A 72,089-nucleotide genomic window follows, 5' to 3' on the forward strand; every position below is an offset into this window, starting at 1 on the left:
ACTGAAGGGAGAGAGTAGGCTACTGAAGGGAGAGAGTAGACTACTGAAGGGAGAGAGTAGACTCCTGTAGGGGGAGAGTAGGCTACTGAAGGGAGAGAGTAGACTACTAGGGAGAGAGTAGACTACTGAAGGGAGAGAGTAGGCTACTGAAGGGAGAGAGTAGGCTACTGAGAGTAGGCTAGGCTACTGAAGGGAGAGAGTAGGCTACTGAAGGGAGAGAGTAGACTACTGAAGGGAGAGAGTAGGCTACTGAAGGGAGAGAGTAGGCTACTGAAGGGAGAGAGTAGGCTACTGAAGGGAGAGAGTAGGCTACTGAAGGGAGAGAGTAGACTACTGAAGGGAGAGAGTAGACTACTGTAGGGAGAGAGTAGGCTACTGAAGGGAGAGAGTAGGCTACTGAAGGGAGAGAGTAGGCTACTGAAGGGAGAGAGTAGACTACTGAAGGGAGAGAGTAGACTACTGAAGGGAGAGAGTAGACTACTGAAGGGAGAGTAGGCTACTGAAGGGAGAGAGTAGACTACTGAAGGGAGAGAGCAGACTACTGAAGGGAGAGAGTAGGCTACTGAAGGGAGAGAGTAGGCTACTGAAGGGAGAGAGTAGGCTACTGAAGGGAGAGAGTAGGCTACTGAAGGGAGAGAGTAGACTACTGAAGGGAGAGAGTAGGCTACTGAAGGGAGAGAGTAGACTACTGTAGGGAGAGAGTAGACTACTGTAGGGAGAGAGTAGGCTACTGAAGGGAGAGAGTAGGCTACTGAAGGGAGAGAGTAGGCTACTGAAGGGAGAGAGTAGACTACTGAAGGGAGAGAGTAGGCTACTGAAGGGAGAGAGTAGGCTACTGAAGGGAGAGAGTAGGCTACTGAAGGGAGAGAGTAGGCTACTGAAGGGAGAGAGTAGGCTACTGAAGGGAGAGAGTAGACTACTGTAGGGAGAGAGTAGGCTACTGAAGGGAGAGAGTAGACTACTGAAAGGAGAGAGTAGACTACTGAAGGGAGAGAGCAGGCTACTGAAGGGAGAGAGTAGACTACTGAAGGGAGAGAGTAGACTACTGAAAGGAGAGAGCAGGCTACTGAAGGGAGAGAGTAGACTTCTGAAGGGAGAGAGTAGGCTACTGAAGGGAGAGAGTAGTCTACTGAAAGGAGAGAGCAGGCTACTGAAGGGAGAGAGTAGGCTACTGAAGGGAGAGAGTAGGCTACTGAAGGGAGAGAGTAGACTACTGTAGGGAGAGAGTAGACTACTGAAGGGAGAGAGTAGGCTACTGAAGGGAGAGAGTAGACTACTGAAGGGAGAGAGTAGACTAAGGGAGAGAGTAGACTACTGTAGGGAGAGAGTAGGCTACTGAAGGGAGAGAGTAGGCTACTGAAGGGAGAGAGTAGGCTACTGAAGGGAGAGAGTAGGCTACTGAAGGGAGAGAGTAGTCTACTGTAGGGAGAGAGTAGGCTACTGTAGGGAGAGAGTAGGCTACTGAAGGGAGAGAGTAGACTACTGAGGGGAGAGAGTAGACTACTGAGGGGAGAGAGTAGACTACTGTAGGGAGAGAGTAGGCTACAGTAGAGAGAGAGTAGGCTACTGAAGGGAGAGAGTAGGCTACTGAAGGGAGAGAGTAGAGAAGGGAGAGAGTAGGCTAGGCTACTGAAGGGAGAGAGTAGACTACTGTAGGGAGAGAGTAGGCTACTGTAGGGAGAGAGTAGGCTACTGAAGGGAGAGAGTAAACTACTGAAGGGAGAGAGTAGGCTACTGAAGGGAGAGAGTAGGCTACTGAAGGGAGAGAGCAGGCTACTGAAGGGAGAGAGAAGGCTACTGAAGGGAGAGAGTAGATTACTGTAGGGAGAGAGTAGACTACTGTAGGGAGAGAGTAGGCTACTGAAGGGAGAGAGTAGATTACTGTAGGGAGAGAGTAGACTACTGAAGGGAGAGAGTAGACTACTGAAGGGAGAGAGTAGACTACTGAAGGGAGAGAGTAGGCTACTGAAGGGAGAGAGTAGGCTACTGTAGGGAGAGAGTAGGCTACTGAAGGGAGAGAGTAGACTACTGAAGGGAGAGAGTAGACTACTGAAGGGAGAGAGTAGACTCCTGTAGGGAGAGAGTAGGCTACTGAAGGGAGAGAGTAGGCTACTGGAGGGTAGAGAGTAGACTACTGAAGGGAGAGAGTAGGCTACTGAAGGGAGAGAGTAGGCTACTGTAGGGAGAGAGTAGGCTACTGAAGGGAGAGAGTAGACTACTGAAGGGAGAGAGTAGGCTACTGAAGGGAGAGAGTAGACTACTGAAGGGAGAGAGTAGACTACTGAAGGGAGAGAGTAGGCTACTGAAGGGAGAGAGTAGACTACTGAAGGGAGAGAGTAGACTACTGTAGGGAGAGAGTAGACTACTGAAGGGAGAGAGTAGGCTACTGAAGGGAGAGAGTAGACTACTGTAGGGAGAGAGTAGGCTACTGAAGGGAGAGAGTAGGCTACTGAAGGGAGAGAGTAGGCTACTGAAGGGAGAGAGTAGACTACTGAAGGGAGAGAGTAGACTACTGAAGGGAGAGAGTAGACTACTGTAGGGAGAGAGTAGGCTACTGAAGGGAGAGAGAAGATTACTGTAGGGAGAGAGTAGACTACTGAAGGGAGAGAGTAGACTACTGAAGGGAGAGAGTAGACTACTGAAGGGAGAGAGTAGGCTACTGAAGGGAGAGAGTAGGCTACTGAAGGGAGAGAGTAGGCTCCTGTAGGGAGAGAGTAGGCTACTGAAGGTAGAGAGTAGACTACTGAAGGGAGAGAGTAGACTACTGAAGGGAGAGAGTAGGCTACTGTAGGGAGAGAGGCTACTGAAGGGAGAGAGTAGGCTACTGAGGGAGAGAGTAGACTACTGAAGGGAGAGAGTAGGCTACTGAAGGGAGAGAGTAGGCTACTGTAGGGAGAGAGTAGGCTACTGAAGGGAGAGAGTAGACTACTGAAGGGAGAGAGTAGGCTACTGAAGGGTAGAGAGAAGACTACTGTAGGGAGAGAGTAGACTACTGAAGGGAGAGAGTAGGCTACTGAATGGTAGAGAGTAGACTACTGAAGGGAGAGAGTAGACTACTGTAGGGAGAGAGTAGACTACTGTAGGGGGAGAGTAGGCTACTGAAGGGTAGAGAGTAGCCTCCTGTAGGGAGAGAGTAGGCTACTGAAGGGAGAGAGTAGGCTACTGAAGGGAGAGAGTAGGCTACTGAAGGGAGAGAGCAGACTACTGAAGGGAGAGAGTAGACTACTGAAGGGAGAGAGTAGGCTACTGTAGGGAGAGAGTAGACTCCTGTAGGGAGAGAGTAGGCTACTGAAGGGAGAGAGTAGGCTACTGAAGGGAGAGAGTAGGCTACTGAAGGGAGAAAAGTAGGCTACTGAAAGGAGAGAGTAGGCTACTGAAGGGAGAGAGTAGACTACTGAAGGAGAGAGTAGGCTACTGAAGGGAGAGAGTAGGCTACTGAAGGGAGAGAGTAGGCTACTGTAGGGAGAGAGTAGACTACTGAAGGGAGAGAGTAGGCTACTGAAGGGAGAGAGTAGACTCCTGTAGGGAGAGAGTAGACTACTGAAGGGAGAGAGTAGACTACTGAAAGGAGAGAGTAGGCTACTGAAGGGAGAGAGTAGGCTACTGAAGGGAGAGAGTAGACTACTGAAGGGAGAGAGTAGACTACTGAAGGGAGAGAGTAGGCTACTGTAGGGAGAGAGTAGGCTACTGAAGGGAGAGAGTAGGCTACTGAAGGGAGAGAGTAGACTACTGAAGGGAGAGAGTAGGCTACTGAAGGGTAGAGAGTAGACTACTGTAGGGAGAGAGTAGACTACTGAAGGGAGAGAGTAGGCTACTGAAGGGGAGAGTAGACTACTGAAGGAGAGAGTAGGCTACTGAAGGGTAGAGAGTAGACTACTGTAGGGAGAGAGTAGACTACTGTAGGGAGAGAGTAGGCTACTGTAGGGAGAGAGTAGGCTACTGAAGGGAGAGAGTAGGCTACTGTAGGGAGAGAGTAGACTACTGAAGGGAGAGAGTAGGCTACTGAAGGGTAGAGAGTAGACTAGGCTACTGTAGGGAGAGAGTAGACTACTGTAGGGAGAGAGTAGACTACTGAAGGGAGAGAGTAGGCTACTGAAGGGAGAGAGTAGACTACTGAAGGGAGAGAGTAGTCTACTGAAGGTAGAGAGTAGACTACTGAAGGGAGAGAGTAGACTACTGAAGGGAGAGAGTAGACTCCTGTAGGGAGAGAGTAGGCTACTGAAGGGAGAGAGTAGGCTACTGAAGGGTAGAGAGTAGACTACTGAAGGGAGAGAGTAGACTACTGAAGGGAGAGAGTAGGCTACTGAAGGGAGAGAGTAGACTACTGAAGGGAGAGTAGGCTACTGAAGGGAGAGAGTAGACTACTGAAGGGAGAGAGTAGGCTACTGAAGGGAGAGAGTAGACTACTGTAGGGAGAGAGTAGACTACTGAAGGGAGAGAGTAGGCTACTGAAGGGAGAGAGTAGACTACTGAAGGGAGAGAGTAGACTACTGAAGGGAGAGAGTAGACTACTGAAGGGGAGAGTAGGCTACTGAAGGGAGAGAGTAGACTACTGTAGGAGAGAGTAGGCTACTGAAGGGAGAGAGTAGGCTACTGAAGGGAGAGAGTAGGCTACTGAAGGGAGAGAGCAGACTACTGAAGGGAGAGAGTAGACTACTGAAGGGAGAGAGTAGGCTACTGTAGGGAGAGAGTAGACTCCTGTAGGGAGAGAGTAGGCTACTGAAGGGAGAGAGTAGGCTACTGAAGGGAGAGAGTAGGCTACTGAAGGGAGAAAGTAGGCTACTGAAAGGAGAGAGCAGGCTACTGAAGGGAGAGAGTAGACTACTGTAGGGAGAGAGTAGGCTACTGAAGGGAGAGAGTAGGCTACTGAAGGGAGAGAGTAGGCTACTGAAGGGAGAGAGTAGGCTACTGAAGGGAGAGAGTAGGCTACTGAAGGGAGAGAGTAGAGGCTACTACTGTAGACTACTGGAGAGAGTAGACTACTGAAGGGAGAGAGTAGACTACTGAAGGGAGAGAGTAGACTACTGTAGGGAGAGAGTAGGCTACTGAATGGAGAGAGTAGACTCCTGTAGGGAGAGAGTAGACTACTGTAGGGAGAGAGTAGGCTACTGTAGGGAGAGAGTAGGCTACTGAAGGGAGAGAGTAGGCTACTGTAGGGAGAGAGTAGACTACTGAAGGGAGAGAGTAGGCTACTGAAGGGTAGAGAGTAGACTACTGAAGGGAGAGAGTAGACTACTGAAGGGAGAGTAGTAGGCTACTGAAGGGAGAGAGTAGACTACTGAAGGGAGAGAGTAGGCTACTGAAGGGAGAGAGTAGACTACGGTAGGGAGAGAGTAGACTCCTGTAGGGAGAGAGTAGGCTACTGTAGGGAGAGAGTAGGCTACTGAAGGGAGAGAGTAGGCTACTATAGGGAGAGAGTAGACTACTGAAGGGAGAGAGTAGGCTAATGAAGGGTAGAGAGTAGACTACTGTAGGGAGAGAGTAGACTCCTGTAGGGAGAGAGTAGACTACTGAAGGGAAAGAGTAGGCTACTGAAGGGAGAGAGTAGACTACTTTGGGAGAGAGTAGTCTACTGAAGGAGAGAGTAGACTACTGAAGGGAGAGAGTAGACTACTGAAGGGAGAGAGTAGACTACTGTAGGGAGAGAGTAGGCTACTGAAGGGAGAGAGTAGGCTACTGAAGGGAGAGAGTAGACTACTGAAGGGAGAGAGTAGACTACTGAAGGGAGAGAGTAGGCTACTGAAGGGAGAGAGTAGACTACTGAAGGGAGAGAGTAGGCTACTGAAGGGAGAGAGTAGGCTACTGAAGGGAGAGAGTAGGCTACTGAAGGGAGAGAGTAGACTACTGAAGGGAGAGAGTAGGCTACTGAAGGGTAGAGAGTAGACTACTGTAGGGAGAGAGTAGACTACTGAAGGGAGAGAGTAGGCTACTGAAGGGTAGAGAGTAGCCTACTGAAGGGAGAGAGTAGACTCCTGTAGGGAGAGAGTAGGCTACTGAAGGGAGAGAGTAGACTCCTGTAGGGAGAGAGTAGGCTACTGAAGGGAGAGAGTAGACTACTGAAGGGAGAGAGTAGGCTACTGAAGGGAGAGAGTAGACTACTGAAGGGAGAGAGTAGACTCCTGTAGGGGGAGAGTAGGCTACTGAAGGGAGGAGAGTAGACTCCTGTAGGGAGAGAGTAGGCTACTGAAGGGAGAGAGTAGGCTACTGAAGGGAGAGAGTAGGCTACTGAAGGGAGAGAGTAGGCTACTGAAGGGAGAGAGCAGGCTACTGAAGGGAGAGAGTAGACTACTGAAGGGAGAGAGTACACTACTGAAGGGAGAGAGTAGGCTACTGAAGGGAGAGAGTAGACTACTGAAGGGAGAGAGTAGACTACTGTAGGGAGAGAGTAGACTACTGAAGGGAGAGAGTAGGCTACTGAAGGGGAGAGAGTAGGCTACTGAAGGGAGAGAGTAGGCTACTGAAGGGAGAGAGTAGGCTACTGAAGGGAGAGAGTAGACTACTGTAGGGAGAGAGTAGACTACTGAAGGGAGAGAGTAGGCTACTGAAGGGAGAGAGTAGGCTACTGAAGGGAGGCTACTGAAGGGAGAGAGTAGACTACTGAAGGGGGAGAGAGTAGGCTACTGAAGGGAGAAAGTAGGCTACTGAAAGGAGAGAGCAGGCTACTGAAGGGAGAGAGTAGACTACTGTAGGGAGAGAGTAGGCTACTGAAGGGAGAGAGTAGGCTACTGAAGGGAGAGAGTAGGCTACTGAAGGGAGAGAGTAGGCTACTGAAGGGAGAGAGTAGACTACTGAAGGGAGAGAGTAGACTACTGAAGGGAGAGAGTAGACTACTGAAGGGAGAGAGTAGGCTACTGTAGGGAGAGAGTAGACTACTGAAGGGAGAGAGTAGACTACTGAAGGGAGAGAGTAGACTACTGTAGGGAGAGAGTAGGCTACTGAAGGGAGAGAGTAGGCTACTGAAGGGAGAGAGTAGACTACTGAAGGGAGAGAGTAGACTACTGAAGGGAGAGAGTAGGCTACTGAAGGGAGAGAGTAGACTACTGTAGGGAGAGAGTAGACTACTGAAGGGAGAGAGTAGGCTACTGAAGGGTAGAGAGTAGACTACTGTAGGGAGAGAGTAGACTACTGAAGGGAGAGAGTAGGCTACTGAAGGGAGAGAGTAGACTACTGAAGGGAGAGAGTAGACTCCTGTAGGGAGAGAGTAGACTACTGAAGGGAAAGAGTAGGCTACTGAAGGGAGAGAGTAGACTCCTTTAGGGAGAGAGTAGTCTACTGAAGGTAGAGAGTAGACTACTGAAGGGAGAGAGTAGACTACTGAAGGGAGAGAGTAGACTCCTGTAGGGAGAGAGTAGGCTACTGAAGGGAGAGAGTAGGCTACTGAAGGGTAGAGAGTAGACTACTGAAGGGAGAGAGTAGACTACTGAAGGGAGAGAGTAGGCTACTGAAGGGTAGAGAGTAGACTACTGAAGGGAGAGAGTAGGCTACTGAAGGGAGAGAGTAGGCTACTGAAGGGTAGAGAGTAGGCTACTGAAGGGAGAGAGTAGACTACTGAAGGGAGAGAGTAGGCTACTGAAGGGTAGAGAGTAGACTACTGTAGGGAGAGAGTAGACTACTGAAGGGAGAGAGTAGGCTACTGAAGGGAGAGAGTAGACTACTGAAGGGAGAGAGTAGACTCCTGTAGGGAGAGAGTAGGCTACTGAAGGGAGAGAGTAGACTCCTGTAGGGAGAGAGTAGGCTACTGAAGGGAGAGAGTAGACTACTGAAGGGAGAGAGTAGGCTACTGAAGGGAGAGAGTAGACTACTGAAGGGAGAGAGTAGACTCCTGTAGGGGGAGAGTAGGCTACTGAAGGGAGGAGAGTAGACTCCTGTAGGGAGAGAGTAGGCTACTGAAGGGAGAGAGTAGGCTACTGAAGGGAGAGAGCAGGCTACTGAAGGGAGAGAGTAGACTACTGAAGGGAGAGAGTACACTACTGAAGGGAGAGAGTAGGCTACTGAAGGGAGAGAGTAGGCTACTGAAGGGAGAGTAGGCTACTGAAAGGAGAGAGCAGGCTACTGAAGGGAGAGAGTAGACTACTGTAGGGAGAGAGTAGACTCCTGTAGGGAGAGAGTAGGCTACTGAAGGGAGAGAGTAGGCTACTGAAGGGAGAGAGTAGGCTACTGAAAGGAGAGAGCAGGCTACTGAAGGGAGAGAGTAGACTACTGTAGGGAGAGAGTAGACTACTGTAGAGAGAGAGTAGGCTACTGAAGGGAGAGAGTGGGCTACTGAAGGGAGAGAGTAGGCTACTGAAGGGAGAGAGTAGACTACTGTAGGGAGAGAGTAGGCTACTGAAGGGAGAGAGTAGGCTACTGAAGGGAGAGAGTAGGCTACTGAAGGGAGAGAGCAGGCTACTGAAAGGAGAGAGCAGGCTACTGAAGGGAGAGAGCAGACTACTGTAGGGAGAGAGTAGGCTACTGAAGGGAGAGAGTAGACTACTGAAAGGAGAGAGTAGACTACTGAAGGGAGAGAGTAGGCTACTGAAGGGAGAAGGTGAGCTACTGAAGGGAGAGAGTAGACTCCTGTAGGGAGAGAGTAGGCTACTGAAGGGAGATAATAGGCTACTGAAGGGAGAGAGTAGGCTACTGAAGGGAGAGAGTAGGCTACTGAAGGGAGAGATTAGACTACTGAAAGGAGAGAGTAGACTACTGAAGGGAGAGAGTAGGCTACTGAAGGGAGAGAATAGGCTACTGAAGGGAGAGAGTAGGCTACTGAAGGGAGAGAGCAGACTACTGAAGGGAGAGTGTAGACTACTGAAGGGAGAGAGTAGGCTACTGTAGGGAGAGAGTAGACTCCTGTAGGGAGAGAGTAGGCTACTGAAGGGAGAGAGTAGGCTACTGAAGGGAGAGAGTAGGCTACTGAAGGGAGAGAGTAGACTACTGAAGGGAGAGAGTAGACTCCTGTAGGGGGAGAGTAGGCTACTGAAGGGAGAGAGTAGGCTACTGAAGGGAGAGAATAGGCTACTGAAGGGAGAGAGTAGGCTACTGAAGGGAGAGAGCAGACTACTGAAGGGAGAGTGTAGACTACTGAAGGGAGAGAGTAGGCTACTGTAGGGAGAGAGTAGACTCCTGTAGGGAGAGAGTAGGCTACTGAAGGGAGGAGAGTAGACTCCTGTAGGGAGAGAGTAGGCTACTGAAGGGAGAGAGTAGGCTACTGAAGGGAGAGAGTAGGCTACTGAAGGGAGGAGAGTAGACTCCTGTAGGGAGAGAGTAGGCTACTGAAGGGAGAGAGTAGACTCCTGTAGGGAGAGAGTAGGCTACTGAAGGGAGAGAGTAGGCTACTGAAGGGAGAGAGTAGGCTACTGAAGGGAGAGAGCAGGCTACTGAAGGGAGAGAGTAGACTACTGAAGGGAGAGAGTAGACTACTGAAGGGAGAGAGTAGGCTACTGAAGGGAGAGAGTAGGCTACTGAAGGGAGAGAGTAGGCTACTGAAGGGAGAGAGTAGGCTACTGAAGGGAGAGAGTAGACTACTGAAGGGAGAGAGTAGACTACTGTAGGGAGAGAGTAGGCTACTGAAGGGAGAGAGTAGGCTACTGAGAGTAGGCTACTGAAAGGAGAGAGTAGGCTACTGAAGGGAGAGAGTAGACTACTGTAGGGAGAGAGTAGACTACTGAAGGGAGAGAGTAGGCTACTGAAGGGAGAGAGTAGGCTACTGAAGGGAGAGAGTAGGCTACTGAAGGGAGAGAGTAGACTACTGTAGGGAGAGAGTAGGCTACTGAAGGGAGAGAGTAGGCTACTGAAGGGAGAGAGTAGGCTACTGAAGGGAGAGAGTAGGCTACTGAAGGGAGAGAGTAGGCTACTGAAGGGAGAGAGTAGACTACTGAAGGGAGAGAGTAGGCTACTGAAGGGAGAGAGTAGGCTACTGAAGGGAGAGAGTAGGCTACTGAAGGGAGAGAGTAGACTACTGAAGGGAGAGAGTAGGCTACTGTAGGGAGAGAGTAGACTCCTGTAGGGAGAGAGTAGGCTACTGAAGGGAGAGAGTAGGCTACTGAAGGGAGAGAGTAGGCTACTGAAGGGAGAGAGTAGGCTACTGAAGGGAGAGAGCAGACTACTGTAGGGAGAGAGTAGACTACTGTAGGGAGAGAGTAGGCTACTGAAGGGAGAGAGTAGGCTACTGAAGGGAGAGAGTAGGCTACTGAAGGGAGAGAGTAGGCTACTGAAGGGAGAGAGTAGGCTACTGAAGGGAGAGAGTAGGCTACTGAAGGGAGAGAGTAGGCTACTGAAGGGAGAGAGTAGGCTACTGAAGGGAGAGAGTAGTCTACTGTAGGGAGAGAGTAGGCTACTGAAGGGAGAGAGTAGGCTACTGAAGGGAGAGAGTAGACTACTGTAGGGAGAGAGTAGACTACTGTAGGGAGAGAGTAGGCTACTGAAGGGAGAGAGTAGTCTACTGTAGGGAGAGAGTAGGCTACTGAAGGGAGAGAGTAGGCTACTGAAGGGAGAGAGTAGACTACTGTAGGGAGAGAGTAGACTACTGTAGGGAGAGAGTAGGCTACTGAAGGGAGAGTAGGCTACTGAAGGGAGAGAGTAGGCTACTGAAGGGAGAGAGTAGGCTACTGAAGGGAGAGAGTAGGCTACTGAAGGGAGAGAGTAGTCTACTGTAGGGAGAGAGTAGGCTACTGTAGGGAGAGAGTAGGCTACTGAAGGGAGAGAGTAGACTACTGAGGGGAGAGAGTAGACTACTGAGGGGAGAGAGTACACTACTGTAGGGAGAGAGTAGGCTACTGAAGGAGAGAGTAGGCTACTGAAGAGTAGGAAGGGAGAGAGTAGGCTACTGAAGGGAGAGAGTAGGCTACTGTAGGGAGAGAGTAGGCTACTGAAGGGAGAGAGTAGACTACTGAAGGGAAGAGGACTACTGAGGGAGAGACTACTACTGAAGGGAGAGAGTAGACTACTGAAGGGAGAGAGTAGGCTACTGAAGGGGAGAGTAGACTACTGAAGGGAGAGAGTAGGCTACTGAAGGGAGAGAGTAGGCTACTGAAGGAGAGAGTAGCTACTGAAGGGAGAGAGTAGGCTACTGAAGGGAGAGAGTAGGCTACTGAAGGGAGAGAGTAGGCTACTGAAGGGAGAGAGTAGGCTACTGAAGGGAGAGAGCTACTAGGCTACTGAAGGGAGAGAGTAGGCTACTGAAGGGAGAGAGTAGACTACTGAAGGGAAGAGTAGACTACTGAAGGGAGAGTAGGCTACTGAAGGGGAGAGAGTAGGCTACTGAAGGCTACTGAGGGAGAGAGTAGACTACTGAAGGGAGAGAGTAGACTACTGAAGGGAGAGTAGCTACTGAAGGTAGAGAGTAGGCTACTGAAGGGAGAGAGTAGGCTACTGAAGGGAGAGAGTAGGCTACTGAAGGGAGAGAGTAGGCTACTGAAGGGAGAGAGTAGGCTACTGAAGGGAGAGAGTAGGCTACTGTAGGGAGAGAGTAGGCTACTGTAGGGAGAGAGTAGGATACTGAAGGGAGAGAGTAGACTACTGAAGGGAGAGAGTAGACTACTGAAGGGAGGAGTAGGCTACTGAAGGGAGAGAGTAGGCTACTGAAGGGAGAGAGTAGACTACTGAAGGGAGAGAGTAGACTACTGAGGGGAGAGAGTAGACTACTGAAGGGAGAGAGTAGACTACTGTAGGGAGAGAGTAGGCTACTGAAGGGAGAGAGTAGGCTACTGAAGGGAGAGAGTAGGCTACTGAAGGGAGAGAGTAGGCTACTGAAGGGAGAGAGTAGACTACTGAAGGGAGAGAGTAGGCTACTGAAGGGAGAGAGTAGGCTACTGAAGGGAGAGAGTAGGCTACTGAAGGGAGAGAGTAGACTACTGAAGGGAGAGAGTAGGCTACTGAAGGGAGAGAGTAGACTACTGAAGGGAGAGAGTAGACTACTAGGAGAGAGTAGGGAGGAGAGAGTAGGCTACTGAAGGGAGAGAGTAGACTACTGAAGGGAGAGAGTAGACTACTGTAGGGAGAGAGTAGGCTACTGAAGGGAGAGAGTAGCTACTGAAGGGAGAGAGTAGACTACTGAAGGGAGAGTAGTAGGCTACTGAAGGGAGAGAGTAGACTACTGAAGGGAGAGAGTAGGCTACTGAAGGGAGAGAGTAGACTACTGAAGGGAGAGAGTAGACTACTGAAGGGAGAGAGTAGGCTACTGAAGGGAGAGAGTAGACTACTGTAGGGAGAGAGTAGGCTACTGAAGGGAGAGAGTAGGCTACTGAAGGGAGAGAGTAGGCTACTGAAGGGAGAGAGTAGACTCTACTGTAGGGAGAGAGTAGGCTACTGAAGGGAGAGAGTAGGCTACTGAAGGGAGAGAGTAGGCTACTGAAGGGAGAGAGTAGGCTACTGAAGGGAGAGAGTAGACTACTGAAGGGAGAGAGTAGGCTACTGAAGGAGAGAGTAGGCTACTGAAGGGAGAGAGTAGGCTACTGAAGGGAGAGAGTAGGCTACTGAAGGGAGAGAGTAGGCTACTGAAGGGAGAGAGTAGGCTACTGAAGGGAGAGAGTAGGCTACTGTAGGGAGAGAGTAGGCTACTGAAGGGAGAGAGTAGACTACTGAAGGGAGAGAGTAGACTACTGAGGGTAGTAGACTACTGAAGGGAGAGAGTAGACTACTGAAGGGAGAGAGTAGGCTACTGAAGGGAGAGAGTAGACTACTGAAGGGAGAGAGTAGGCTACTGAAGGGAGAGAGTAGGCTACTGAAGGGAGAGAGTAGGCTACTGCAGGGAGAGAGTAGACTACTGAAGGGAGAGAGTAGGCTACTGAAGGGAGAGAGCAGGCAACTGAAAGGAGAGAGCAGGCTACTGAAGGGAGAGAGTAGATTACTGTAGGGAGAGAGTAGACTACTGTAGGGAGAGAGTAGGCTACTGAAGGGAGAGAGTAGATTACTGTAGGGAGAGAGTAGATTACTGTAGGGAGAGAGAAGACTACAGAAGGGAGAGAGTAGACTACTGAAGGGAGAGAGTAGACTACTGAAGGGAGAGAGTAGGCTACTGAAGGGAGAGAGTAGACTACTGTAGGGAGAGAGTAGACTACTGAAGGGAGAGAGTAGACTACTGAAGGGGAGAGTAGGCTACTGTAGAGAGTAGGCTACTGAAGGGAGAGAGAGTAGGCTACTGTAGGGAGAGAGTAGACTACTGAAGGGAGAGAGTAGGCTACTGTAGGGAGAGAGTAGGCTACTGAAGGGAGAGAGTAGGCTACTGAAGGGAGAGAGTAGACTACTGAAGGGAGAGAGTAGACTACTGAAGGGAGAGAGTAGACTACTGAGGGAGAGAGTAGACTACTGAAGGGAGAGAGTAGGCTACTGAAGGGTAGAGAGTAGACTACTGAAGGGAGAGAGTAGACTACTGAAGGGAGAGAGTAGGCTACTGAAGGGTAGAGAGTAGACTACTGAAGGGAGAGAGTAGGCTACTGAAGGGAGAGAGTAGGCTACTGAAGGGAGAGAGTAGACTCCTGAAGGGAGGAGTAGACTACTGAGGGAGTAGGCTACTGAAGGGAGAGAGTAGACTACTGAAGGGAGAGAGTAGGCTACTGAAGGGAGAGAGTAGACTACTGAAGGGAGAGAGTAGACTACTGAAGGGAGAGAGTAGACTACTGAAGGGAGAGAGTAGACTACTGAAGGGAGAGAGTAGGCTACTGAAGGGAGAGAGTAGGCTACTGAAGGGAGAGAGTAGGCTACTGAAGGGAGAGAGTAGACTACTGAAGGGAGAAGTAGGCTACTGAAGGGAGTAGACTACTGTAGGGAGAGAGTAGACTACTGAAGGGAGAGAGTAGGCTACTGAAGGGTAGAGAGTAGACTACTGAAGGGAGAGAGTAGACTACTGAAGGGAGAGAGTAGGCTACTGAAGGGAGAGAGTAGACTACTGTAGGGAGAGAGTAGACTACTGAAGGGAGAGAGTAGACTACTGAAGGGAGAGAGTAGGCTACTGAAGGGAGAGAGTAGACTACTGAAGGGAGAGAGTAGACTACTGTAGGGAGAGAGTAGGCTACTGAAGGGAGAGAGTAGGCTACTGTAGGGAGAGAGTAGGCTACTGAAGGGAGAGAGTAGACTACTGAAGGGAGAGAGTAGGCTACTGTAGGGAGAGAGTAGACTACTGAAGGGAGAGTAGACTACTGAGGGAGAGAGTAGACTCCTGTAGGGGGAGAGTAGGCTACTGAAGGGAGGAGAGTAGCCTCCTGTAGGGAGAGAGTAGGCTACTGAAGGGAGAGAGTAGGCTACTGAAGGGAGAGAGTAGACTACTGAAGGGAGAGAGTAGACTCCTGTAGGGAGAGAGTAGACTACTGAAGGGAGAGAGTAGGCTACTGAAGGGTAGAGAGTAGACTACTGAAGGGAGAGAGTAGACTCCTGTAGGGAGAGAGTAGACTACTGAAGGGAGAGAGTAGGCTACTGAAGGGAGAGAGTAGGCTCCTGTAGGGAGAGAGTAGGCTACTGAAGGTAGAGAGTAGACTACTGAAGGGAGAGAGTAGACTACTGAAGGGAGAGAGTAGACTCCTGTAGGGAGAGAGTAGGCTACTGAAGGGAGAGAGTAGGCTACTGAAGGGAGAGAGTAGACTACTGAAGGGAGAGAGTAGACTACTGAAGGGAGAGAGTAGGCTACTGAAGGGAGAGAGAGTAGACTACTGAAGGGAGAGAGTAGGCTACTGAAGGGAGAGAGTAGGCTACTGTAGGGAGAGAGTAGGCTACTGAAGGGAGAGAGTAGACTACTGAAGGGAGAGAGTAGGCTACTGAAGGAGTAGCTACTGAAGGGTAGAGAGACTACTGTAGGGAGAGAGTAGACTACTGAAGGGAGAGAGTAGGCTACTGAAGGGAGAGAGTAGACTACTGAAGGGAGAGTGTAGACTACTGAAGGGAGAGAGTAGGCTACTGAAGGGAGAGAGTAGACTCCTGTAGGGAGAGAGTAGGCTACTGAAGGGAGAAAGTAGGCTACTGAAGGGAGAGAGTAGACTACTGAAGGGAGAGAGTAGGCTACTGAAGGGAGAGAGTAGACTACTGTAGGGAGAGAGGACTCCTGTAGGGAGAGTAGGCTACTGAAGGGAGAGAGTAGGCTACTGAAGGGAGAGAGGACTACTGAAGGGAGAGTAGCTACTGAAGGGAGAGAGGCTACTGAAGGGAGAGAGTAGGCTACTGAAGGGAGAGAGTAGACTACTGAAAGGAGAGAGTAGACTACTGTAGGGAGAGAGTAGACTACTGAAGGGAGAGAGTAGGCTACTGAAGGGAGAGAGTAGGCTACTGAAGGGAGAGAGTAGGCTACAGTAGAGAGAGAGTAGGCTACTGAAGGGAGAGAGTAGACTACTGTAGGGAGAGAGTAGGCTACTGAAGTAGGCTACTGAAGGGAGAGAGTAGGCTACTGAAGGGAGAGAGTAGGCTACTGAAGGGAGAGAGTAGGCTACTGAAGGGAGAGAGTAGGCTACTGAAGGGAGAGAGTAGGCTACTGAAGGGAGAGAGTAGGCTACTGAAGGGAGAGAGTAGACTACTGAAGGGAGAGAGTAGACTACTGAAGGGAGAGAGTAGGCTACTGTAGGGAGAGAGTAGGCTACTGAAGGGAGAGAGTAGGCTACTGAAGGGAGAGAGTAGGCTACTGAAGGGAGAGAGTAGGCTACTGAAGGGAGAGAGTAGGCTACTGAAGGGAGAGAGTAGACTACTGAAGGGGAGAGTAGGCTACTGAAGGGAGAGAGTAGGCTACTGAAGGGAGAGAGTATATTACTGTAGGGAGAGAGTAGACTACTGTAGGGAGAGAGTAGGCTACTGAAGGGAGAGAGTAGGCTACTGAAGGGAGAGAGTAGACTACTGTAGGGAGAGAGTAGGCTACTGAAGGGAGAGAGTAGACTACTGAAGGGAGAGAGTAGACTACTGAAGGGAGAGAGTAGACTACTGAAGGGAGAGAGTAGGCTTCTGTAGGGAGAGAGTAGACTACTGAAGTGAGAGAGTAGGCTACTGAAGGGTAGAGAGTAGACTACTGTAGGGAGAGAGTAGACTACTGAAGGGAGAGAGTAGGCTACTGAAGGGAGAGAGTAGACTCCTGTAGGGAGAGAGTAGGCTACTGAAGGGAGAGAGTAGGCTACTGAAGGGAGAGAGTAGACTACTGAAGGGAGAGAGTAGGCTACTGAAGGGGAGAGAGTAGACTACTGAAGGGAGAGAGTAGGCTACTGAAGGGAGAGAGTAGGCTACTGAAGGGTAGAGAGTAGACTACTGAAGGGAGAGAGTAGACTACTGAAGGGAGAGAGTAGGCTACTGAAGGGAGAGAGTAGACTACTGAAAGGGAGAGTAGACTACTGAAGGGAGAGAGTAGACTACTGAAGGGAGAGAGTAGACTACTGAAGGGAGAGAGTAGGCTACTGAAGGGAGAGAGTAGACTACTGAAGGGAGAAGTAGACTACTGAAGGGAGAGAGTAGACTACTGAAGGGAGGGAGAGTAGACTACTGTAGGGAGAGAGTAGGCTACTGAAGGGAGAGAGTAGACTACTGAAGGGAGAGAGTAGACTACTGAAGGGAGAGAGTAGGCTACTGAAGGGAGGAGTAGGCTACTGAAGGGAGAGAGTAGACTACTGAAGGGAGAGAGTAGACTACTGAAGGGAGAGAGTAGGCTACTGAAGGGAGAGAGTAGACTACTGTAGGGAGAGAGTAGGCTACTGAAGGGAGACTACTGAGTAGACTACTGAAGGGAGAGAGTAGACTACTGAAGGGAGAGAGTAGACTACTGAAGGGAGAGAGTAGACTACTGAAGGGAGAGAGTAGGACTACTGAAGTAGACTACTGAGAGAGTAGGCTACTGAAGGGTAGAGAGTAGACTACTGAAGGGAGAGAGTAGACTACTGAAGGGAGAGAGTAGACTCCTGTAGGGAGAGAGTAGACTCCTGTAGGGAGAGAGTAGGCTACTGAAGGGAGAGAGTAGACTACTGAAGGGAGAGAGTAGGCTACTGAAGGGAGAGAGTAGACTACTGAAGGGAGAGAGTAGACTCCTGTAGGGAGAGAGTAGGCTACTGAAGGGTAGAGAGTAGACTACTGAAGGGAGAGAGTAGGCTACTGAAGTGAGAGAGTAGGCTACTGAAGTGAGAGAGTAGACTCCTGTAGGGAGAGAGTAGGCTACTGAAGGGAGAGAGTAGACTCCTGTAGGGAGAGAGTAGGCTACTGAAGGGAGAGTAGGCTACTGAAGGGTAGAGAGTAGGCTACTGAAGGGTAGAGAGTAGGCTACTGAAGGGAGAGAGTAGGCTACTGAAGTGAGAGAGTAGGCTACTGAAGGGTAGAGAGTAGACTACTGAAGGGAGAGAGTAGACTACTGAAGGGAGAGAGTAGGCTACTGAAGGGTAGAGAGTAGACTACTGAAGGGAGAGAGTAGACTCCTGTAGGGAGAGAGTAGGCTACTGAAGGGTAGAGAGTAGACTACTGAAGGGAGAGAGTAGACTACTGAAGGGAGAGAGTAGGCTACTGAAGGGAGAGAGTAGACTTCTGAAGAGAGAGAGTAGGCTACTGAAGGGTAGAGAGTAGACTACTGAAGGGAGAGAGTAGACTCCTGTAGGGAGAGAGTAGACTCCTGTAGGGAGAGAGTAGGCTACTGAAGGGAGAGAGTAGACTACTGAAGGGAGAGAGTAGGCTACTGAAGGGTAGAGAGTAGACTCCTGTAGGGAGAGAGTAGGCTACTGAAGGGAGAGAGTAGGCTACTGTAGGGAGAGAGTAGGCTACTGAAGGGTAGAGAGTAGACTCCTGTAGGGAGAGAGTAGGCTACTGGATGGAGAGAGTAGACTACTGAACTGTAGAGAGTAGACTCCTGTAGGGAGAGAGTAGACTCCTGTAGGGAGAGAGTAGACTCCTGTAGGGAGAGAGTAGGCTACTGAAGGGAGAGATTAGTCTACTGAAGGGAGAGAGTAGGCTACTGAAGGGTAGAGAGTAGACTCCTGTAGGGAGAGAGTAGACTCCTGTAGGGAGAGAGTAGACTCCTGTAGGGAGAGAGTAGGCTACTGAAGGGAGAGAGTAGGCTACTGAAGGGTAGAGAGTAGACTACTGTAGGGAGAGAGTAGACTACTGTAGGGAAAGAGTAGACTACTGTAGGGAGAGAGTAGGCTACTGAAGGGTAGAGAGTAGACTCCTGTAGGGAGAGAGTAGGCTACTGAAGGGAGAGAGTAGGCTACTGAAGGGAGAGAGTAGGCTACTGAAGGGAGAGAGTAGACTACTGAAGGGAGAGAGTAGGCTACTGAAGGGTAGAGAGTAGACTACTGTAGGGAGAGAGTAGACTCCTGTAGGTAGAGAGTAGACTACTGTAGGGAGAGAGTAGGCTACTGAAGGGTAGAGAGTAGACTCCTGTAGGGAGAGAGTAGGCTACTGAAGGGAGAGAGTAGGCTACAGAAGGTAGAGAGTAGACTACTGAAGGGAGAGAGTAGGCTACTGAAGGGAGAGAGTAGACTACTGTAGGGAGAGAGTAGACTACTGTAGGGAGAGAGTAGGCTACTGAAGGGTAGAGAGTAGACTACTGTAGGGAGAGAGTAGACTACTGAAGGGAGAGAGTAGACTACTGTAGGGAGAGAGTAGGCTACTGAATGGAGAGAGTAGGCTACTGTAGGGAGAGAGTAGACTACTGAAGGGAGAGAGTAGGCTACTGAATGGAGAGAGTAGACTACTGTAGGGAGAGAGTAGGCTACTGAAGGGAGAGAGTAGGCTACTGAAGGGTAGAGAGTAGACTACTGAAGGGAGAGAGTAGACTACTGTAGGGAGAGAGTAGACTACTGTAGGGAGAGAGTAGGCTACTGAAGGGAGAGAGTAGACTACTGAAGGGAGAGAGTAGACTCCTGTAGGGAGAGAGTAGGCTACTGAATGGAGAGAGTAGGCTACTGTAGTGAGAGAGTAGACTACTGAAGGGAGAGAGTAGACTACTGAAGGGAGAGAGTAGGCTACTGAAGTGTAGAGAGTAGACTCCTGTAGGGAGAGAGTAGGCTACTGAAGGGAGAGAGTAGGCTACTGAAGGGAGAGAGTAGACTACTGAAGGGAGAGAGTAGACTCCTGTAGGGAGAGAGTAGGCTACTGAATGGAGAGAGTAGGCTACTGTAGGGAGAGAGTAGACTACTGAAGGGAGAGAGTAGGCTACTGAATGGAGAGAGTAGACTACTGTAGTGAGAGAGTAGACTACTGAAGGTAGAGAGTAGACTACTGTAGGGAGAGAGTAGGCTACTGAAGGGAGAGAGTAGACTACTGTAGGGAGAGAGTAGACTACTGTAGGTAGAGAGTAGACTACTGTAGGGAGAGAGTAGGCTACTGAAGGGAGAGAGTAGACTACTGTAGGGAGAGAGTAGGCTACTGAATGGAGAGAGTAGACTCCTGTAGGGAGAGAGTAGACTACTGAAGGGAGAGAGTAGGCTACTGAAGTGTAGAGAGTAGACTCCTGTAGGGAGAGAGTAGGCTACTGAAGGGAGAGAGTAGGCTACTGAAGGGTAGAGAGTAGACTACTGAAGGGAGAGAGTAGACTCCTGTAGGGAGAGAGTAGACTACTGTAGGGAGAGAGTATGCTACTGAAGGGAGAGAGTAGGCTACTGAAGGGTAGAGAGTAGACTCCTGTAGGGAGAGAGTAGACTACTGTAGGGAGAGAGTAGGCTACTGAAGGGAGAGAGTAGGCTACTGAGTAGGAAGGGAGAGAGTAGGCTACTGTAGGGAGAGAGTAGGCTACTGAAGGGAGAGAGTAGGCTACTGTAGGGAGAGAGTAGGCTACTGTAGGGAGAGAGTAGGCTACTGAAGGGTAGAGAGTAGACTCCTGTAGGGAGAGAGTAGGCTACTGGATGGAGAGAGTAGACTACTGAACTGTAGAGAGTAGACTCCTGTAGGGAGAGAGTAGACTCCTGTAGGGAGAGAGTAGGCTACTGAAGGGAGAGAGAAGGCTACTGAAGGGTAGAGAGTAGACTACTGTAGGGAGAGAGTAGACTACTGAAGGGAAAGAGTAGGCTACTGAAGGGAGAGAGTAGGCTACTGAAGGGTAGAGAGTAGACTACTGTAGGGAGAGAGTAGACTCCTGTAGGTAGAGAGTAGACTACTGTAGGGAGAGAGTAGGCTACTGAATGGAGAGAGTAGACTCCTGTAGGGAGAGAGTAGACTACTGAAGGGAGAGAGTAGGCTACTGAAGGGTAGAGAGTAGACTCCTGTAGGGAGAGAGTAGGCTACTGAAGGGAGAGAGTAGGCTACTGAAGGGTAGAGAGTAGACTACTGAAGGGAGAGAGTAGACTACTGAAGGGAGAGAGTAGACTACTGTAGGGAGAGAGTAGGCTACTGAAGGGAGAGAGTAGACTACTGAAGGGAGAGAGTAGACTACTGTAGGGAGAGAGTAGACTACTGAAGGGAGAGAGTAGGCTACTGAAGGGAGAGAGTAGACTACTGTAGGGAGAGAGTAGACTACTGAAGGGAGAGAGTAGGCTACTGAAGGGAGAGAGTAGACTACTGAAGGGAGAGAGTAGACTACTGAAGGGAGAGAGTAGACTCCTGTAGGGAGAGAGTAGGCTACTGAATGGAGAGAGTAGGCTACTGTAGGGAGAGAGTAGACTACTGAAGGGAGAGAGTAGGCTACTGAAGGGAATGAGTAGACTACTGTAGGGAGAGAGTAGACTACTGATGGGAGAGAGTAGACTCCTGTAGGGAGAGAGTAGGCTACTGAAGGGAGAGAGTAGATTACTGTAGCGAGAGAGTTGGCTACTGAAGGGAGAGAGTCGGCTACTGAAGGGAGCAGTTACAGTGGGTTTTGACCAGAGCAGAACTCAACTTTAAATGTTCACAGAGCAGAGCTCAACTTTAAATGTTCATAAAGCAGAGCAGAGCTCAACTTTAAATGTTCACAGAGCAGAGCTCCACCTTAAATGTTCACAGAGCAGGACAGAGCTCAACTTTAAATGTTCACAGAGTAGAGCTCAACTTTAAATGTTCACAGAGCAGAGCAGAGCTCAACTTTAAATGTTCACAGAGCAGAGCAAAGCTCAACTTTAAATGTTCACAGAGCAGAGCTCCACTTTAAATGTTCACAGAGCAGAGCTCCACTTTAAATGTTCACAGAGCAGAGCAGAGCTCCACTTTAAATGTTCACAGAGCAGAGCAGAGCTCCACTTTAAATGTTCACAGAGCAGAGCTCCACTTTAAATGTTCACAGAGCATAGCAGAGCTCAACTTTAAATGTTCACAGAGCAGAGCAGATCTCCACTTTAAATGTTCACAGAGCAGAGCTCAACTTGAAATGGTCACAGAGCAGAGCAGAGCTCAACTTTAAATGTTCACAGAGCAGAGCTCCACTTTAAATGTTCACAGAGCAGAGCAAAGCTCAACTTTAAATGTTCATAAAGCAGAGCAGAGCTCAACTTTAAATGTTCATAAAGCAGAGCAGAGCTCAACTTGTTCTACCACTCCGCTAGCAGGGTTCTAGCCGCTCGCCTTCCCACAATCCCCCGCACATTTCTCTGCGTGCCCTCATTGAAAAGGAATGGAGGGGGACCTTCTCCTGCCGAATTGGTTGCTGGTGAAAACCCACTGAACGCTTTGCTTTCCAGACCTATTTCCCCTGGTACACACAGAGAAACTGGCGTAAAGAGTGTCTGATTTTGGTTCCTATTCAAAGATTTCCACAATTCTACAATTGTACAAAGCATCAAATTGCTACCTAGCACCAAATGGTACACAGCGGTGCTTGTTTCAATGAATTCCAAAGAAAGCAAAAAAGTATTGTATACCTACTGGATCAGTTGAAAATGTAAATTGTCTGTGTGATTATCATGTGATAAAATACAGGACCATTCTCTAATAAACTACTAAGAGAAGGACAATCCCCTTTATGATTTGTTTAGTATGTCACCACCAAAGGTAAACACTTAGTATTCATCAAACTGGAGAAAAGGAGAAAGAAAGAAGGGAGGACGAGAGTAAAAGGGATGAAAGAAAATACCACGCTGAGACGAGTTAAAAAAGACATGAAATTGTGAGCAGCGGGGTGGGGAGAAGATGGCATGTCTGGCGCCTGGGCGATGTGTGGGGAGGCTCGTAATTCAAGGTCTTCACATGCAAACGCTCGGGAAACAAACCCGCAGGAGTAGGTAAACAAATTACACCAATACAAAGACTCTCAGAGCCCGGAAGTACCACATGCAGTGAGTGTGAAGACCATAGAGTCTGCAATTTGAATACAGTGCATAACATACTGTGTATAACATACTGTGTATAACATACTGTGTACATTATGGTTGGGAAGGTTCCTGGCGACATCTGCAACATCTGCCATTACGCCCAGCCCAAACAGTACAACTCTATACGTAATCTGGTAACTAAAATGGAATGACTCTGTTGATAATAACTGCAGGTAAGGTGAGTTACCAGGTAAAGCACATAAGTGCACAATGTAGTAAGGATGAACAAGTCACTTTTCATATCATTAAAATGTATTGTCCTCCCTGATGAAGGCCATGCTGCCGGAACGCGTCAGAGGTTTAAAATCTTTGTTCCATTGAACATGCCTCACAAATAAAATGTATTTTAATTCTGTGATGAGTGCCTTGGTCCTCCTTCATTTTTAGAGACTAATCATCCCCTTTGACCAAAGAGCACCTTCTATCTACAGAGACCTACTTGTGTGTACCCTAACAGTGCTTCCTTCCTTTATTTTTCTACATGTATTTAGTTGTACAGTAATTGTTCTTGTGTTCCAGATAATGTCTTCGATGGTAAATTGTCCACTGAGGGGATAGTAAAGTCATCCTGTGTTGAAATGTGATGCTTAAGGACTATTGTCCATCAGACATTCCTGTGACTCTTCCTGAAACATCTTAATGTGACCTTCAGTCTCATACTGTAGGTCAGGGTTCCTGGGTGCTTGTATTTGACCTCCATTTTTTTATTTTTTATTGTTGGACATAAAAAGGCTGTAAAAACACCAGCAAATCAGTTCCAGGTGGCCGAGTGGTTAGAGCGTTGGACCCAGTAACCAAAAGGTTGCTGGATCGAATCCCCGAGCTGACAATGAAAAAATTGAATCCACTGTTCCCTTGTAGGCCATCATTGTAAATAAGAATTTGTTCTTAACTGACCTGCCTAGTTAAAAAATATATATGATTTGGGGAAATCTGTTCCAAGGTATTCCCTCACATAGTGGAGAGAAATGTGAATGTTGACATTTGACCACCACTGATCGGTTTGTGTTTCCTCGCTGTCAACTTGCAGTCTACAAATGATTTGTAATGATGTTCTGGCCCCCTGACCATCCATTCAAGAAAGAAATCAGCCCGAGGCGGAACCTTGGGCGGATTGTAGGCCTTCATACAAAGAGCACTATTGACCTCAAACCAAAACGTATTAAGTAGAATGGACAGTTTTTTAAACAATATCTTACTCAAGGCTTTCTTCGAATCAGCTCAAACTGAACTTTTCAAAAACTACACAATATGCACAACCCACGCATTTCTGACTTTTGGTCGGAGTGATATACTTCCTTCTCAAAGTATCAACAGTCATTTTCAGATGTCTGTCTGAGTTTCTAGGTATCTAGCTTTCAATGACCTTCAATTATACGTCACACCTTTTCTTACAGACAACATTGAAATGGTTTTCTGAGTACTGAAAGGCACTGACAGTCAATCAACTGAAGGACAAACTCCAAGAGCTCTCCTATCCAAGTCAACTCCTACAGTATATTCATCTTATCATCGTCTACCGCCAACAAGATGATAGGAAAAGATACATGCATTAAAAACACAATAAACGAAATGTTACCACAGTAATCCCACCAATCAATTACCTCACTCCTTGGGGGCGGAATGATAAGAAAATATTTGAGATTGATGTTGATGACAATAAGAAGGGCGTCAATTCTCTTTCTGATCACCGAAGCACAACGACACAAGGCAAAAATGAGTGGAGCTTCTTATATTTCAAACATCCAGCCACTTCAAGTCATTCCAAAGGAGATGCCAGTGGGTGGGGGTCTTGGTTTAGGAAGGGGATTATCAGGTTTAATCTCTCGGCAACTAAACAGATAAATCTAAAGCATCTTCCACGGCGCGCGCACACACACACACACACACACACACACACACACATACACACACACAGTATATTTAGCAGCCTGTGCCCCCTCTCCTCATCCAACTCGGCCACGGCTCCCTGTGTTTGCCTGCAGAGTAAGCCAATCGGGGGATAATAAAGCCATGGAGAAGAGGAGAGAGGAGGAGAGGGAGAGCATCTCCTCAGGGCTGTAGAGGGATTAGTCCTCTCATCTCCCCCCGGATCAGCCACTTTACTCGCCGATGTTTGCTCTGATATTGACTACGCCACATCCTGATCCCATTACACGCCAATAAACAGTGGGGACTGAGCCTGAGAGAGCAGGGGGATTACTGGTACAGCTATAGAGCTATAGCTTCTCTCTCTGTCCCTCTCACTATCGCTCCCTCTCTCTCTCTCTTCCAGTCTCTCTCCATCCCTCTGGGCTATAGGAGAGCTTGGCTCTGGCTCAGGAATCAGGAATCCGACCCAAGCCATCTAATCATCCACACTGAGATAGAACCCCCCGAGGAGATGGGGTGCCCACCACTTCCTCAAAGCATGACTGCCTACCCACAGCCCTGACCTGACAGGGTCTACACTCACACACGCGAACACACGAAAGAATGCGCACACACACACAAAGATGACAATAGTGTATAGATTTGTTTGTTCAACTTTCATCAACCTCTTGATTTGAGCTACTCCGGTTCAGTAAGCCCGCACACACACAGTGAACTGATTATTCTTTGAATATGATTATTAATTGAAAATTAAAACCAATTAAAATCAGAATATGAAATTAATAACGCAAACTATAAAAAATATATACGATGGTAATGGATAGCTTTATGCTACATTTTGATATCAGAGTGAATGGCATTTCTCTGCACACTTATTCATTCATTAGGCATTTCTTATGGTGTTGTATTTGAAATAATTCATGGTTGTCTGAGAAATGGTCTTCAAACGAATGTGGAGACAATTGTACTTTTTCTCCTCCTTGTTGTGAGTTCAGATAAGCTTGGGAGGCGCATTACAAAGTCACTCCTACAGTGAATAGAGAAGAAGAGTGCTAGATATTCCTGTCAAGATAAAAACTCAGTGTGTAAATATAGAGCTTTTAGGAAACCACTCTTTCTAGCTTGTTAACTTCTTAAAAAGGACCAAAAAGAATCTGATACATACCTCAGTAGGTGGCTGTTGGTTGACTGGACACTAAGTCAACTGGGACTTACAGTGTATTGCAGATCTGGGTCAATCACATACATGTCAAATACTTTCAAATACTTGGGCTGTAATTGGTTTATTTTTCCACAATTAAATAAATGGAACAGCCCCAAAATTGCTGAGCTGAAGATAAATCAAGTGCATATGTTGACCGAGATCTTAGATGATGCCAAACAATGAGTATTCTGTATCTAGTAATGTCAATATGCTGTATAAAAACACTTTACCAGGCTCTCCAGACTGGCCCTGTCAACCAGACAATTAACTACCAAGGCATATGAATTGAACATTGCATCCCTATGGGTCCTGGTCAAAAGTAATGTACTATATAGGGAATAGGATGTGGTTTGGGAAGAGACATAGACTTGTTCCTCTCACAGTACAGAGTAATATGAGATCCACCTACACTGACTGACTGTCACATCATCCTCGCTCTACAAACACACACAGACACCCTACACTGTTTGAACAGTTAATACAGACAGTAGAAAACCATTCAAAAGCTCAGGAGAGACTCAGTAGATTCTCAAAGTAGAGATGGTTGATTCAGGTATATGTCCCAGAGTGGTTATTAGAATAAGGCACATTAAAGTGGCAGTATCTTTACTGCACTGCCGAGCCGTGCTTTCATCTGATACTGTTACTGTCAAAGTGAGACAGTATATGAGTATGGATTTCAGAACTTTCGTACCGAACGAGAGCTGGAGCACACAAGGAAGAGGCTCCATTTCTCTGAAGGAGACAGATGTGTGGGATACGGGAGTTGACAAGGTTGGCATGAGAGACGTTTGTTGTTCAAAATGGAGGCTCGGGGTAGCATACCACTCGGTAAAGACACAGCCAGTCCAATATAATTGGGCTTCAACGATTGTCAGAAAACTGTCTTCTTGAAACCAATTGGTGCTGCAGTGTGTATTTAGTGTTTAATTCCCCCTCCTCCCCTTTTCCCCTCCCTCCTTCCTTTTTCTTTCATTCTTTCCTTCAGAAAATCAAAAACCCTGACATGCAAATGGACCCTATTAAATCCTATTAGTGGGCCTGTCACATGCAGAAGAACCGGGCTAATGTTAGCGCTGTGCTAGTTACCGTTAGCGCTAGTTTTGTTTCTATCCAGATTGGATACTGTAGCTGTAGAGGGATAAAGCAGCCCATCTCTGAGGTAAACAGCACCCAGATCATGTTGGGGACCGACAAACCCAGGGAGGGATTCCAGGGTTCGCCATCCACATTGTTGCTGGATTTGTCAGTCAATTTCTTGCTAAATGGTAACTGAGAAAAGCTCCGTTGGAGAAATACCGTGAACGCTAACCCTTGCATGGAGAATAATGAGTAGTTGTTGTTTCTTCCTCCAGCAAAATGTCAGTTCCACAACCTTTAAATTACCTGGACCAGTTATTGGATTTGTTCCGTTCTATTAATTAATTGCAGGAAAATAGCACTCAATTTGTTCATAAGGCTGGGGCAGTATTTAGGCCTACTACTGTATAAAGTGATCTGCTATTTTGTCCATAACAGGTACCAACACAGTTAAACATATGTGATATCAAGGCCACACACAAATACAGAGCTCCCAAATAGTGAATGGGGTCACCCAGGGCCAGGCTTTTGTCACCATTGTCACCAACGTTTGAACAGAACAGATCTGCAGCCAGGCTGCTCTGGTCACCACTCCCTCTGGGCTGTAGCCCTGGACACACAGGATGCCAATGACTCACTGACTTGTAGCATTGCCCTCTAAATAATGGTGTCATTTATTACATTTTTTTTAACACTTATGGGGACATCAATATGGATATTCCTAATGTTCTTATGGACATTATGCAAATTTAAGTTTGCATCATTTATAGGTGTGCACTGATGTGTATCTCAACCAGGGTTCAATTCCAATTTAATTAGACATTTTTAAAAATGATTCACTCATGAAGTGGAGAATTTACCCTGAATTAAATTTGAATTTTAAAAGTTTTCAAGTTATGGTTTTGTAATTAGACTGGTTTGACTGTTTGAATTGGAAATGAATTGGAATTGTAAAAAAAATAAAAATGGAATTGGAATTCAATATTTGTACATATGGAATGAATGTAGTTAGTAAAAAAAAATGTACTGCAGGATTTGTTTTAAATCATTTGAACTTTTTACATTTCCAGTATAACTACAGATGTAGGATCTTCATTTGACAGTTTGCTACAGCAGGAAAATAATCCTGCAGCAACTGGAAATGTGAATGATTATCTGGATTATAATTAATGGACATTTTTGGGTTGATGCATTTTCTATTAGGGAAAATCAAGTCTAACATTTTAAAGTGGAAATTACAAACTTTAGAAGCCTTTTTAAACCTAGAATACACCACAAGTTTGCATTTCCTGCTATGCAGGAAAATCCTCAGCAACAAAAGACTGATCAAATTAAGATCCTACATCTGTAGGCTTTTTGAACATTGGCATGATCAGCCTGAAAGCCTGAGGGAATTTAATTTTAATTTGTGGAATTGTTGGGGATACAATTGAATTGGGAATTCAATTCTTGGAATTGACATAACATTGGAATTTAGAGGAATTGAATTATCCCTGGATTCAAAGACTGACCTGAAATTTGAATTTAATTAAATGGAATTTACAGGGAAATGGAAATGAATGAGAATTACATTTGTGGAATTAACCCCAACCCTGCTCTCAACTCATCTTCCACTCCTCAATTCTCCTCTGTTCTTCTCCTTCCCATTCCTCTATACTCATCCTCTCTGCTCCTCCCTAATTAATCGCTGGGAGGCCAAGGAGTCACTGTCTATTTTCCAACATTGACTCTGATTACCTGTCTGTCTGTCTGTCTGTCTGTCTGTCTGTCTGTCTGTCTGTCTGTCTGTCTGTCTGTCTGTCTGTCTGTCTCTGTCTCCTCTCCTCTCCACTCCTCTCCACTCCGGAGCAAGCTTTCCCTGGTCCTGTTCCCAGTCTTCCCTTAGTGTGAATCTAACAACACTGTCACCCTAGGCAACGATTAGGATGATCAAATCCACCCCCCCTTAAAACCATAATCACAGAAACCTCTCCTCCTTCCTCTCATCCAACACTTTTATAAACATTTCTGATGATACGACTATTTCTTTATCATCCTCTGCCTCCCTCCTTTTAATTCCTCCTCTCTTTTTCTCCTAATTCCAAAAGAGTTTGAAGACTTTATGGAAGCCGTTCAAATTCTCCTCTTGCTGTTCCTTAATTCTCTCTGGGCGCAGAGACAAGCAGAATACTAATACTTGGCAGACAGAGAGAGTGAAGGATCATGCTGATGAGAGAGAAAGAGGGAGAGAGAGAAACAGTGAAATGATGGGGAGAAACTACGTGCATTACAACCACACCGCTCTGTTTTGAAGTGATAGCTAGAAAGACTGGCTAAGGTCCTTGAGATTCTCTCTCACTCTACATAGTCTTAATTTTGTATAAGGAAAAGGCAGTATGGTACCTGTATGGTCCCTACACTACAGTTCAAAAGTTTGGGGTCATTTAGACCCTGTCCTTGTTTTTGAAAGAAAAACAAAAAAAATTGTCCATTAAAATAACATCAAATAGATCAGAAATACAGTGTAGACATTGTTAATGTTGTAAATGACTATTGTGGCTGGAAACGGCTGATTTTGAATGGAATATCTACATAGGCGTACAGAGGCCCATTATCAGCAACCATCACTCCTGTGTTCCAATGGCATGTTGTGTTAACAGGAATACCTATGTAAGAATGCTGTTCATTGACTACAACTCAGCATTTAACACCATAGAACCCTCCAAACTCGTCATTAAGCTCCAGACCATGGGTCTCGGCCCCGCCCTGTGCAACTGAGTCCTGGACTTTGACGGGCCGCCCCAAGGTGGTGAAGGTAGGAAACAACATCTCTACCCGGCTGATCCTAAACACTGGGGCCCCACAAGGGTGCGTTCTCAGCTCTCTCCTGTGCTCCCTGTTCACCCATGACTGCATGGCCATGCACGCCTCCAACTTAATCATCAAGTTTGCAGACGACACAACAGTGGTAGGCCTGATTACCAACAACAACACATCACGGACAAACTGAAATGGTCCACCCACACAGACAGCATGGTGAAGAAGGCGCAACAGCGCCTCTTCAACCTCAGGAGGCTGAAGAAATTTGTCTTGTCACATAAGACACTCACAAACTTTTACAGATGCACAATCGAGAGCATCCTGTCAGGCTGTATCACCGCCTGGTACGGCAATTGCACCGCCCTCAACCGCAAGGCTCTCCAGAGGGTAGTGCGGTCTGCTTAACGAGCCACAAGGAGCCACTGCCTGTTCACCCCGCGAGGTCATCCAGAAGGTGAAGTCAGTACAGGTGCATCAAAACTGGAACCGAGTGACTGAAAAACAGCTTCTATCTCAAGGCCATCAGACTGTTAAACAGCCATCACTAACATAGAGAGGCTGCTGCCAACATACAGACTCGCCGACTGCGAGCCAGGCCTAATAGCCCGACATCAGTGCCTGACCTCAATGCTCTTGTGGCTGAATGGAATCAAGTCCCTGTTCCATCATCTAGTGGAAAGCCTTCCCAGGAGAGTGGTGGCTGTTATAGCAGCAAAGGGAGGACCAACTCCATGTTAATGCCCATGATTTTGGAATGAGATGTTCAATGAGCAGGTGTCCACATACTTCTGGACATGTAGTGTATATTTTTATTTAACCAGGTAAGTCAATTAAGAACAAATTCTTACTTACAATGATGGTCTAGCAAGAGGCTGGGATATTTTGAATCATATTTGTGTGTGTGTGTGTGTGTGTGTGTGTGTGTGTGTGTGTGTGTGTGTGTGTGTGTGTGTGTGTGTGTGTGTGTGTGTGTGTGTGTGTGTGTGTGTGTGTGTGTGTGTGTGTGTGTGTGTGTGTGTGTGCGTGCGTGCGTGCGTGCGTGCGTGCGTGCGTGCGTGTGTGTGTGCATCTTGTAGGTTATGAGTGTCCAGTCTAAGGTCAAGCCATACATGGTCTGCCATGCTCAATAGCATCACCAGCAAGCACTGCCACTACAGCCAACAAACAATAACCAACGTAACCCACCATTCATAGCAAAGCAGCTTGAAAAAGTTAAAACCCAGAAGATTTTTTTATTTTATCTTCACTCTCAAACCTCATTAATGTAGATTGTCAGGTAGACGTAGAGCTGCACTTTTTGATTGGAAAGTCCAGTCAGATATGACCACTCTGTGAGATTGCTATTTAATTGCCATTGTGAGGCTGAGGCTATGAGGAACATCAGGACTCTATGGCTGGGTGACACTGTCACACCTGAAAAGGGGTTCACTCATCACAGAGTTAACAGAATTTGTTTTCTCCCTGTAGTAAATGTTATTAGTTCAGTAATCTGGCTGTTGGGGGTGGGGGTGTTGGATCTGACTATGTCACGTCTCTCTCTCTCTCTACGTAGGCTGAATGGCGGCCATAATGTTTCCATCATGATGGGAGAGAGACAGACAGACAGACAGAGATAGAAAGAGAGAGGGATAGCACCCCTCTTCCGCCTGTCAATTTCCCCTCTGTCCACCACGGCAGCTAAATTACGGTTTAAAAGACAGGAACCGTGCTCGTGGGACGGGACAAAAGAGGAGCGTATAGCTGACCAGCGCTCAGGTGAAATTGAATTGGGAATCTTCCATCTCTCTTTAGCATAACAAAGCAGCCCTGGGTTTTAGACAAAGGGCCCTTTTTAATGGAGAAAATCAATCTCTCTAAAGGCCCGACGTATTGTTCCCACTGCTGTACAGGTGTTCCTTTCCGCTGCTTAATCAAAATTGTCAAAACAAAGTTGGAAGTTATCTCTCTGTCACTGTCCGGGCACACAAAATGTGTGTGTGTTTGTGTCTGTGTGGCTAAGACACGGTCTAAGACTCTAAGGTAGGAGACAACATCACAGCAGTAGCCCAACAGTCCATGCATCTACCTCGCAGGGAAAGAACAGAAAACCTCAGGGAACACAAAAGCTGAGTGCACACACTCTCCTCCGCTAACAGCAGGCTTTATGAGGCTGATGTGAGAAGGGGTGCGTCTTTATGCCAGAGGCCTTGGATGGATATAACACCCACACAATGTTCAGACACATGGTTTTCACTCTGCTCCAGTACACTTCTTCCATCCTCTTGATAATCTTCACTAAGTGAATCGGAGTGACAACTGAATAGAGTGACCATTCCAGAACAACTACAGATGTAGGATCTTAATTTGAGCCACTTTGCTACAGCGGGAAAATAATCCTGCAGCAACAGGAAATGTGAATTATTATGTGGATTATGATAAATGGACATTTTTTTGTATGAGTTGATACATTTTTCATAAGGGCAAATCAAGTCTGACATTTTAAAGTGGAAATTACAAACTTTAGATGCCTGGATTTAGCGAGGGATAATTTAACACATATCAAATACATTTTATCTGGAAGGAGTTATTTTGTAAATCTTATTTCAGCTGGAGTTAACCTGGTATATCTTGCAAGAAATGCAATATGTTTGGTAACTATCTTGTACCACATAGTGATCACCAAGAAACCAAAAAGTAATTACTAAATAATTGTTACGCAATTACCGTTTTATTTTAGTTAACCTTTACGTAACCAGAAAATCCCATTGAGATGAAGAGGAGCTCCCCTAGAATACAACACCCTGTTTTAAAACAGACAGAGAGGAGAGAAAAAGCCATTCTAGACCGAAAGAAAAGACATTAATATGAAAACAACATCCGTCGTTCTCCCTTCCTCCCTGAGCCAGCCGTGTTGTTTTGGGGAGGAGAAGACTAGAAAACAACAAGGCTGCAGTCTGGAGGTTCCTTCCTTCCCACAGAAGGACCTGCACTTAAAGCTGTTTGTTTTGATAAGGTGAGTCTCCATTTATCTGTCCTCCCAGCCCGTGTATTACCATAATAATGATTTAAGCCAAGACTAATCCTTCCTGTTTTAATGAACATCTTCATTTTCCCAAGCTGCCTGCTGCCTGCATGTGAGAGGAGACGTAGTCGCTTGGCCCCTGTTGGCCACCGCTGCCACACGGTGTCAATCTTCCAAACCTGGCAACCCGGCCCCAGTGGAATTGTGTTGATGATACTGTGTTGCCTGATGGGTAATTTTCCCAAAACGCCCCTATCATTCACTCCCATTCAATAGCTGCCCAGTCCCACTCTCACCCCTCTCTCTATTGCTTCACAAAGGCCCACAGAGATTTAATTTATACTTTCTTATGGCCATCTACCTCTCCATTGCCGTCGGATACAAAGAGGGTAATATTTAAGGGATTGATAATATTCATAGCCAGCGCTGTGGGAAGACAATGAGGTGTACTCTGAAAAGAGAATTGTTTGGTTCTCTTTAAGTCAATACAAGTCGCAACAATGTAGTGGCACTGGTATTCATAGACTTGTCTGCTGACGGGAGGTTCACAGAATTCCAACTGCCCTCCGTCCCCCACAAACCCCCCCCGTCCCCCTCCCAAAATGGCCACCCAAGTTAGCTTTATGGGGAACCCCCCTGGGAGCAGTGTCCGCCCCTCATACCCCCACTTCCCTCTCTCTCCCACGAGACCTCACCCCACCACAGCAGTTCACGTGAACACCAGTCGATTAAAGAACAGTTAGCAGGGCCATTCAGACAGAGGACGGGTGACAAACAGCTTTTAGAAAAATTAGGGGGGGGTTTCTGCCATCAAAGTTGACATGCCCAATTAATGTATTTATTTATGCCATTTTATAAAAAAGGTCACTGGTAAAACTGTCACATTTACTCTCCCATGTCACTAAGAAAAGTATCCTAACGCTACATTACATGGATACATGTTTTTGACCAGAGAGAGAATAAAGCCTAAAAGCACAGCAGGAAATGCACAACTTGTTTTAAAAAGTTTGTAATTTCCAATTTAACATTTCAGACTTGATTTGCCCACAAAATGTTTTATTAACCCCTACAAAACACATATTAATTATAATGTATTTTCCTGCTGGAGGAACTGGTCAAATTAAAATCCTACATCTGTACATGTAAAATGAGTGTAACCGTGCATGAAGTGCTTTTCAATAGTGTTTTAAAAACACCTGGAATGTACATGATAATGCTGGGTGACAGTGTTGTGGTTCTATAGAATGTACAGAGACCCTGCGGTGAGTGACATTTCTCTAAAACAACATTTAAGCTAAAAGGTTTGGTGAGGAGTCCTGTGGACCAGAGAGTTTACGGAGTACAGCTCTCTCCTAATGCAGACCCCCCAAAGAGTACAGCTCAGCTAATGTTGCACTTCTGTCAATCTGACAGAAAAACATTATACACTTGTTCAAGTCCCCTTAAGTTATAAAAAAAATATTTTGTTAATATTTTTCTATATTCCGTTTCAGAAGTGTTGCTATGAAAATGTTGCAAATGGATGCAGAATCATATAAACACACACACACACAATATGCATGTATTTACTGATACATCTATATGTGACATATCACCGTTTGCAGGGAGATCATCTCTTCTACCCAACTTAAAACCCAAACACTTCTACATCTTAGGCCTTTGATGACGACGATGGTGAGGAGATTTGTAATTGGGGTGACTAGAACATTCTGGGGGATTTTCAAGGCTTTAGTTATATGCTCGCTCCGGAGTGATCCAAAATCCCTTGGCAAGAGCCACTGGAGGGATAAATATACCCAGACAGTATGAAGGGAGCTGTTAGACTCTGAACTGTTAGACTCTGAGCATGTGAGACTCTGAGCTGTTAGACTCTGAGCTGTTAGACTCGGAGCTGTTAGACTCGGAGCTGTTAGACTCTGAGCTGTTAAACTCTTAGACTCTGAGCTGTTAAACTCTGTTAGACTCTGAGCTGTTAAACTCTGAGCTGTTAGACTCTGAGCTGTTAGCTCAGTGTCTAACAGCTCAGAGCCTAACAGAGTTTAACAGCTCAGTGTCTAACAGCTCAGAGCATAACAGAGTTTAACATCTCCGAGTTTAACAGCTCAGAGCCTAACAGAGATTAACAGCTCAGAGTCTAAGAGAGCCCAACAGCTCTGTGTCTAACAACTCAGAGCCTAACAGCTCAGAGCTGTTAGACTCTGAGCTGTTAGACTCTGAGCTGTTAGACTCTGAGCTGTTAGACTCTGAGCTATTAGACTCTGAGTTGTTAAACTCGGAGCTGTTGAATTCGGAGCTGTAAAACTCTGTTATGCTCTGAGCTGCTAGACACTGTTATACTCTGAGCTGTTAGACACTGAGCTGTTAAACTCTGTTAGGCTCTGAGCTGTTAGACACTGAGCTGTTAGACTCGGAGCTGTTAATCTCGGAGCTGTTAGTCTCTGTTAGGCTCTGAGTTGTTAGGCTCTGAGCTGTTAAACCCTTTTAGGCTCTGAGCTGTTAGTCTCTGTTAGGCTCTGAGCTGTTTATCTCTGTTAGGCTCTGAGCTGTTAGACGCTGAGCTGTTAAACTCTGAGCTGTTTGTCTCTGTTAGACGCTGAGCTGTTAAAATCTGTTAGGCTCTGAGCTGTTAAACTCGGAGCTGTTAACCTCTGTTAGGCTCTGAGCTGTTAGTCTCTGTTAGGCTCTGAGCTGTTTATCTCTGTTAGGCTCTGAGCTGTTAGGCTCTGAGCTGTTAGACTCTGTTAGTAAACATCAGTAAACAGACCATCACACATAGACCATCAGTGAACAGACCATCACACATAGACATCAGTAAACAGACCATCACACATAGACCAACAGTAAACAGACCATCACACATAGACATCAGTAAACAGACCATCACACATAGACTGTCAGTAAACAGACCATCAGTAAACAGACCATCAGTAAACAGACCATCACACATAGACCATCAGTAAACAGACCATCAGTAAACAGACCATCACACATAGACCATCAGTAAACAGACCATCACACATAGACCATCAGTAAACAGACCATCACACATAGACCATCAGTGAACAGACCATCACACATAGACCATCAGTAAACAGACCATCACACATAGACCATCAGTAAACAGACCATCACACATATACCATCAGTAAACAGACCATCACACATAGACCATCAGTGAACAGACCATCACACATAGACCATTAGTAAACAGACCATCACACATAGACCATCAGTAAACAGACCATCACACATAGACCATCAGTAAACAGACCATCACACATAGACCATCAGTAAACAGACCATCACACATAGACATCAGTAAACAGACCATCACACATAGACCATCAGTAAACAGACCATCACACAGAGACCATCAGTAAACAGACCATCACACATAGACCATCAGTAAACAGACCATCACAATAGACATCAGTAAACAGACCATCACACATAGACCATCAGTAAACAGACCATCACACATAGACATCAGTAAACAGACCATCACACATAGACCATCAGTAAACAGACCATCACACATATACCATCAGTAAACAGACCATCACACATAGACCATCAGTGAACAGACCATCACACATAGACCATTAGTAAACAGACCATCACACATAGACCATCAGTAAACAGACCATCACACATAGACCATCAGTAAACAGACCATCACACATAGACCATCAGTAAACAGACCATCACACAGAGACCATCAGTAAACAGACCATCACACATAGACCATCAGTAAACAGACCATCACACATAGACATCAGTAAACAGACCATCACACATAGACATCAGTAAACAGACCATCACACATAGACATCAGTAAACAGACCATCACACATAGACCATCAGTAAACAGACGTTCACACATAGACCATCAGTAAACAGACCATCACACATAGACCATCAGTAAACAGACCATCACACATAGACCATCAGTAAACAGACCATCAGTAAACAGACCATCACACATAGACCATCAGTAAACAGACCATCACACATAGACATCAGTAAACAGACCATGACACATAGACCATCAGTGGACAGACCATCACACATAGACCATCAGTAAACAGACCATCACACATAGACTATCAGTAAACAGACCATCACACATAGACCATCAGTAAACAGACCATCAGTAAACAGACCATCACACATAGACCATCAGTAAACAGACCATCACACATAGACCATCAGTGAACAGACCATCACACATTGACCATCAGTAAACAGACCATCACACATAGACCATCAGTAAACAGACCATCACACATAGACCATCAGTAAACAGACCATCACACATAGAACATCAGTAAACAGACCATCACACATAGACATAAGTAAACAGACCATCACACATAGACCGTCAGTAAACAGACCATCACACATAGACAATCAGTAAACAGACCATCACACATAGACCATCAGTAAACAGACCATCATAGACATCAGTAAACAGACCATCATAGTCAGTAAACAGACCATCACACATAGACATCAGTAAACAGACCATCACACATAGACCATCAGTAAACAGACCATCACACATAGACCATCAGTAAACAGACCATCACATCATAGACCATCAGTAAACAGACCATCACACATAGACATCAGTAAACAGACCATCACACATAGACATCAGTAAACAGACCATCACACATAGACCATCAGTAAACAGACCATCACACATAGACCATCAGTAAACAGACCATCACACATAGACCATCAGTAAACAGACCATCACACATAGACCATCAGTAAACAGACCATCACACATAGACATCAGTAAACAGACCATCACACATAGACCATCAGTAAACAGACCATCACACATAGACCATCAGTAAAAAGACCATCACACATAGACCATCAGTAAACAGACCATCACACATAGACCATCAGTAAACAGACCATCACACATAGACATCAGTAAACAGACCATCACACATAGACCATCAGTAAACAGACCATCACACAGAGACCATCAGTAAACAGACCATCACACATAGACCATCAGTAAACAGACCATCACACATAGACATCAGTAAACAGACCATCACACATAGACCATCAGTAAACAGACCATCACACATAGACATCAGTAAACAGACCATCACACATAGACCATCAGTAAACAGACCATCACACATATACCATCAGTAAACAGACCATCACACATAGACCATCAGTGAACAGACCATCACACATAGACCATTAGTAAACAGACCATCACACATAGACCATCAGTAAACAGACCATCACACATAGACCATCAGTAAACAGACCATCACACATAGACCATCAGTAAACAGACCATCACACATAGACCATCAGTAAACAGACCATCACACATAGACCATCAGTAAACAGACCATCACACATAGACCATCACACATAGACATAGTAAACAGACCATCAGTAAACAGACCCAGTAAACAGACCATCACACATAGACCATCAGTAAACAGACCATCACACATAGACATCAGTAAACAGACCATCACACATAGACCATCAGTAAACAGACCATCACACATAGACCATCAGTAAACAGACCATCACATAGACCATCAGTAAACAGACCATCATAGACCATCAGTAAACAGACCATCACACATAGACATCAGTAAACAGACCATCACACATAGACCATCAGTAAACAGACCATCACACAGAGACCATCAGTAAACAGACCATCACACATAGACCATCAGTAAACAGACCATCACACATAGACATCAGTAAACAGACCATCACACATAGACCATCAGTAAACAGACCATCACACATAGACATCAGTAAACAGACCATCACACATAGACCATCAGTAAACAGACCATCACACATATACCATCAGTAAACAGACCATCACACATAGACCATCAGTAAACAGACCATCACACATAGACCATCAGTAAACAGACCATCACACATAGACCATCAGTAAACAGACCATCACACATAGACCATCAGTAAACAGACCATCACACATAGACCATCAGTAAACAGAAACATAGACATCATAAACAGACCATCACACATAGACCATCAGTAAACAGACCATCACACATAGACCATCAGTAAACAGACCATCAGTAAACAGACCATCAGTAAACAGACCATCACACATAGACCATCAGTAAACAGACCATCACACATAGACATCAGTAAACAGACCATGACACATAGACCATCAGTGGACAGACCATCACACATAGACCATCAGTAAACAGACCATCACACATAGACTATCAGTAAACAGACCATCACACATAGACCATCAGTAAACAGACCATCAGTAAACAGACCATCACACATAGACCATCAGTAAACAGACCATCACACATAGACCATCAGTGAACAGACCATCACACATAGACCATCAGTAAACAGACCATCACACATAGACCATCAGTAAACAGACCATCACACATAGACCATCAGTAAACAGACCATCACACATAGAATATCAGTAAACAGACCATCACACATAGACATAAGTAAACAGACCATCACACATAGACCGTCAGTAAACAGACCATCACACATAGACCATCAGTAAACAGACCATCACACATAGACCATCAGTAAACAGACCATCACACATAGACCATCAGTAAACAGACCATCACACATAGACATCAGTAAACAGACCATCACACATAGACCATCAGTAAACAGACCATCACACATAGACATCAGTAAACAGACCATCACACATAGACCATCAGTAAACAGACCATCACACATAGACCATCAGTAAACAGACCATCACACATAGACATCAGTAAACAGACCATCACACATAGACATCAGTAAACAGACCATCACACATAGACCATTAGTAAACAGACCATCACACATAGACCATCAGTAAACAGACCATCACACATAGACCGTCAGTAAACAGACCATCACACATAGACCATCAGTAAACAGACCATCAATCATAGACATCAGTAAACAGACCATCACACATAGACCATCAGTAAACAGACCATCACACATAGACCATCAGTAAAAAGACCATCACACATAGACCATCAGTAAACAGACCATCACACATAGACATCAGTAAACAGACCATCACACATAGACATCAGTAAACAGACCATCACACATATACATCATTAAAGAGACCATCACACATAGACCATCAGTAAACAGACCATCACACATAGACATCAGTAAACAGACCATCACACATAGACCATCAGTAAACAGACCATCAGTAAACAGACCATCACACAAAGACCATTAGTAAACAGACCATCACACATAGACCATCAGTAAACAGACCATCACACATAGACCATCAGTAAACAGACCATCACACATAGACCATCAGTAAACAGACCATCACACATAGACATCAGTAAACAGACCATCACACATAGACCATCAGTAAACAGACCATCACACAGAGACCATCAGTAAACAGACCATCACACATAGACCATCAGTAAACAGACCATCACACATAGACATCAGTAAACAGACCATCACACATAGACCATCAGTAAACAGACCATCACACATAGACATCAGTAAACAGACCATCACACATAGACCATCAGTAAACAGACCATCACACATATACCATCAGTAAACAGACCATCACACATAGACCATCAGTAAACAGACCATCACACATAGACCATTAGTAAACAGACCATCACACATAGACCATCAGTAAACAGACCATCACACATAGACCATCAGTAAACAGACCATCACACATAGACCATCAGTAAACAGACCATCACACAGAGACCATCAGTAAACAGACCATCACACATAGACCATCAGTAAACAGACCATCACACATAGACATCAGTAAACAGACCATCACACATAGACATCAGTAAACAGACCATCACACATAGACATCAGTAAACAGACCATCACACATAGACCATCAGTAAACAGACCATCACACATAGACCATCAGTAAACAGACCATCACACATAGACCATCAGTAAACAGACCATCACACATAGACCATCAGTAAACAGACCATCAGTAAACAGACCATCACACATAGACCATCAGTAAACAGACCATCACACATAGACATCAGTAAACAGACCATGACACATAGACCATAAACAGACCATCACACATAGACCATCAGTAAACAGACCATCACACATAGACTATCAGTAAACAGACCATCACACATAGACCATCAGTAAACAGACCATCAGTAAACAGACCATCACACATAGACCATCAGTAAACAGACCATCACACATAGACCATCAGTAAACAGACCATCACACATAGACCATCAGTAAACAGACCATCACACATAGACCATCAGTAAACAGACCATCACACATAGACCATCAGTAAACAGACCATCACACATAGAATATCAGTAAACAGACCATCACACATAGACATCAGTAAACAGACCATCACACATAGACCATCAGTAAACAGACCATCACACATAGACCATCAGTAAACAGACCATCACACATAGACCATCAGTAAACAGACCATCAGTAAACAGACCATCACACATAGACCATCAGTAAACAGACCATCACACATAGACCATCAGTAAACAGACCATCACACATAGACCATCAGTAAACAGACCATCATAGACATCAGTAAACAGACCATCAGTAAACAGACCATCACACATAGACATCAGTAAACAGACCATCACACATAGACCATCAGTAAACAGACCATCACACATAGACCATCAGTAAACAGACCATCACACATAGACATCAGTAAACAGACCATCACACATAGACCATCAGTAAACAGACCATCACACATAGACCATCAGTAAACAGACCATCACACATAGACCATCAGTAAACAGACCATCACACATAGACATCAGTAAACAGACCATCACACATAGACATCAGTAAACAGACCATCACACATATACATCATTAAAGAGACCATCACACATAGACCATCAGTAAACAGACCATCACACATAGACCATCAGTAAACAGACCATCAGTAAACAGACCATCAGTAAACAGACCATCACACATAGACCATCAGTAAACAGACCATCACACATAGACATCAGTACACAGACCATCACACATAGACATCAGTATACAGACCATCACACATAGACCATCAGTAAACAGACCATCACACATAGACCATCAGTAAACAGACCATCACACATAGACCATCAGTAAACAGACCATCAGTAAACAGACCATCAGTAAACAGACCATCACACATAGACCATCAGTAAACAGACCATCACACATAGACATCAGTAAACAGACCATGACACATAGACCATCAGTGGACAGACCATCACACATAGACCATCAGTAAACAGACCATCACACATAGACCATCAGTAAACAGACCATCACACATAGACCATCAGTAAACAGACCATCACACATAGACATCAGTAAACAGACCATCACACATAGACCATCAGTAAACAGACCATCACACATAGACCATCAGTAAACAGACCATCACACATAGACCATCAGTAAACAGACCATCACACATAGACCATCAGTAAACAGACCATCACACATAGAATATCAGTAAACAGACCATCACACATAGACATCAGTAAACAGACCATCACACATAGACCATCAGTAAACAGACCATCACACATAGACCATCAGTAAACAGACCATCACACATAGACCATCAGTAAACAGACCATCACACATAGACCATCAGTAAACAGACCATCACACATAGACATCAGTAAACAGACCATCACACATAGACCATCAGTAAACAGACCATCACACATAGACATCAGTAAACAGACCATCACACATAGACCATCAGTAAACAGACCATCACACATAGACCATCAGTAAACAGACCATCACACATAGACATCAGTAAACAGACCATCACACATAGACATCAGTAAACAGACCATCACACATAGACCATCAGTAAACAGACCATCACACATAGACCATCAGTAAACAGACCATCACACATAGATCAGTAAACAGACCATCACACATAGACCATCAGTAAACAGACCATCACACATAGACATCAGTAAACAGACCATCACACATAGACCATCAGTAAACAGACCATCACACATAGACCATCAGTAAAAAGACCATCACACATAGACCATCAGTAAACAGACCATCACACATAGACATCAGTAAACAGACCATCACACATAGACATCAGTAAACAGACCATCACACATATACATCATTAAAGAGACCATCACACATAGACCATCAGTAAACAGACCATCACACATAGACATCAGTAAACAGACCATCACACATAGACCATCAGTAAACAGACCATCAGTAAACAGACCATCACACAAAGACCATTAGTAAACAGACCATCACACATAGACCATCAGTAAACAGACCATCACACATAGACCATCAGTAAACAGACCATCACACATAGACCATCAGTAAACAGACCATCACACATAGACAATCAGTAAACAGACCATCACACATAGACCATCAGTAAACAGACCAACAGAGACCATCAGTAAACAGACCATCACACATAGACAAACAGTAAACAGACCATCACACATAGACATCAGTAAACAGACCATCACACATAGACCATCAGTAAACAGACCATCACACATAGACCATCAGTAAACAGACCATCACACATAGACCATCAGTAAACAGACCATCACACATAGACCATCAGTAAACAGACCATCACACATAGACCATCAGTAAACAGACCATCAGTAAACAGACCATCACACATAGACCATCACACATAGACCATCAGTAAGCAGACCATCACACATAGACCATCAGTAAACAGACCATCACACATAGACCATCAGTAAACAGACCATCACACATAGACATCAGTAAACAGACTATCACACATAGACAAGTAAACAGACCATCACACATAGACATCAGTAAACAGACCATCACACATAGACCATCACACATAGACCATCAGTAAACAGACCATCACACATAGACCATCAGTAAACAGACCATCACACATAGACCATCAGTAAACAGACCATCAGTAAACAGACCATCACACATAGACCATCAGTAAACAGACCATCACACATAGACATCAGTAAACAGACCATCACACATAGACCATCAGTAAACAGACCATCACACATAGACCATCAGTAAACAGACCATCACACATAGACCATCAGTAAACAGACCATCACACATAGACCATCAGTAAACAGACCATCAGTAAACAGACCATCACACATAGACCATCAGTAAACAGACCATAAACAGACCATCACACATAGACCATCAGTAAACAGACCATCACACATAGACCATCAGTAAACAGACCATCACACATAGACCATCAGTAAACAGACCATCACAAATAGACCATCAGTAAACAGACCATCACACATAGAACATCAGTAAACAGACCATCACACATAGACATCAGTAAACAGACCATCACACATAGACCATCAGTAAACAGACCATCACACATAGACCATCAGTAAACAGACCATCACACATAGACCATCAGTAAACAGACCATCACACATAGACATCAGTAAACAGACCATCACACATAGACCATCAGTAAACAGACCATCACACATAGACATCAGTAAACAGACCATCACACATAGACCATCAGTAAACAGACCATCACACATAGACCATCAGTAAACAGACCATCACACATAGACATCAGTAAACAGACCATCACACATAGACATCAGTAAACAGACCATCACACATAGACCATCAGTAAACAGACCATCACACATAGACCATCAGTAAACAGACCATCACACATAGACATCAGTAAACAGACCATCACACATAGACCATCAGTAAACAGACCATCACACATAGACCATCAGTAAACAGACCATCACACATAGACCATCAGTAAACAGACCATCACACATAGACATCAGTAAACAGACCATCACACATAGACATCAGTAAACAGACCATCACACATATACATCATTAAAGAGACCATCACACATAGACCATCAGTAAACAGACCATCACACATAGACCATCAGTAAACAGACCATCAGTAAACAGACCATCAGTAAACAGACCATCACACATAGACCATCAGTAAACAGACCATCACACATAGACCATCAGTAAACAGACCATCACACATAGACCATCAGTAAACAGACCATCACACATAGACATCAGTAAACAGACCATCACACATAGACCATCAGTAAACAGACCATCAGTAAACAGACCATCAGTAAACAGACCATCACACATAGACCATCAGTAAACAGACCATCACACATAGACATCAGTAAACAGACCATCACACATAGACATCAGTAAACAGACCATCACACATAGACATCAGTACACAGACCATCACACATAGACATCAGTAAACAGACCATCACACATAGACCATCAGTAAACAGACCATCACACATAGACATCAGTAAACAGACCATCACACATAGACCATCAGTAAACAGACCATCAGTACACAGACCATCACACATAGACATCAGTAAACAGACCATCACACATAGACATCAGTAAACAGACCATCACACATAGACATCAGTAAACAGACCATCACACATAGACCATCAGTAAACAGACCATCACACATAGACCATCAGTAAACAGACCATCACACATAGACCATCAGTAAACAGACCATCACACATAGACCATCAGTAAACAGACCATCACACATAGACCATCAGTAAACAGACCATCACACATAGACCATCAGTAAACAGACCATCACACATAGACCATCAGTACACAACAGACCATAAACAGACCATCACACATAGACATCAGTAAACAGACCATCACACATAGACCATCAGTAAACAGACCATCACACAGAGACCATCAGTAAACAGACCATCACACATAGACCATCAGTAAACAGACCATCACACATAGACATCAGTAAACAGACCATCACACATAGACCATCAGTAAACAGACCATCACACATAGACCATCACACATAGACCATCAGTAAACAGACCATCACACATAGACCATCAGTAAACAGACCATCAGTAAACAGACCATCACACATAGACCATCAGTAAACAGACCATCACACATAGACATCAGTAAACAGACCATCACACATAGACCATCAGTAAACAGACCATCACACATAGACCATCAGTAAACAGACCATCACACATAGACATCAGTAAACAGACCATCACACATAGACATCAGTAAACAGACCATCAGTAAACAGACCATCACACATAGACCATCAGTAAACAGACCATCACACATAGACCATCAGTAAACAGACCATCACACATAGACCATCAGTAAACAGACCATCACACATAGACATCAGTAAACAGACCATCACACATAGACCATCAGTAAACAGACCAGTAAACAGACCATCACACATAGACCATCAGTAAACAGACCATCACACATAGACCATTAGTAAACAGACCATCACACATAGACATCAGTAAACAGACCATCACACATAGACCATCAGTAAACAGACCATCACACATAGACATCAGTAAACAGACCATCACATAGACAGTAAACAGACCATCAGTAAACAGACCATCACACATAGACCATCAGTAAACAGACCATCACACATAGACCATCAGTAAACAGACCATCACACATAGACCATCAGTAAACAGACCATCACACATAGACATCAGTAAACAGACCATCACACATAGACCATCAGTAAACAGACCATCACACATAGACATCAGTAAACAGACCATCACACATAGACCATCAGTAAACAGACCATCATAGACATCATAAACAGACCATCAGTAAACAGACCATCACACATAGACCATCAGTAAACAGACCATCACACATAGACCATCAGTAAACAGACCATCACACATAGACCATCAGTAAACAGACCATCACACATAGACCATCAGTAAACAGACCATCACACATAGACCATCAGTAAACAGACCATCACACATAGACCATCAGTAAACAGACCATCACACATAGACATCAGTAAACAGACCATCATAGACATCAGTAAACAGACCATCAGTAAACAGACCATCACACATAGACATCAGTAAACAGAACATCACACATAGACCATCAGTAAACAGACCATCACACATAGACATCAGTAAACAGACCATCACACATAGACATCATTAAACAGACCGTCACACAGAGACCATCAGTAAACAAACCATCACACATAGACCGTCAGTAAACAGACCATCACACATAGACCATCAGTAAACAGACCATCACACATAGACATCAGTAAACAGACCATCACACATAGACCATCAGTAAACAGACCATCACACATAGACATCAGTAAACAGACCATCACACATAGACCATCAGTAAAAGACCATCAGACAGACCATCACACATAGACATCAGTAAACAGACCATCACACATAGACATCAGTAAACAGACCATCACACATAGACATCAGTAAACAGACCATCACACATAGACCATCAGTAAACAGACCATCACACATAGACCATCAGTAAACAGACCATCACACATAGACCATCAGTAAACAGACCATCACACATAGACCATCAGTAAACAGACCATCACACATAGACCATCAGTAAACAGACCATCACACATAGACCATCAGTAAACAGACCATCACACATAGACCATCAGTAAACAGACCATCACACATAGACATCAGTAAACAGACCATCACACATAGACCATCAGTAAACAGACCATCACACATAGACCATCAGTAAACAGACCATCACACATAGACCATCAGTAAACAGACCATCACACATAGACATCAGTAAACAGACCATCACACATAGACCATCAGTAAACAGACCATCACACATAGACCATCAGTAAACAGACCATCACATAGACCATCAGTAAACAGACCATCAGTAAACAGACCATCAGTAAACAGACCATCACACATAGACCATCAGTAAACAGACCATCACACATAGACATCAGTAAACAGACCATCACACATAGACCATCAGTAAACAGACCATCACACATAGACCATCAGTAAACAGACCATCACACATAGACCATCAGTAAACAGACCATCACACAGTAAAGACCATCAGTAAACAGACCATCACACATAGACCATCAGTAAACAGACCATCACACATAGACCATCAGTAAACAGACCATCACACATAGACCATCAGTAAACAGACCATCACACATAGACATCAGTAAACAGACCATCACACATAGACCATCAGTAAACAGACCATCAGTAAACAGACCATCACACATAGACCATCAGTAAACAGACCATCACACATAGACCATCAGTAAACAGACCATCACACATAGACCATCAGTAAACAGACCATCACACATAGACCATCAGTAAACAGACCATCACACATAGACCATCAGTAAACAGACCATCACACATAGACCATCAGTAAACAGACCATCACACATAGACATCAGTAAACAGACCATCACACATAGACCATCAGTAAACAGACCATCACACATAGACCATCAGTAAACAGACCATCACACATAGACCATCAGTAAACAGACCATCACACATAGACATCAGTAAACAGACCATCACACATAGACATCAGTAAACAGACCATCACACATAGACTTCAGTAAACAGACCATCACACATAGACCATCAGTAAACAGACCATCACACATAGACATCAGTAAACAGACCATCAGTAAACAGACCATCACACATAGACCATCAGTAAACAGACCATCAGTAAACAGACCATCACACATAGACCATCAGTAAACAGACCATCACACATAGACCATCAGTAAACAGACCATCACACATAGACCATCAGTAAACAGACCATCACACATAGACCATCAGTAAACAGACCATCACACATAGACATCAGTAAACAGACCATCACACATAGACCATCAGTAAACAGACCATCACACATAGACCATCAGTAAACAGACCATCACACATAGACCATCAGTAAACAGACCATCACACATAGACCATCAGTAAACAGACCATCACACATAGACCATCAGTAAACAGACCATCACACATAGACCATCAGTAAACAGACCATCACACATAGACATCAGTAAACAGACCATCACACATAGACCATCAGTAAACAGACCATCAGTAAACAGACCATCACACATAGACATCAGTAAACAGAACATCACACATAGACCATCAGTAAACAGACCATCACACATAGACATCAGTAAACAGACCATCACACATAGACATCATTAAACAGACCGTCACACAGAGACCATCAGTAAACAAACCATCACACATAGACCATCAGTAAACAGACCATCACACATAGACCATCAGTAAACAGACCATCACACATAGACATCAGTAAACAGACCATCACACATAGACCATCAGTAAACAGACCATCACACATAGACCATCAGTAAACAGACCATCACACATAGACCATCAGTAAACAGACCATCACACATAGACATCAGTAAACAGACCATCACACATAGACATCAGTAAACAGACCATCACACATATACATCAGTAAACAGACCATCACACATAGACCATCAGTAAACAGACCATCACACATAGACCATCAGTAAACAGACCATCAGTAAACAGACCATCAGTAAACAGACCATCACACATAGACCATCAGTAAACAGACCATCACACATAGACATCAGTACACAGACCATCACACATAGACATCAGTAAACAGACCATCAGTAAACAGACCATCAGTAAACAGACCATCACACATAGACCATCAGTAAACAGACCATCACACATAGACATCAGTACACAGACCATCACACATAAACATCAGTAAACAGACCATCACACATAGACATCAGTAAACAGACCATCACACATAGACCATCAGTAAACAGACCATCACACATAGACCATCAGTAAACAGACCATCAGTAAACAGACCATCAGTAAACATCAGTAAACAGACCATCACACATAGACATCAGTAAACAGACCATCACACATAGACATCAGTAAACAGACCATCACACATAGACATCAGTAAACAGACCATCACACATAGACATCAGTAAACAGACCATCACACATAGACATCAGTAAACAGACCATCACACATAGACATCAGTAAACAGACCATCACACATATACATCATTAAAGAGACCATCACACATAGACCATCAGTAAACAGACCATCACACATAGACCATCAGTAAACAGACCATCAGTAAACAGACCATCAGTAAACAGACCATCACACATAGACCATCAGTAAACAGACCATCACACATAGACATCAGTAAACAGACCATCACACATAGACATCAGTACACAGACCATCACACATAGACATCAGTAAACAGACCATCAGTACACAGACCATCACACATAGACATCAGTAAACAGACCATCACACATAGACATCAGTAAACAGACCATCACACATAGACATCATTAAACAGACCATCACACATAGACCATCAGTAAACAGACCATCACACATAGACATCAGTAAACAGACCATCACACATAGACCATCAGTAAACAGACCATCACACATAGACCATCAGTAAACAGACCATCACACATAGACCATCAGTAAACAGACCATCACACATAGACCATCAGTAAACAGACCATCACACATAGACCATCAGTAAACAGACCATCACACATAGACATCAGTAAACAGACCATCACACATAGACATCAGTAAACAGACCATCACACATATACATCATTAAAGAGACCATCACACATAGACCATCAGTAAACAGACCATCACACATAGACCATCAGTAAACAGACCATCAGTAAACAGACCATCAGTAAACAGACCATCACACATAGACCATCAGTAAACAGACCATCACACATAGACATCAGTAAACAGACCATCACACATAGACCATCAGTAAACAGACCATCAGTAAACAGACCATCAGTAAACAGACCATCACACATAGACCATCAGTAAACAGACCATCACACATAGACATCAGTAAACAGACCATCACACATAGACATCAGTAAACAGACCATCACACATAGACATCAGTACACAGACCATCACACATAGACATCAGTAAACAGACCATCACACATAGACCATCAGTAAACAGACCATCACACATAGACCATCAGTAAACAGACCATCACACATAGACATCAGTAAACAGACCATCACACATAGACCATCAGTAAACAGACCATCAGTAAACAGACCATCACACATAGACCATCAGTAAACAGACCATCACACATAGACCATCAGTAAACAGACCATCACACATAGACATCAGTAAACAGACCATCACACATAGACATCAGTAAACAGACCATCACACATATACATCATTAAAGAGACCATCACACATAGACCATCAGTAAACAGACCATCACACATAGACCATCAGTAAACAGACCATCAGTAAACAGACCATCAGTAAACAGACCATCACACATAGACCATCAGTAAACAGACCATCACACATAGACATCAGTAAACAGACCATCACACATAGACCATCAGTAAACAGACCATCAGTAAACAGACCATCAGTAAACAGACCATCACACATAGACCATCAGTAAACAGACCATCACACATAGACATCAGTAAACAGACCATCACACATAGACATCAGTAAACAGACCATCACACATAGACATCAGTAAACAGACCATCACACATAGACCATCAGTAAACAGACCATCACACATAGACCATCAGTAAACAGACCATCAGTAAACAGACCATCAGTAAACAGACCATCACACATAGACCATCAGTAAACAGACAACAAAACATAGACATCAGTAAACAGACCATCAGTAAACAGACCATCACACATAGACATCAGTAAACAGACCATCACACATAGACATCAGTAAACAGACCATCACACATAGACATCAGTAAACAGACCATCACACATAGACATCAGTAAACAGACCATCACACATATACATCAGACCATCACACATAGACCATCAGTAAACAGACCATCAGTAAACAGACCATCAGTAAACAGACCATCAGTAAACAGACCATCACACATAGACCATCAGTAAACAGACCATCACACATAGACATCAGTAAACAGACCATCACACATAGACATCAGTAAACAGACCATCACACATAGACCATCAGTAAACAGACCATCAGTACACAGACCATCACACATAGACATCAGTAAACAGACCATCACACAGTAAACAGACCATCAGACATCATTAAACAGACCATCACACATAGACCATCAGTAAACAGACCATCACACATAGACCGTCAGTAAACAGACCATCACACATAGACCATCAGTAAACAGACCATCACACATAGACATAGACCATCAGTAAACAGACCATCACACATAGACCATCAGTAAACAGACCATCACACATAGACCATCAGTAAACAGACCATCACACATAGACATCAGTAAACAGACCATCACACATAGACATCAGTAAACAGACCATCACACATATACATCATTAAAGAGACCATCACACATAGACCATCAGTAAACAGACCATCACACATAGACCATCAGTAAACAGACCATCAGTAAACAGACCATCAGTAAACAGACCATCACACATAGACCATCAGTAAACAGACCATCACACATAGACATCAGTAAACAGACCATCACACATAGACCATCAGTAAACAGACCATCAGTAAACAGACCATCAGTAAACAGACCATCACACATAGACCATCAGTAAACAGACCATCACACATAGACATCAGTACACAGACCATCACACATAGACATCAGTAAACAGACCATCACACATAGACATCAGTACACAGACCATCACACATAGACATCAGTAAACAGACCATCACACATAGACCATCAGTAAACAGACCATCACACATAGACCATCAGTAAACAGACACATCAGTAAACAGACCATCACACATAGACCATCAGTAAACAGACCATCATAGACATCAGTAAACAGACCATCACACATAGACATCAGTAAACAGACCATCACACATAGACATCAGTAAACAGACCATCACACATAGACATCAGTAAACAGACCATCACACATAGACCATTAGTAAACAGACCATCACACATAGACATCAGTAAACAGACCATCACACATAGACCATCAGTAAACAGACCATCACACATAGACCATCAGTAAACAGACCATCACACATAGACATCAGTAAACAGACCATCACACATAGACCATCAGTAAACAGACCATCACACATAGACATCAGTAAACAGACCATCACACATAGACCATCAGTAAACAGACCATCACACATAGACCATCAGTAAACAGACCATCACACATAGACCATCAGTAAACAGACCATCACACATAGACATCAGTAAACAGACCATCACACATAGACCATCAGTAAACAGACCATCACACATAGACCATCAGTAAACAGACCATCACACATAGACATCAGTAAACAGACCATCACACATAGACATCAGTAAACAGACCATCACACATAGACATCAGTAAACAGACCATCACACATAGACATCAGTAAACAGACCATCACACATATACATCATTAAAGAGACCATCACACATAGACCATCAGTAAACAGACCATCACACATAGACCATCAGTAAACAGACCATCAGTAAACAGACCATCACACATAGACCATCAGTAAACAGACCATCACACATAGACATCAGTACACAGACCATCACACATAGACATCAGTAAACAGACCATCAGTACACAGACCATCACACATAGACATCAGTAAACAGACCATCACACATAGACATCAGTAAACAGACCATCACACATAGACATCATTAAACAGACCATCACACATAGACCATCAGTAAACAGACCATCACACATAGACCGTCAGTAAACAGACCATCACACATAGACCATCAGTAAACAGACCATCACACATAGACATCAGTAAACAGACCATCACACATAGACCATCAGTAAACAGACCATCACACATAGACCATCAGTAAACAGACCATCACACATAGACCATCAGTAAACAGACCATCACACATAGACATCAGTAAACAGACCATCACACATAGACATCAGTAAACAGACCATCACACATATACATCATTAAAGAGACCATCACACATAGACCATCAGTAAACAGACCATCACACATAGACCATCAGTAAACAGACCATCAGTAAACAGACCATCAGTAAACAGACCATCACACATAGACCATCAGTAAACAGACATAGACATCAGTAAACAGACCATCACACATAGACCATCAGTAAACAGACCATCAGTAAACAGACCATCAGTAAACAGACCATCACACATAGACCATCAGTAAACAGACCATCACACATAGACATCAGTACACAGACCATCACACATAGACATCAGTAAACAGACCATCACACATAGACATCAGTACACAGACCATCACACATAGACATCAGTAAACAGACCATCACACATAGACCATCAGTAAACAGACCATCACACATAGACATCAGTAAACAGACCATCACACATAGACCATCAGTAAACAGACCATCAGTACACAGACCATCACACATAGACATCAGTAAACAGACCATCACACATATACATCATTAAAGAGACCATCACACATAGACCATCAGTAAACAGACCATCACACATAGACCATCAGTAAACAGAACATCAGTAAACAGACCATCAGTAAACAGACCATCACACATAGACCATCAGTAAACAGACCATCACACATAGACATCAGTAAACAGACCATCACACATAGACCATCAGTAAACAGACCATCAGTAAACAGACCATCAGTAAACAGACCATCACACATAGACCATCAGTAAACAGACCATCACACATAGACATCAGTAAACAGACCATCACACATAGACATCAGTAAACAGACCATCACACATAGACATCAGTAAACAGACCATCACACATAGACCATCAGTAAACAGACCATCACACATAGACATCAGTAAACAGACCATCACACATAGACCATCAGTAAACAGACAGTACACAGACCATCACACATAGACATCAGTAAACAGACCATCACACATAGACATCAGTAAACAGACCATCAGTAAACAGACCATCACACATAGACCATTAGTAAACAGACCATCACACATAGACATCAGTAAACAGACCATCACACATAGACCATCAGTAAACAGACCATCACACATAGACCATCAGTAAACAGACCATCACACATAGACCATCAGTAAACAGACCATCACACATAGACCATCAGTAAACAGACCATCACACATAGACATCAGTAAACAGACCATCACACATAGACCATCAGTAAACAGACCATCACACATAGACCATCAGTAAACAGACCATCACACATAGACATCAGTAAACAGACCATCACACATAGACCATCAGTAAACAGACCATCAGTACACAGACCATCACACATAGACATCAGTAAACAGACCATCACACATATACATCATTAAAGAGACCATCACACATAGACCATCAGTAAACAGACCATCACACATAGACCATCAGTAAACAGACCATCAGTAAACAGACCATCAGTAAACAGACCATCACACATAGACCATCAGTAAACAGACCATCACACATAGACATCAGTAAACAGACCATCACACATAGACCATCAGTAAACAGACCATCACACATAGACCATCAGTAAACAGACCATCACACATAGACATCAGTAAACAGACCATCACACATAGACATCAGTAAACAGACCATCACACATAGACATCAGTAAACAGACCATCACACATAGACATCAGTAAACAGACCATCACACATAGACCATCAGTAAACAGACCATCACACATAGACATCAGTAAACAGACCATCACACATAGACCATCAGTAAACAGACCATCACACATAGACATCAGTAAACAGACCATCACACATAGACATCAGTAAACAGACCATCACACATAGACATCAGTAAACAGACCATCACACATAGACATCAGTAAACAGACCATCACACATAGACCATCAGTAAACAGACCATCACACATAGACATCAGTAAACAGACCATCACACATAGACCATCAGTAAACAGACCATCAGTACACAGACCATCACACATAGACATCAGTAAACAGACCATCACACATAGACATCAGTAAACAGACCATCACACATAGACATCAGTAAACAACACACATTAGTAAACAGACCATCACACATAGACATCAGTAAACAGACCATCACACATAGACCATCAGTAAACAGACCATGACACCATCAGTAAACAGACCATCACACATAGACATCAGTAAACAGACCATCACACATAGACATCAGTAAACAGACCATCACACATAGACCATCAGTAAACAGACCATCACACATAGACCATCAGTAAACAGACCATCAGTAAACAGACCATCAGTAAACAGACCATCACACATAGACCATCAGTAAACAGACCATCACACATAGACATCAGTAAACAGACCATCACACATAGACCATCAGTAAACAGACCATCAGTAAACAGACCATCAGTAAACAGACCATCACACATAGACCATCAGTAAACAGACCATCACACATAGACATCAGTAAACAGACCATCACACATAGACATCAGTAAACAGACCATCACACATAGACATCAGTAAACAGACCATCACACATAGACCATCAGTAAACAGACCATCACACATAGACATCAGTAAACAGACCATCACACATAGACCATCAGTAAACAGACCATCAGTACACAGACCATCACACATAGACCATAAACAGACCATCACACATAGACATCAGTAAACAGACCATCACACATAGACATCAGTAAACAGACCATCACACATCAGTAAACAGACCATCACACATAGACCATCAGTAAACAGACCATCACACATAGACCATCAGTAAACAGACCATCACACATAGACCATCAGTAAACAGACCATCACACATAGACCATCAGTAAACAGACCATCAATAGACCATCAGTAAACAGACCATCACACATAGACATCAGTAAACAGACCATCACACATAGACCATCAGTAAACAGACCATCACACATAGACCATCAGTAAACAGACCATCACACATAGACCATTAGTAAACAGACCATCACACATAGACCATCAGTAAACAGACCATCAGTATACAGACCATCACACATAGACATCAGTAAACAGACCATCACACATAAATCAGACCATCACACATAGACCATCAGTAAACAGTAAACAGACCATCACCATCAGTAAACAGACCATCAGTAAACAGACCATCACACATAGACCATCAGTAAACAGACCATCACACATAGACATCAGTAAACAGACCATCACACATAGACCATCAGTAAACAGACCCATCACAGACCATCAGTAAACAGACCATCATAGACATCAAACAGACCATCACACATAGACATCAGTAAACAGACCATCACACATAGACATCAGTAAACAGCCATCACACATAGACATCAGTAAACAGACCATCACACATAGACCATCAGTAAACAGACCATCACACATAGACCATCAGTAAACAGACCATCACACATAGACCAACAGTAAACAGACCATCACACATTGACATCAGTACACAGACCATCACACATAGACATCATTAAACAGACCATCACACATAGACATCAGTACACAGACCATCACACATAGACATCAGTAAACAGACCATCACACATAGACCATCAGTAAACAGACCATCACACATAGACATCAGTAAACAGACCATCACACATAGACCATCAGTAAACAGACATCATCACATAGACAGTAAACAGACCATCACACATAGACATCAGTAAACAGACCATCACACATAGACATCAGTAAACAGACCATCACACATAGACCATCAGTAAACAGACCATCACACATAGACATCAGTAAACAGACCATCACACATAGACCATCAGTAAACAGACCATCATAGACCATCAGTAAACAGACATAGACCATCAGTAAACAGACCATCACACATAGACCATCAGTAAACAGACCATCACACATAGACCATCAGTAAACAGACCATCACACATAGACCATCAGTAAACAGACCATCACACATAGACCATCAGTAAACAGACCATCACACATAGACCATCAGTAAACAGACCATCATAGACACAGTAAACAGACCATCAGTAAACAGACCATCACACATAGACATCAGTAAACAGACCATCACACATAGACATCATAAAGAGACCATCACACAGACCATCAGTAAACAGACCATCACACATAGACCATCAGTAAACAGACCATCAGTAAACAGACCATCAGTAAACAGACCATCACACATAGACCATCAGTAAACAGACCATCACACATAGACATCAGTAAACAGACCATCACACATAGACCATCAGTAAACAGACCATCAGTACACAGACCATCAGTAAACAGACCATCACACATAGACATCAGTACACAGACCATCACACATAGACATCAGTAAACAGACCATCACACATAGACATCAGTACACAGACCATCACACATAGACATCAGTAAACAGACCATCACACATAGACCATCAGTAAACAGACCATCACACATAGACATCAGTAAACAGACCATCATAGACCATCAGTAAACAGACCATCAGTAAACAGACCATCACACATAGACACAGACCATCACACATAGACATCAGTAAACAGACCATCACACATAGACATCAGTAAACAGACCATCACACATAGACCATCAGTAAACAGACCATCACACATAGACATCAGTAAACAGACCATCACACATAGACCATCAGTAAACAGACCATCACACATAGACCATCAGTAAACAGACCATCACACATAGACCATCAGTAAACAGACCATCACACATAGACCATCAGTAAACAGACCATCACACATAGACATCAGTAAACAGACCATCACACATAGACCATCAGTAAACAGACCATCACACATAGACCATCAGTAAACAGACCATCACACATAGACATCAGTAAACAGACCATCACACATAGACATCAGTAAACAGACCATCACATAGACATCATTAAACAGACCATCATAGACATCAGTAAACAGACCATCACACATAGACATCAGTAAACAGACCATCACACATAAACAGACCATCACACATAGACCATCAGTAAACAGACCATCAACATAGACATCAGTAAACAGACCATCAGTAAACAGACCATCAGTAAACAGACCATCACACATAGACGATCAGTAAACAGACCATCACACATAGACATCAGTAAACAGACCATCACATCAGTAAACAGACCATCAGTAAACAGACCATCACACATAGACATCAGTAAACAGACCATCACACATAGACATCAGTAAACAGACCATCACACATAGACATCATTAAACAGACCATCACACATAGACCATCAGTAAACAGACCATCACACATAGACCATCAGTAAACAGACCATCACACATAGACCATCAGTAAACAGACCATCACACATAGACATCAGTAAACAGACCATCACACATAGACATCAGTAAACAGACCATCACACATAGACCATCAGTAAACAGACCATCACACATAGACCATCAGTAAACAGACCATCACATAGACATCAGTAAACAGACACATAGACATCAGTAAACAGACCATCACACATATACATCATAGACCATCACACATAGACCATCAGTAAACAGACCATCACACATAGACCATCAGTAAACAGACCATCAGTAAACAGACCATCAGTAAACAGACCATCACACATAGACCATCAGTAAACAGACCATCACACATAGACCATCAGTAAACAGACCATCACACATAGACATCAGTAAACAGACCATCACACATAGACATCAGTACACAGACCATCACACATAGACATTCTGTAAACAGAACCAGTACAGACAGACCATCACACATAGACATGAGTAAACAGACCATCACACATAGACATCAGTAAACAGACCATCACACATAGACATCAGTAAACAGACCATCACACATAGACCATCAGTAAACAGACCATCACACATAGACATCAGTAAACAGACCATCACACATAGACCATCAGTAAACAGACCATCACACATAGACCATCAGTAAACAGACCATCACACATAGACCATCAGTAAACAGACCATCACATAGACATCAGACCATCAGTAAACAGACCATCACACATAGACCATCAGTAAACAGACCATCACACATAGACCATCAGTAAACAGACCATCACACATAGACATCAGTAAACAGACCATCACACATAGACATCAGTAAACAGACCATCACCCATAGACATCATTAAACAGACCATCACACATAGACATCAGTAAAAAGACCATCACACATAGACATCAGTAAACAGACCATCACACATATACATCATTAAATAGACCATCACACATAGACCATCAGTAAACAGACCATCACACATAGACCATCAGTAAACAGACCATCAGTAAACAGACCATCAGTAAACAGACCATCACACATAGACGATCAGTAAACAGACCATCACACATAGACATCAGTACACAGACCATCACACATAGACATCAGTAAACAGACCATCAGTACACAGACCATCACACATAGACATCAGTAAACAGACCATCACACATAGACATCAGTAAACAGACCATCACACATAGACATCATTAAACAGACCATCACATAGACCATCAGTAAACAGACCATCACACATCAGTAAACAGACCATCACACATAGACCATCAGTAAACAGACCATCACACATAGACATCAGTAAACAGACCATCACACATAGACCATCAGTAAACAGACCATCACACATAGACCATCAGTAAACAGACCATCACACATAGACCATCAGTAAACAGACCATCACACATAGACATCAGTAAACAGACCATCACACATAGACATCAGTAAACAGACCATCACACATATACATCATTAAAGAGACCATCACACATAGACCATCAGTAAACAGACCATCACACATAGACCATCAGTAAACAGACCATCAGTAAACAGACCATCAGTAAACAGACCATCACACATAGACCATCAGTAAACAGACCATCACACATAGACCGTCAGTAAACAGACCGTCACACATAGACGATCAGTAAACAGACCATCACACATAGACCATCAGTAAACAGACCATCACACATAGACCATCAGTAAACAGACCATCAGTAAACAGACCATCAGTAAACAGACCATCACACATAGACCATCAGTAAACAGACCATCACACATAGACATCAGTACACAGACCATCACACGTAGACATCAGTAAACAGACCATCAGTACACAGACCATCACACATAGACATCAGTAAACAGACCATCACACATAGACATCAGTAAACAGACCATCACACATAGACATCATTAAACAGACCATCACACATAGACCATCAGTAAACAGACCATCACACATAGACCGTCAGTAAACAGACCATCACACATAGACCATCAGTAAACAGACCATCACACATAGACATCAGTAAACAGACCATCACACATAGACCATCAGTAAACAGACCATCACACATAGACCATCAGTAAACAGACCATCACACATAGACCATCAGTAAACAGACCATCACACATAGACATCAGTAAACAGACCATCACACATAGACATCAGTAAACAGACCATCACACATATACATCATTAAACAGACCATCACACATAGACCATCAGTAAACAGACCATCACACATAGACCATCAGTAAACAGACCATCAGTAAACAGACCATCAGTAAACAGACCATCACACATAGACCATCAGTAAACAGACCATCACACATAGACATCAGTAAACAGACCATCACACATAGACCATCAGTAAACAGACCATCAGTAAACAGACCATCAGTAAACAGACCATCACACATAGACCATCAGTAAACAGACCATCACACATAGACATCAGTAAACAGACCATCACACATAGACATCAGTAAACAGACCATCACACATAGACCATCAGTAAACAGACCATCACACATAGACCATCAGTAAACAGACCATCACACATAGACATCAGTACACAGACCATCACACATAAACATCAGTAAACAGACCATCAAACAGACCATCACACATAGACATCAGTAAACAGACCATCACACATAGACATCAGTAAACAGACCATCACACATAGACATCAGTAAACAGACCATCACACATAGACCATCAGTAAACAGACCATCACACATAGATCAGTAAACAGACCATCACACATAGACCATCAGTAAACAGACCATCACACATAGACATCAGTAAACAGACCATCACACATAGACCATCAGTAAACAGACCATCACACATAGACCATCAGTAAACAGACCATCACACATATACCATCAGTAAACAGACCATCACACATAGACATCAGTAAACAGACCATCACACATAGACATCAGTAAACAACCATCACAGACCATCACACATAGACCATCAGTAAACAGACCATCATAGACCATCAGTAAACAGACACATAGACCATCAGTAAACAGACCATCACACATAGACCATCAGTAAACAGACCATCACACATAGACATCAGTAAACAGACCATCACACATAGACCATCAGTAAACAGACCATCAGTACACAGACCATCAGTAAACAGACCATCACACATAGACATCAGTACACAGACCATCACACATAGACATCAGTAAACAGACCATCACACATAGACATCAGTAAACAGACCATCATAGACATAAACAGACCATCACACATAGACATCAGTAAACAGACCATCACACATAGACCATCAGTAAACAGACCATCACACATAGACATCAGTAAACAGACCATCACACATAGACCATCAGTAAACAGTAGTACACAGACCATCACACATAGACATCAGTAAACAGACCATCACACATATACATCATTAAAGAGACCATCACACATAGACCATCAGTAAACAGACCATCACACATAGACCATCAGTAAACAGACCATCAGTAAACAGACCATCAGTAAACAGACCATCACACATAGACCATCAGTAAACAGACCATCACACATAGACATCAGTAAACAGACCATCACACATAGACCATCAGTAAACAGACCATCAGTAAACAGACCATCAGTAAACAGACCATCACACATAGACCATCAGTAAACAGACCATCACACATAGACATCAGTACACAGACCATCACACATAGACATCAGTAAACAGACCATCACACATAGACATCAGTACACAGACCATCACACATAGACATCAGTAAACAGACCATCACACATAGACCATCAGTAAACAGACCATCACACATAGACATAAACAGACCATCACACATAGACCATCAGTAAACAGACCATCATACACAGACCATCACACATAGACCAGTAAACAGACCATCACACATAGACATCAGTAAACAGACCATCACACATAGACACAGTAAACAGACATCAGTAAACAGACCATCACACATAGACCATCAGTAAACAGACCATCACATAGACATCAGTAAACAGACCATCACACATAGTAAACAGACCATCACACATAGACCATCAGTAAACAGACCATCACACATAGACCATCAGTAAACAGACCATCACATAGACCATCAGTAAACAGACCATCAGTAAACAGACCATCACACATAGACCATCAGTAAACAGACCATCACACATAGACATCAGTAAACAGACCATCACACATAGACCATCAGTAAACAGACCATCACACATAGACCATCAGTAAACAGACCATCACATCAGTAAACAGACCATCAGACCATAAACAGACCATCACACATAGACATCAGTAAACAGACCATCACACATAGACATCAGTAAACAGACCATCACACATAGACCATCAGTAAACAGACCATCACACATAGACATCATCAGACCATAAACAGACCATCAGTAAACAGACCATCAGTAAACAGACCATCACACATAGACCATCAGTAAACAGACCATCACACATAGACCATCAGTAAACAGACCATCACACATAGACATCAGTAAACAGACCATCACACATAGACATCAGTAAACAGACCATCACACATAGACATCAGTAAACAGACCATCAAACAGACCATCACCATAGACATCAGTAAACAGACCATCACACATAGACATCAGTAAACAGACCATCACACATAGACATCAGTAAACAGACCATCACACATAGTAAACAGACCATCACACATAGACATCAGTAAACAGACCATCACACATAGACCATCAGTAAACAGACATCACACATAGACCATCAGTAAACAGACCATCACACATAGACCATCAGTAAACAGACCATCACACATAGACCATCAGTAGAACACATAGACATCAGACCATCACACATAGACCATCAGTAAACAGACCATCACACATAGACATCAGTAAACAGACCATCATCATAGACATCAGTAAACAGACCATCAGTAAACAGACCATCACACATAGTAAACAGACCATCAGTAAACAGACCATCACACATAGACATCAGTAAACAGACCATCACATAGACATCAGTACACAGACCATCACACATATACATCAGTAAACAGACCATCACACATAGACCATCAGTAAACAGACCATCAGTAAACAGACCATCACACATAGACATCAGTACACAGACCATCACACATAGACATCAGTAAACAGACCATCACACATAGACCATCAGTAAACAGACCATCACACATAGACATCAGTAAACAGACCATCACACATAGACATCAGTAAACAGACCATCACACATAGACATCAGTAAACAGACCATCACACATAGACCATCAGTAAACAGACCATCACACATAGACCATCAGTAAACAGACCATCACACATAGACCATCAGTAAACAGACCATCACACATAGACCATCAGTAAACAGACCATCACACATAGACCATCAGTAAACAGACCATCACACATAGACCATCAGTAAACAGACCATCACACATAGACATCAGTAAACAGACCATCACACATAGACATCAGTAAACAGACCATCACACATAGACATCAGTAAACAGACCATCACACATAGACCATCAGTAAACAGACCATCACACATAGACCATCAGTAAACAGACCATCAGTAAACAGACCATCAGTAAACAGACCATCACACATAGACCATCAGTAAACAGACCATCACACATAGACCATCAGACCATCACACATAGACCATCAGTAAACAGACCATCACACATAGACCATCAGTAAACAGACCATCACACATAGACCATCAGTAAACAGACCATCAGTAAACAGACCATCAGTAAACAGACCATCACACATAGACCATCAGTAAACAGACCATCACACATAGACATCAGTAAACAGACCATCACATCATAAACAGACCATCAGTAAACAGACCATCACACATAGACATCAGTAAACAGACCATCACACATAGACATCAGTAAACAGACCATCACACATAGACATCATCAGTAAACAGACCATCACACATAGACCATCAGTAAACAGACCCATCAGTAAACAGACCATCACACATAGACCATCAGTAAACAGACCATCACACATAGACATCAGTAAACAGACCATCACACATAGACCATCAGTAAACAGACCATCACACATAGACCATCAGTAAACAGACCATCACACATAGACCATCAGTAAACAGACCATCACACATAGACATCAGTAAACAGACCATCACACATAGACATCAGTAAACAGACCATCACACATAGACATCAGTAAACAGACCATCACACATAGACCATCAGTAAACAGACCATCACACATAGACCATCAGTAAACAGACCATCAGTAAATAGACCATCAGTAAACAGACCATCACATAGACCATCAGTAAACAGACCATCAAACATAGACATCAGTAAACAAACATAGACATCATAAACAGACCATCATAAACAGACCATCAGTAAACAGACCATCACACATAGACCATCAGTAAACAGACCATCACACATAGACATCAGTAAACAGACCATCACACATAGACATCAGTAAACAGACCATCAAACAGACCATCAGTAAACAGACCATCACACATAGACCATCAGTAAACAGACCATCACACATAGACATCAGTACACAGACCATCACACATAGACATCAGTAAACAGACCATCAAACAGACCATCACACATAGACATCAGTAAACAGACCATCACACATAGACATCAGTAAACAGACCATCACACATAGACATCAGTAAACAGACCATCACACATAGACCATCAGTAAACAGACCATCACACATAGACCATCAGTAAACAGACCATCACACATAGACCATTAGTAAACAGACCATCACACATAGACATCAGTAAACAGACCATCACACATAGACATCAGTCAGACCATCAGTAAACAGACCATCACACATAGACCATCAGTAAACAGACCATCACACATAGACATCAGTAAACAGACCATCACACATAGACATCAGTAAACAGACCATCACACATATACATCATTAAACAGACCATCACACATAGACCATCAGTAAACAGACCATCACACATAGACCATCAGTAAACAGACCATCAGTAAACAGACCATCAGTAAACAGACCATCACACATAGACCATCAGTAAACAGACCATCACACATAGACATCAGTAAACAGACCATCACACATAGACCATCAGTAAACAGACCATCACACATAGACCATCAGTAAACAGACCATCACACATAGACATCAGTACACAGACCATCACACATAGACATCAGTAAACAGACCATCACACATAGACATCAGTACACAGACCATCACACATAGACATCAGTAAACAGACCATCACACATAGACCATCAGTAAACAGACCATCACACATAGACATCAGTAAACAGACCATCACACATAGACCATCAGTAAACAGACCATCAGTAAACAGACCATCACACATAGACATCAGTAAACAGACCATCACACATATACATCATTAAAGAGACCATCACACATAGACCATCAGTAAACAGACCATCACACATAGACCATCAGTAAACAGACCATCAGTAAACAGACCATCAGTAAACAGACCATCACACATAGACCATCAGTAAACAGACCATCACACATAGACATCAGTAAACAGACCATCACACATAGACCATCAGTAAACAGACCATCAGTAAACAGACCATCAGTAAACAGACCATCACACATAGACCATCAGTAAACAGACCATCACACATAGACATCAGTACACAGACCATCACACATAGACATCAGTAAACAGACCATCACACATAGACATCAGTACACAGACCATCACACATAGACATCAGTAAACAGACCATCACACATAGACCATCAGTAAACAGACCATCACACATAGACATCAGTAAACAGACCATCACACATAGACCATCAGTAAACAGACCATCAGTACACAGACCATCACACATAGACATGAGTAAACAGACCATCACACATAGACATCAGTAAACAGACCATCACACATAGACATCAGTAAACAGACCATCACACATAGACCATTAGTAAACAGACCATCACACATAGACATCAGTAAACAGACCATCACACATAGACCATCAGTAAACAGACCATCACACATAGACCGTCAGTAAACAGACCGTCACACATAGACGATCAGTAAACAGACCATCACACATAGACCATCAGTAAACAGACCATCACACATAGACATCAGTAAACAGACCATGACACATAGACCATCAGTGAACAGACCATCACACATAGACCATCAGTAAACAGACCATCAGTAAACAGACCATCAGTAAACAGACCATCACACATAGACCATCAGTAAACAGACCATCACACATAGACATCATTAAACAGACCATCACACATAGACCATCAGTAAACAGACCATCACACATAGACCATCAGTAAACAGACCATCACACATAGACCATCAGTAAACAGACCATCACACATAGACATCAGTAAACAGACCATCACACATAGACCATCAGTAAACAGACCATCACACATAGACCGTCAGTAAACAGACCGTCACACATAGACGATCAGTAAACAGACCATCACACATAGACCATCAGTAAACAGACGATCACACATAGACATCAGTAAACAGACCATCACACATAGACCATCAGTAAACAGACCATCACTCATAGACCATCAGTAAACAGACCATCACACATAGACCATCAGTAAACAGACCATCACACATAGACATCAGTAAACAGACCATCACACATAGACATCAGTAAACAGACCATCACACATAGACATCATTAAACAGACCATCACACATAGACCATCAGTAAACAGACCATCACACATAGACCATCAGTAAACAGACCATCAGTAAACAGACCATCAGTAAACAGACCATCACACATAGACCATCAGTAAACAGACAATCAGTAAACAGACCATCACACATAGACATCATTAAACAGACCATCACACATAGACCATCAGTAAACAGACCATCACACATAGACCATCAGTAAACAGACCATCAGTAAACCGTCCATCAGTAAACAGACCATCACACATAGACCATCAGTAAACAGACCATCACACATAGACATCAGTACACAGACCATCACACATAGACATCAGTAAACAGACCATCACACATAGACATCAGTAAACAGACCATCACACATAGACATCAGTAAACAGACCATCATCAGTAAACAGACCATCAGTAAACAGACCATCACACATAGACCATCAGTAAACAGACCATCACACATAGACATCAGTAAACAGACCATCACACATAGACCATCAGTAAACAGACCATCACACATAGACCATCAGTAAACAGACCATCACACATAGACCATCAGTAAACAGACCATCACACATAGACCATCAGTAAACAGACCATCAGTAAACAGACCATCACATAGACCATCAGTAAACAGACCATCACATAGACCATCAGTAAACAGACCATCACACATAGACCATCAGTAAACAGACCATCACACATAGACCATTAGTAAACAGACCATCACACATAGACATCAGTAAACAGACCATCACACATAGACCATCAGTAAACAGACCATCACACATAGACCATCAGTAAACAGACCATCACACATAGACCATCAGTAAACAGACCATCACACATAGACATCAGTAAACAGACCATCACACATAGACATCAGTAAACAGACCATCACACATAGACCATCAGTAAACAGACCATCACACATAGACATCAGTAAACAGACCATCACACATATACATCAGTAAACAGACCATCACACATAGACCATCAGTAAACAGACCATCAGTAAACAGACCATCACACATAGACCATCAGTAAACAGACCATCACACATAGACATCAGTACACAGACCATCACACATAGACATCAGTAAACAGACCATCACACATAGACCATCAGTAAACAGACCATCACACATAGACATCAGTAAACAGACCATCAGTAAACAGACCATCACACATAGACCATCAGTAAACAGACCATCACACATAGACATCAGTAAACAGACCATCACACATAGACCATCAGTAAACAGACCATCACACATAGACCATCAGTAAACAGACCATCACACATAGACATCAGTAAACAGACCATCACACATAGACATCAGTAAACAGACCATCACACATAGACTTCAGTAAACAGACCATCACACATAGACCATCAGTAAACAGACCATCACACATAGACATCAGTAAACAGACCATCACACATATACATCAGTAAACAGACCATCACACATAGACCATCAGTAAACAGACCATCACACATAGACCATCAGTAAACAGACCATCACACATAGACATCAGTAAACAGACCATCACACATAGACATCAGTAAACAGACCATCACACATAGACCATCAGTAAACAGACCATCACACCATCAGTAAACAGACATCAGTAAACAGACCATCACACATAGACCATCAGTAAACAGACCATCACACATAGACCATCAGTAAACAGACCATCACACATAGACCATCAGTAAACAGACCATCACATAGACCATCAGTAAACAGACCATCACACATAGACCATCAGTAAACAGACCATCACACATAGACCATCAGTAAACAGACCATCACACATAGACATCAGTAAACAGACCATCAAATAGACCATCAGTAAACAGACCATCACACATAGACCATCAGTAAACAGACCATCACACATAGACATCAGTAAACAGACCATCACACATAGACATCAGTAAACAGACCATCACACATAGATCAGTAAACAGACCATCACACATAGACCATCAGTAAACAGACCATCACACATAACATCAGACCATCACACATAGACCATCAGTAAACAGACCATCACACATAGACCATCAGTAAACAGACCATCAGTAAACAGACCATCAGTAAACAGACCATCACACATAGACCATCAGTAAACAGACCATCACACATAGACATCAGTAAACAGACCATCACACATAGACCATCAGTAAACAGACCATCAGTAAACAGACCATCAGTAAACAGACCATCACACATAGACCATCAGTAAACAGACCATCACACATAGACATCAGTACAGTAAACAGACCATCACACATAGACCATCAGTAAACAGACCATCACACATAGACATCAGTAACACAGACCATCACACATAGACCATCAGTAAACAGACCATCACACATAGACCATCAGTAAACAGACCATCACACATAGACATCAGTAAACAGACCATCACACATAGACCATCAGTAAACAGACCATCAGTAACAGACCATCACACATAGACATCAGTAAACAGACCATCACACATAGACATCAGTAAACAGACCATCACACATAGACATCAGTAAACAGACCATCACACATAGACCATCAGTAAACAGACCATCAACATAGACATCAGTAAACAGACCATCACACATAGACCATCAGTAAACAGACCATCACACATAGACCATCAGTAAACAGACCATCACACATAGACATCAGTAAACAGACCATCACACATAGACCATCAGTAAACAGACCATCACACATAGACCATCAGTAAACAGACCATCACACATAGACCATCAGTAAACAGACCATCACACATAGACCATCAGTAAACAGACCATCAGTAAACAGACCATCAGTAAACAGACCATCACACATAGACCATCAGTAAACAGACCATCACACATAGACATCAGTAAACAGACCATCACACATAGACCATCAGTAAACAGACCATCACACATAGACCATCAGTAAACAGACCATCACACATAGACCATCAGTAAACAGACCATCACACATAGACATCAGTAAACAGACCATCACACATAGACCATCAGTAAACAGACCATCACACATAGACCATCAGTAAACAGACCATCACACATAGACCATCAGTAAACAGACCATCACACATAGACATCAGTAAACAGACCATCACACATAGACCATCAGTAAACAGACCATCACACATAGACCATCAGTAAACAGACCATCACACATAGACATCAGTAAACAGACCATCACACATAGACCATCAGTAAACAGACCATCACACATAGACATCAGTAAACAGACCATCACACATAGACATCAGTAAACAGACCATCACACATAGACCATCAGTAAACAGACCATCACACATAGACCATCAGTAAACAGACCATCACACATAGACATCAGTAAACAGACCATCACACATAGACATCAGTAAACAGACCATCACACATAGACATCATTAAACAGACCATCACACATAGACCATCAGTAAACAGACCATCACACATAGACCATCAGTAAACAGACCATCAGTAAACAGACCATCAGTAAACAGACCATCACACATAGACCATCAGTAAACAGACCATCACACATAGACATCAGTAAACAGACCATCACACATAGACATCATAAACAGACCATAAACAGACCATCACACCATCAGTAAACAGACCATCACACATAGACCATCAGTAAACAGACCATCACACATAGACATCAGTAAACAGACCATCACACATAGACCATCAGTAAACAGACCATCACACATAGACATCAGTAAACAGACCATCACACATAGACCATCAGTAAACAGACCATCACACATAGACATCAGTAAACAGACCATCACACATAGACCATCAGTAAACAGACCATCACACATAGACCATCAGTAAACAGACCATCACACATAGACCATCAGTAAACAGACCATCACACATAGACATCAGTAAACAGACCATCACACATAGACATCAGTAAACAGACCATCACACATAGACATCAGTAAACAGACCATCACACATAGACCATCAGTAAACAGACCATCACACATAGACCATCAGTAAACAGACCATCACACATAGACCATCAGTAAACAGACCATCACACATAGACCATCAGTAAACAGACCATCACACATAGACATCAGTAAACAGACCATCACACATAGACCATCAGTAAACAGACCATCACACATAGACCATCAGTAAACAGACCATCACACATAGACCATCAGTAAACAGACCATCACACAACAGACCATAAGTAAACAGACCATCACACATAGACCATCAGTAAACAGACCATCACACATAGACCATCAGTAAACAGACCATCACACATAGACCATCAGTAAACAGACCATCACACATAGACATCAGTAAACAGACCATCACACATAGACATCAGTAAACAGACCATCACACATAGACCATCAGTAAACAGACCATCACACATAGACCATCAGTAAACAGACCATCACACATAGACCATCAGTAAACAGACCATCACACATAGACCATCAGTAAACAGACCATCACACATAGACCATCAGTAAACAGACCATCACACATAGACCATCAGTAAACAGACCATCACACATAGACATCAGTAAACAGACCATCACACATAGACCATCAGTAAACAGACCATCACACATAGACCATCAGTAAACAGACCATCACACATAGACATCAGTAAACAGACCATCACACATAGACATCAGTAAACA

The sequence above is a fragment of the Oncorhynchus masou genome, chromosome 7, assembly GCF_036934945.1.
Source record: "Oncorhynchus masou masou isolate Uvic2021 chromosome 7, UVic_Omas_1.1, whole genome shotgun sequence".
NCBI classification, from domain to species: Eukaryota; Metazoa; Chordata; class Actinopteri; order Salmoniformes; family Salmonidae; genus Oncorhynchus; species Oncorhynchus masou.